Raw genomic sequence first — 72,089 nt, 5'->3', positions numbered from 1 at the left:
GTGAGTTGAAGATGAATTGGGTGACATCTGGAGAATAAAATTAAGGGGTGAGAGAGGATTATACTAGGATAAGGAGAAAGGGAGAGGTAGAATGTGGTACATTATCTCGCACAAAACAGACAAGAAAAGGTTCAGGGAAACAGGGGAAGGTGAGAGGAAATAAGGGAATCTTATTCTCATAGGATTTTGCTTAAGGAGGGAATAACATACACACTCAATTGGGTATGGAAATCTGTCTTACCCTACAGGAAAATAGAGGAGGAAGGGGACAAGAGAGCACGGAGATGATAGAGAGAAGGGCAGATTGGGAAAGGGGAAATCAGAAGGAAGTATTTTTGAGGGGCGACAGGGTCAAAAGAAAGAATAGAATAAATGGGAGGGCAGGATAGGATTAAGGGAAATAGAGTTAGTTTTTCACAACATGTCTACTATGGAAGTGTTTTGCCTAACTGCACATGTATGGCCTGCATAGAGTTGCTTGCCTTTTCAATGAGGGTGGGTGGAGTGGGAGGAAGGGAGAATGTTTGGAACCCGGAGTTTTAGAAACACGTTAAAAAAAAAATTTCCACATGCAGCTGGGAAATAAGAAATACAGGACATGAGGTACAGAAATCTATCCTGCCCTGCAGGAAAGTGGAAGGGGAAGGGGATAAGAGAAGGGGGGGGAGAGATAGAAGGGAGGGCAGAGTGGGGGAAAGGTTATTCAGAATGCATGCCATCTTGGGGTGGGGGAGGGGCAAGATGGAGTGAAAATTTGGAATTCAAAATCTTGTGGAAGTAAATGTTGAAAACTAAAAATAAATTTATATAGAAAAAATAAAAAAATTAAATTATGGTTCAAGAAATAGACTAAATTTTGAAAAGCTAATCATATGAAATTTCGCTATCAATACTGATGATAAAGTTATTTTGGTCAAATGAAATTTATGAAAACTATTTACCAAACTATATACAAGGTTAGATTTATTTTCATGGGGGAATACCTACACCAATGAAAACACAAATCTTTGAAGAACTGAACTATAGAACAGACTAAATCCAGACTGAGTATCTTGGAGATACTCTCCAGATTGAGAATTTGGAAACGTGTTAATTCAGTAGGTGATAGGTATAGTTTATACCTAGAATAGTTTAAGCCTGGAGTCTAGTCCTGGCTCTGTCATTTATAAGCTGTGCAGCCTTTTTAAAAAAAAAATAAGTTATCTTTAGTTTTCAACATTCACTTTCATAAGAATTTGAGTTCCAAATTTTGTCCCCATCTCTTCCCTCCCCCCACCCCAAGATGGCATGCAATCTGATATAGGCTCTACATATGCATTCATATTAAACATATTTTCACATTAGTCATGATGTAAAGAAGAATTAGAACTAATGGGAGGAACCACGAGAAAGAAGAAACAAAACAAAACAACATAAGAAAAAGAGAGCAAATGATATGCCTCCATCTTCATTCAGACTCCAAAATTCTCTCTGGATGTGGATAGTATTTTCCATCACGAGTCTTTTGGAGTTGTCTTAGATCCTTGCATTGCTGAGAAGAGCTAAGTCTATCAAAGTCAGTCATCGCACAGTGTGGCTATTATTGTGTACAATGTTCTCCTGGTTCTGCTCATTTCACTCAGCGTCAGACTGAGTCAAACTTTCCAGGTTTTTCTGAAGTCTGCCTGCACATCATTCTTATAGCACAGTAGTATTCCATTACATTCATATACCACCATTTGTTCAGCCATTCCCCAGTTGATGGTCATCCTTTCAATTCTCAGTTCTTTGCCGCTACAAAAAGGGCTGCTGTAAGTATTTTTGTACATGTGGGTCCTTTTCCCATTTTTATGATCTCTTCAGGATATAGACCTAGATGTGATATTGCTGGGTTGAAGTTACATTTTTAACCAACTTATTGTTTACCAGACCCCAGTCTTAGAAATTTAATTCTGTTGTAGGGGTTAAGAGATGATCATCTATTAGTCTGCAAATAACTGTCTGTTTCTTCTGAGAGATTATTTTTGAGTAAACTGTCATATTCACTATCTATGTGGAATTCCAGAATGTAATTATTTTCTAGAATTCTAGTGGCAGATGTTTACACCAGGATGAGCTTAGACTCTAGGAGAAGACAATGAAAAGGAAGAAAAGGATACTGAGTAAAATTTAAAGGTCTGGTATCTTTATTGACAAACTGATATTATTATAGCAACATGGAGGAGTTTATGTCCAGTCCTAAGCATGATTAGTGAAACTTGCTGTTCAAGGTTGAATCTTATGGGACTGTACTTGATATTATTCTGAATCTAATTCCAGGTCTGATCATCAGGAAATGCTGTTGAGCCAATGATTCATAATACCAGCAGCCCTGGGTGTGTGTGTGTGTGTGTGTGTGTGTGTGTGTGTGTGTGTGTGGTGTGTGTGAAATCCATGAATTGCAGGTAGAGGTCTGTCTTATAGGAAAGTTGAGAAAGTGACTTTTGGCATGAGCTTGAGGCAAGACTCTCCTGACTCAATTTCCCCAGTATGACATATCCTCTTGAATGGAAATTTTTTCCACCTGGCTGATTCTAAGCCTGGCTATGACATTCTGTCAATACAATTGGCTACCTATATAACTGTTGCCTGGAATTGACATAAATAAAAAATAAACATTTTCCCCTACCATAGCTTTTTGTTTTATGGCAAATTTCTATAATCATGGCAGGTGATCAGTAGAAGATATGAACATAATATTAAATCTTTATCTAATAGGTGAATACTAAAACACATCTGAGCCACTACAATAAGATACAGGTGTATGAGATCTGAGCTATTCCACCTGAAATTATAATTCTTTCTATATCTTAAACAACTACTTAGATGAATACTTGGGTTTGTCATCTGTCTGTTAGTAGTTATATAGTCATGTATAAAATAAGATCCCTTGAAATACCTGAGTATTATGGGTATAATTAGACAATGTTACTGCAATTTGTGGGATCAAGGTATAAATCTATTATTTAGTGACATTAATATCATAAACATTTTCTGTTCTGTGTTAAAGAAAAGAATTTCAGCACAATTGGTAACCTTAAAGGAGAATAACTTATGGAATAACCTAGTTACCTCAAAGGAATTCCAATTTTACCCAGGCAAAACCTATGTATGGAGCATGACCTGAAGGGCAAACATGGTTTCCTATAGACAACTCATTCGATACAATCTGGAATTATTTACTTAATCTATCCATGTACCTCATCACAGCCTTTTGTTACAATTGGAGTAAAATAAGCACCTTTTGGTTAAATTCATTTATGTGTCATGAAAGTCATGTATTTACAGAGTGTTGTTAACTATGTGCTCCTGTATAGAATTAGGTCCTTAGCATCTCATCCTCCTGAGTGGGGTATTAGAAGCCAAAAGTGAATAACTAGAGTAAATAATTGGAGTGAATAACTAGAGTGAAATTTTTTCGAGAAAATGCCAATTAAAAAATAGTCTTAAATCTTAGTTGAAATAACTACACTGGGAAATAAAAAAAAAAATTTAACTAGAAGGGCTCATTCTACAAGTCAGATCTTCCTAGATTCTTTTAGAGTCTCCTTTTAGCCTGTTGTTGGCAGTGTCTAAATCAAGTACCTGGTTAAGATGAGAATAGGAGCAGCAATGAGTATGGAAAAATGTAAATTCTCTGGTTTAGAGGTTCCTAATTTGATGTTCTTACTAGAGCTATATGGTTTGAGCTAGCTTGTACCACATGACCTAATTATTTTTGTTTTGTTTTGTTTTTGCTTTTTGGTAAAGCAATTGGGGTTAAGTGATTTGCCCAGGGTCACACAGCTAGTAAGTGTCAAGTGTCTGAGGCTGGATTTGAACTCAGGTGCTCCTGACTCCAAGGCCAGAGCTTTATCCACTGTGCCACCTAGCTGCCCCCTACACATGACCTAATTATTGACATAGCAAAATTAAAGTGATTGTATTGAGACCTATTTGTCAAGAGATTTTAATAGAAAAAGGAACCAGAGAAGCAGATCTGCTAGAAGAAGCTGTTCTGTGAACCAGCCTATTCCAGAATGCTTAGGTAGAGAGAGTTCCAGAAGAACAGATGACTGCAGTAGTAGATGTTCTCAGAAACCATATAGCTATATAAGATATCTGAGCTCTAAGATATGATGAACTGATGGAGTGGACAGTGGAAATAGGTTACTGAGACTTTTTACTCTTCCTTCTCATTTTTCTCCTATGCTCAATTATTCTTTGTAAGGCCTGCTTTCCTGAAGGGGACTGCCACCAAAAGCTCCTGTCAGTGCACTGGTCAGTCTCTCTCTATCCTTCCCTTCATACTGCCTTTGATGAGTGTTTAGTACCTCCAGGTCTTTTTGTATCCTGACGAGTCAATACTGATATTTAAAATTGTCAGATCAGTTAGTGATTCATTGAGGGACTGTGTCTCTCAGTAAATCAAAGGAGGGAATGAGGAAAATTAATTTTAATGCTGTATCATTTGATTATTAATATTAATTTGTAACATTCCTTTTTCTGTTCAAAAGACCATTTCTTATATTAGCTTAGATAAGAAAACCCTCCCAGCCCATTTTAGCTGAGAAATGTCATTCTTGTCTCTTCTAAGGTGTGGAATGGGCCTTACTTTTGTTTGCCCTGTAAACAAAAACTAAACTGAGCTGGTCAAGGGCTACCTAGAGCTACTTGTGTGACTGTTCCCATCTTTACAGTTCAGGGTGACTTAGCTAAGGAAGGAGAAATCAAGCCAGAATAGAGTGGTTCTTCTTGCCCAGATTGCTGGAGCCTGCTAAAGCTCAAGACTAGGCCTTGTTCCTCAGTTGACGCCACCTGCCTTCCTGCCTTCCTGCCCTCAACAGTGAAGTAATGAAGGGACTGAGAATTCTCATCCCACCTTCTCATTAAATATCTACCAATTAAGGTTGCCATTTGCTTGTCAGGGAAGGACCCTGTCAGAAGGGAAACACAGATAGTTAAGGAGACACGAGATGCTGTCTTTTCATCTTTGATCACCAAGAGAGAGACCACTAGCCTCGATTTATTATTTGCTAGCCTAAGTAATAAATTAATTTTCTTACCTAGAACTTTGAATCTTGGAATTTTATTCATTACGCCGTGATTCATATGAACTTCATTTTACTATGTTATCCCTTTTAGCTAGAGCAAAGCGAGAAATTTTCTCTCTGCCAGGCCATAGGAGGACATGCTATGTGACAAGACATAATGAATCAACAATCTAAGGAAGCACACACATGGAACAGTAAATATTGCTGTTGCATTTGCTTTGGGTTGTTGGTTCATCATGTGCTGTCATTGAAGCAAAAATCCAGCCAAGTGGTTTGAATTAGCTCTGTGTGCAATATTTGAGTTAGCCACTAGATGATTCTCTCCTTCACTACTATCCCAAGCTGCTTTCAATTAATGCACATACTGAATGAACAGATCCTGCCTGCCTGGATCTCTGAATATGTGCGTTCCCAGTTCTTAGAATGCTTGCAATGATTTTTGCCTTTTTGGTTCAGAAATGGCATTTCAACTTCTTTCTGCCCCAAGTCCCTATCTAATAGATGAAGTGAATTTTATTTTATTCTGAATTTAACAAATATCATAAAAAATGAGTATTTTTAAGGGAAAAAATGATATGTTAAATCATTGAATAGAATTATGTTTTGCTTCTGACCTGCTTTACAGTAATCACTCAGATCTCTTCCTGAAGTACTTTAAAGATTATAGTTTATTGTACATAGAGTAAAATAAAAATGAACTTAGACAAAGCATTGTTCCATCTAAGTATAATGGGGGTGTGGTTTGTGTACAGAGTACCTCTAATGGCCTCTCCTGATGTAGAAACTCTGGGCAGCCTGCTTTCTGTTTTCAAAAGAATTTTGATGACCTGGAATGGAAATGTCATGAAAAGACTGTGGAGTAGGCATGCATATTCTGTAACTGGTTTAGGTCAACTAACTATAGTTGAAGAGGAGGCTCTTTGATTGACCATGGAGGTGTTCAAAAAGGCTCATCAGCTTGAGCCATTTCCTCCTTTGCCTCAGTGCTCTTGGGGGACCTTGGTGCACCTTCAGCTCACAGTGACCAGTAAAGGAATGGAGCCTCTCACCTTGTGAGTTCAGAACGTCTGGAGAGTGCCTCAGCATTGGGGCATTCAAGAGTTCAGGTTTGCAGCCAGCACAGCATTATGACCCTGAAATATGAAGGGAGTGGAACCTCCCTTATTCTAATCTTTCTGAGTTTGCAGCTAGTGTAACATTGATGTTCCAAGGAACAAGAAGTGATCTTTGGGCATGATCTTCGGAACCCCAGCCCAGTAGTAGCTGAGACAAAGACTCATTTGGCAGAAATGTCACCTTTGGACATGAATTTGGTGAGACCAATGCTCTGTAGGAATAGAGTTACATCATGAGCCTATTCCCCACAGAGACCAAGTTGGTGTAGGGGAGAGCTTGCCTGGAGTACTTGGTGAAGGATTAAAGGGGAGCAATATTTGTATATTCATTCTTGCTATATTTTTAAAAATATGCAAAATTTTTGCAAAATAATTTGTAAAAGCCAATTAATGTTAAGTGCTTAAATGGAATTGAGGTGCTATTTGCTGGTGCTAAATAGTATGGGGAGCACAACTGGTAGAGATTGGAGCCAAAGGTAGTAGAGAAAGGAGAAGATTCCTAAACCTCAAGGTTACTTCTTAGCTCCCTGAGGGGCAGGTGTAGCAGCCTAATTCGGGGAGATAATGTACTTGCTACCTAAGCAAGAATAGTTATTGCTATTCCTCACTCCCTATCATGCCCATTTCTCACTTGGATCTTTGGTGTAAATGGAAGAAGATTCCCAAGTATGTACACTCATGGTTGAAAAAGTGAAAGGCACTTATTTTCTCATCTCAGATTTACGGATCAAAGGAAAATGGAGAAGATGAAGTTTTCTCCCTAGATTACTGTCCATTCTTGATTAACATCCAAAGTAGTCTGTAGTTCTTATCAGCCTTTGGGTAATGTTGATTATGGCATTCACTTCTCTCCTGGTAACTTTATCAAGTAGAAGCAATAATACATTAATATTTGTCCCTCTGGAGCCATCAAAGATTAGCCAGGGAGTTTTTTTCTTTCTTTTTTTATTAATTTATTTTTAGTTTTCAACAATCACTTGAATACACTTTTGAGTTTTAAATTTTTCTCCCCCTTTCCATTTCCCTCCCCAAGATGGTGCACAATCTGATATAGGCTCTACCTATACATTCCTATTAAACATATTTTCACATTAGTCATGTTCTAAGGAAGAATTAGAACCAATAAGAGGAACCACAAGAAAGAGGAAACAAAACAAAACAGAATTAAAAAAAGAGCAAATAGTGTGCTTCAATCTGCATTCAAACTCAATGAGTTCTTTCTCTGGATGTGAATAGCATTTTCCATCATGAGACTTTTGGAGATGTCTTAGATCCTTGCATTGCTGGCCAGGGAGCTTTTAAGGAGTTCATCTGAAAAGCACATATTCCTGCAGTTCTGGTATCCAACATGTCATAGTGGATAGAGAACAGGCCTCCAAGTCAGGAAAGCCTGGGTTCAAGTGTGATCTTTGCCATGTACTTGCTGTGTAACCCTGAGCAAGAAAGTCCTGCGTAGAGCAGATATTGATTTGCACTGGAAGAGGGAGTTGCCTATACCAATAAAATCACAGGTCCTATGGGGAAAAAAAGGAGCTAAGGAGCTCAGATCTGTTATTTACTTTGTTACTTTCTCTCCTGGCTGACTATGCATCTCTTTCATTTATGCATTTGTTCCTGTTTGGCTAGGGCTCCGGTCATGTGCCACTTGTGAGTAGAGTTAGGTTTGAGGGGTGAGAGTGGGAGACTTGGTGTCTGCCTATCTATTAGATTTGCTTGATTCAGTAAGGTCTTTAGCACAATGCTAATTCTTTGTATTTCAGTGTATCTGGATTATTTGTTCTCTCTTCCTCATCGGGATAACTTGGAAAAATAAGAAGTGTCTGCTCCAACAGACATGTATGGAAATCACTGGAGCTGGTAAATGAGAGAGAATAAAAAGGGGGGAAAAAGGCTTGTGGTGAAAGCACTTGGCAAGGAGAGAAAAGACAAGGATTGTTCTAACCCCTTACTTTCTGCCTTTTAGAATCCTTAGCCTTCTTATCTTAGATCCCGTTTCTTTTTTTAATCAAATGTAATTTATTTAATTCCCCCATAATAGTATTTTATTTTTTTCCAATTACATATAAAGATAGTTTTCAACATTCACTTTTGTAAGATTTTGAGTTTTCCAAATGTTTTTCTCTCTCCCTCCCTCCCCTCTCTCCTCCCAAAATGGTAAGCAATCTGATATAGGCTATACATGTACTATCATATTAAACATATTTCCACATTAGTCATGTTGTGAAAGAAGAATCAGAACAAAAAGGAAAAACCATGAGAAAGAAAAAAACAACAAAAAAAGTGAAAATAGAATGCTTTGATCTGCATTCAGATTCCATAGTTCTTTCTCTGTATGTAGATCGCATTTTCCACCATGAGTCTTTTGGAATTATCTTAGAGCTTTGTATTGCTGAGAAGAGCCAAGTCTATCATAGTTGATTGTCACACAATGTTGCTGTTACTGTGTAATGTTCTCTTGGTTCTGCTCACTACACTCAGCATCATATCCCATTTCTTTAGTGAATCTTTTCTGATCCCCTCAGTTGTTAGCACCCTCCTAAGACTACCTTATATTTACTTACGTGTATACATGATTTATTGCCCCCAATAGAAAGTAAAATCCTGGAGAGCAAGAACTGTTTAAGTATAGGGGAGAGGGACTGGACTTATGATTTCATTGGTATAGAAAACTACTTTAACCGATGATACCTTTCTTTATAATTTATAGACAGTGGCTAAGAGCACTGAGGGGCAAAGGAAGGAGGGAATAGGCATTTATTTAGCACGTACTATATGTCGACACTGTGCTAAGCATTTTTTATAAATATCTCATTTGATCCTCACAACAACGCTGGGAAGTAGGTGTTATTATCCCCATTTTACAGCTGAGGAAATTGAGGAGGCAAAAAGAGGTTAAATGTTTTTTCCAGGGTCACCAAGCTAGTAAGTGACTGAAGTTGGATTTGAACTCAGGTCTTCTTGATCCCAGGCTCAGCTGTCAGATATAGGATTTAATTATCAGTATTCCTAGTGTAATGAGGGTCTGATGCATGCACAGAGTGCATCATATAGCATCTCAACTTGGAGGACACTAGGAAGAAAATGGCATCCACTTGGAGGATGTCAGGGAGAATGCATCCAGTATAAGTATGATGATACATAAGGGAAGTGCCTTGGAAAGACATTATAGATCATGCATAGACATTCTATAACTGGTTGTGGTTGGTTAGTCATGTTGAGTAGGATTTTTGAGCAACTTTTTTTTTTAAATAGCAAGCATTTATTTTCTCTCCCTTCCACCTCCCACTCAAAAAAGTAAAAAAAGAAAAACAAATATGCAGAGTTAAGCAAAACAAATTTCCACATTGGCCATGTCCAAAAATGTATTCCTCATTCTACATCTTGAGTCCATCAGCTCTCTGTCAGGGGGCATGTAGCAAAGTTTCATCACTGGTCTTCTGGAGTCTTGTTTGGTCATTGCATTGATCTGAATTCTTAAGTTTTTCAAAGTTGTTTGTCTTTATGTTGTTATTATATAATTTGTTCATCTGGTTTCGTTCACTTTATTCTGCAACAGTTCATACAAGTCTGATATTTTTCGGAAACTGTCCCTTTCATCTGTAATGGGGGTCTGGTGCGTGTGCAGAGCATATCTTTCCACCTGGGGAACTTGGAAAGCCTGTTTCTGGGATAGTAATGATGGTTTGTAAGAGAAGTAACTTGGAGAGACAGGCTGTAGAGCATGCATAGACATTTTTAACTAGTTCTGGCTGACTGATCAAGTGTTGAGGAAGCTTTTTGATTGGCTGTGGAGGTATTCAAAAGGTCTATCAGCTTCAAGCCCCAGTCTCTTTTGTTAATTATCTCTGGTGGAGGGGGTGCCATCTCCAGTTGTCCTAATTTATATCTGGCCACTAGACCCATATGACTACAGAGGAGAAAGTGAGGCAGGTGTCTTTGCACAGCCCTCCGTCACTTAAATCCAATTCCTTTGCATGTCATGGCATCATCTTCCTGATGTCACGGTCTTCTTCAAGAACTAAGGACAAACAACAAAACACAACCTGCGAATAGTCCGACCTACCCTACTGGCCAGTTCCAGTTGGGCAACTAAGCTCCGCCTCTCCTTTTCCCTTCCCTCCTCTCCTCTGATCCAGAGGGAAGATGTAGTTTACTTGGCCTTGAGAATATGAGATAGAGCTCGTCAGAAGGGTAGTGAATAAAGTGCTGGCTTTGGAATCAAATCTGGCCTCAGACAATTACTGTGTGGCTCTGGGCAAGTCACTTGACCTCTGTTTGCCTCAGTTTCTTTATTTGTTAAATAGGGATCATGGTAGAGTAGCTATCTCCTGAGGTGGTTGTGATCAGATGAGGTAACATGTAAAACCTTGCAAATCTTAATGTCCTCTATAAATGTTAGCTATTCTTAGCCTTATGCTATGCTGCCTTTTAGGAGATAGAGTTTTTATTTTTGAATCCTCAGTGCTGGGCACAGTATCTTGCCTATAGCAGGCACTTACCTCTGGAGGGTTTTGGTCTCATTTTGGCACTAGGGATCACAGGGTCATAGATCTAGAGTAGAAGGGTCCTTAGAAACAATCTAGTCTCTAAGGCTAAAGAAGAAATTAAAGCCATCTATAGGCATATGAAAAAATGTTCTAAATCATTATTGATTAGAGAAATGCAAATCAAAACAGCTAAAGAAGATGAGGGTTGAGAGAGGGGGAGTAATTTGCCCAAGATCAGGTGATAGAGGCAGGAACATCTGAACTCAGGTTCCTTGATTCCAGATTTAGCAGTCTTGGCATGGAAATACTGAAAGACTAGTGATTTTTCCCAGCTTGAAAAACTTTTCGACTGGGTAGCTTTGTTGTGGAACTATGATAAGCCAGGAGGTTGTTGTTGAAAAAGAGAAGATGGAAAGGGATAGGCCATCTTCACTCCTAGATGTGGGAGGCAGTCAAGACAGAATTTGTGGAGGGGGTCTATGCAAAAGGGGCCTTTGTATTTAGGACTGTGACTCTGGGGATTTACTTACATCTTCAGGACTGACTGACTTCTCATTAAAAGAGTTTTATATATATATATATATATATATATATATATATATATATATATATATATTTTTTTTTTACTTTGATTTATCAACAATCACTTCCATATGCTTTTGAATTTAAAAGTTTTCTCCCCCTTCCTCCCCACTACCCTCCCCAAGATGGCGCATAGTCTCATGTAGGCTATACATTTACATTCCTATTAAACATATTTTCACATTAGTGAAGTTGTAAGTAAAAATTAAAACCAATAGGAGGAACCATTTGAAAGAGGAAATAAAACTCAACAGAAGAGAAAAAAAATAATAGCGATTCAACTTCCATAGTTCTTTCTTTGGATGTGGATAGCATTTTCCATCACGAGGCCTCTGGGGATGTCTTAGATTCTTGTATTGCTGAGAATGGTTAAGTTTATCAATATCAGTCATCGTACAACGTGGCCGTTATTGTGTACAGTGTTCTCTTGGTTCTGCTCATTTCACTCAGCATCAGACTATACAAGTCTTTCCAAGTTTTTCTGAAGTCAGCCTGTTCATCATTTCTTATAGCACAATAGTATTCCATTACATTCCCCAACTGATGGGCATTCTCTCAATTTCCAATTCTTTGCCACCATAAAAAGGGCTGCTATGAATATTTTTGTACATGTGGGTCCTTTTCCCATTTGTATGATCTCTTTGGGATATAGCCCTAGAAGTGCTATTGCTGGGTCAAAGGGTATGCACATTTTTATAGCCTTTGGGCATAGTTCCAAATTGTTCTCCAAAATGGTTGGATCATTTCACAACTCCACCAACAATGCATTAGTGTTCCAATTTTCCCACATCTTCTCCAACATTTATCATTTTCCTGTTTTGTCATGTTGGCCAATCTGATAGGTGTGATGTGGTACCTCAGAGTTGTTTTGATTTGCATTTCTTTTAATCAATAATGATTTTAGAGCATTTTTTCATATGATTATAGATGGCTTTAATTTCTTCATCTGAGAACTGTCTTCATATCCTTTGACCATTTATCAGTTGGGGAATGGCTTGTAGTCATATAAATTTGTTTTAATTCTCTACATATTTTAGGAATGAGGCCCTTATCAGAGAGACTGGTTGTAAAAATTCTTTCCCAATTTTCTACCTTCCTTCTAATCTTAGTTGCATTGGCTTTGTTTGTGTAAAAACTTTTCAATTTAATGTGATCAAAATTATCCATTTTGCTTTTTGTAATGTTCTCTGTCTCCTGTTTGGTCATGAATTCTTCTGTTCTCCATAGATCTGATATTCCTTGCTCTCCCAGTTTGTTTATAGTATCAGCCTTTATATCTAAATCATGAACCCATTTTGACTTCATTTTGGTATATGGTGTAAGATTTGGGTCTATGCCTAGTTTCTGCCATACTCTTTTCCAGTTTTCCCAGCAGTTTTTTTTTCAAAGAGTAGGTTCTTGTTCCAGAAGCTGGGGTCTTTGGGTTTATCAAATAATAGATTACTATAGTCATTGACTGCTGTGTCTTGCATATTTAACCTATTCCACTGATCCACCACTCTATTTCTTAGCCAGTACTAGGCAGTTTTGATGATTGCTGCTTTATTATACAATTTAAGATCTGGAATAGCTAGGCCACCTTCCCCTGCATTTCTTTTCATTCGTTCCTTTGATATTCTGGACCTAAGAGATTTATATTGTCCTTTCCTGTTTTAGTAAACATTTTTTCCTTCTAGCAGCCGATGGAGTATAGGATCTGGAGTTGGGAAGACCTACATTCAAACAGTGCCTCAGACACTTACTAGCTGTGTGATTCTGAACATCTCCGTGCCTCAATTTCTTCATCTATAAAATGGGGAAAATAATTGCACTTACCTCACAGTGTTGTTGTAAGGTTCAAATGATTTAACGTATGTCAAGTGCTTTGTAAACCACAAAGCACCATATAAATGCTAGCTACTAATAAGCTATTATTACTCTATTTGTCCTGTACTGTAGTGGAAAATGCTTCAGGTTTGGAGACAGGAACCATGAGTTCTTGGCTTTAATTCTTATTATCTATACGACCTCAGACAAATTAGTTCAATTTTTTAAACCTCAGTTTCCTGATCTGTCAAAAAGGGAATAATGACAATTGTTACCACTTATCTCACAGGATTTCTGTAAGGGGTTGTAAACTTTAAAACACTATATAAGGATGAACACAGAGGAGGCAGCCTGATATAGTGGCTAGTGAAGCGGGCTCAGGAAGACCTGGGTTCAAGTGTCATCTCATCTCCCTCCAGACTCTTACAATGGACCAGTGTCCCAGACAAATAGAAGGGCTCTAAATGGCCAACGAGGGGTTGCCCTGCATTGCAGAGGTTGGTTTTTTCACCAGGGGTTCCCAGGAGATCAATGACATAGTGTTGTTGAGTATTTTTTTTAGACTGTTGGACTCTCGGTGACCCTGCTTGGTGTTTTCTTGGTAAAGATATTAGTGTGGTTTGCCATTTCCTTCTCCAGATCATTTTACAGATGAGGAATTGAGGCAAACAGAATTAAATGATTCGCTGAAGGTCACACAAGTAGCTAAGTGTGTGAGATCACATTTGAACTCAAGTTTTCCACACCCCAGGCCCATCACTCAATCCTTTGTATCAGCTAGCTGCCCCAGTGACATCATAGGTTAGGATAAAAAAAAAGAGTGGTCGGTTTTATATTCTCAGGATTATACCTCCCTTGCGGCTATCCTATTGTTTTTTGTTTAGTTGGTTCTTTGGCTTAGTTTTTGTTGTTGTACCACTAAACATCCTTCCCTTTAGGCTTTTAGATGGAAGATCTAATCACCATGTGGCAAGAAATTCTACCTCCACTTAATATATTAATCTTATTACTAACTCCCTGTTAATTGTGGTGCTGGTCCATTAACTTATGGCCCCTAGCCAGGGAGGTTAAAGTGCATAAGACTGGTGCTGGGTCAGCCCAGGGCAGGGCTGGGCAGAGCAGGCTAAGACACTGGGGCTCCAAGGGGCAACGCCCACCCCTGTAATTACTTTTTTCGGGCTGCACGCCAACACCACCTCCCACAAGGCGGCACCAAGGAGTCTGACAACCATAGAGTTTCACACCTCTTTCCTCCCTGGTAATAGTCAGCTAAGCAAAGGTTGAGAGGGGCGTCCGGGTCGTTGGGGGAGATAGAGCGGCCCTCCTGCCTTCGGGCTGTCTTCGGCTTCAAGCGCTTGCGCGGATCGCGGCGGGGTCGGCTTCTGCTTCAGAAATGGCGGCCTCCATGATTTTCAGCCGGCTCTCCGCTGCCCCGGTGCTGAGGAGCCACGGGCCCCAGACAGCGTTGCAGGCGGCCGCCAAGGTACTGACTGCTGACCAGGAGGAGGGAGGGCCGATGTCGGTCGAAGGGGAGGGCCGGAGCCTGAGCCCCGGCGCTGGGGTCACCCCGTTCCCGGTGACGTTCGTTCCAGGCCCGGCCCCACATTTCGGCCTCCCCAGGAGCCGGGGCAGTCTCCAGTTCCAGGCCTCCTTAGGACCTCGGTCCTAGGCTCAGGGAGCTGTGCAGAGGCCGTGGCAGCCCGGCCCTAGGCCGGGGAGCAGCGGTGGTAGAGAAGCAGCAGCCGCCTTCCCGGCCGGGCGTTGCGGGGCCTCGGTTGCAGCCTCCTGGGGAGAGGGGGGAGTGGTGAGGGGAGGGCCGGAAGTGGGGAGGGGGGATGCCCTTCAGATGTACTTCTCTGGGAGCTGTCACCAGTGTCACCATAGGCCTTCTTGGGGGAGAGGTGGGGAGCCCTCCCCCCACCTCCCTGTCCATGCCCAAGTGAGGAAGTATGGAAATCATCTTGCTTTTTTTAGGACAACTCACCAGCGAGACTTTACGTTTTATTTAAATTGAGATGCACTTGTCCATACACTCAGGAACATATGATTTGCCCCACCTGGTCATAGGACCCGTGGTCCATCCAATCCAGCAGTTTTTTGCAGGCAACAGGGCATCGTTGCTCTCCTTTGTGTCAACTAAGAAGTTTGAAATGTAACTTTCAAACACATTAGGCTCCCATAGTTATTCAACTTACAGGTTTCTGATCTTGAGCAGTTTTTGAAGCTATTTATAGCTTTAGTATTATTCCAATAAAGCAGTCCTCTCAGGCCTTCTTCTCTGCTCCTTCAAATCCTCAGCTCATTGAAATTGACCTTCTCTGAATCTTCCTTAGAATTTCTGTGTCTTTGAGGACTGTAATTCAGTTGAGAAGCAAACTGCAAAACCCAAAGAAGTTTCTTAGCTTTTCAAACTTCATTGTCAATAAATATTTGTTGTTCAGTCTTGTCCAACTCTTCATGATCCCATTTGTGGTTTTCTTGGTGAAGATACTGGAGTGGTGTGCCATTTCCTTCTCCAGCTCATTTTATAGATGAGGAAACTGAGGCAAACATAGTTAAGTGACTTTCCCAGGTCACACAGCTAGTAAGTGTCAGAGGCCAGATTTGAATTCAGGAACATGAATGTTCCTGACTTCAGCCCCAGCACTTTGTCCACTTAGCTGCCCCAAATAAACATTTATTAAGTGCTTATTATGTGCCAGGCCCTGTGCTAAGCACTGGGGTATACAAGAAGAGGCAAGAGACAGTCCTTGTTCTCAAGCAGTTTACAGTCTAATAGGAGAGATAACTTGCAAAAATAAATGCATACCAAACAAGCTTTTTACAGGATAAATAGGCAATAATTTAAAGAGAGAAACCACTGGAATTTAGAGGTTAGAAAGGTGGGATTTTATTTGGGACTTAAAGACAGCCGCGGAGGTTAGTAGTTGGAACAGAGGGGGAGAGTATTCTAGGTGTGGGGGACAGCCAGAGAGAATTCCTGGAGAGGAGAGATGAGGGTCTGGTTCATGAAACAGTAAGGAGACCAGTATCACACTAGTGGATGGACCTTGAGGTCTTCGCTATCTGACCAAACTCTAAGCATTCACAATGCCAGTTTAAGCCATCTTCATGACCATTGGAACAAATTGTTTTCATTGGTTCATTTCATGGAGGAAGTCTTCACATGCTTGAGGTAGACATCTCCCTAACTCCCTGATAGGTTTGAGGCCCCTCAGTTACCCTCAATGTGGTTTAGCCTGTCTGCCAAGACAGTTTACAGGGGTCTGGTTGCTTGTTGGAGCCACAGGGGAGACTTAAGTGAATCAGGTGGACACCAAAGGTGGATGAGCAGACCTGAAAAGGTCTAAAGGAGCCCTTACACCAGAGGTCCTGGAGGTAATAGGAAGCTGCTGAAGTGTATTGAGTGGGGTGACATGATCAGACCTTTCGATTTAGGATAATGACTTTGGTGGCTGACAGCAGAATGAATTGGAGTGGGGAGAGACTTGAGGTGGACAGACCCCCCAGCAAGGCTATTAAAATAATACAGGTGGCAGGTGATGGGGGGCTGCACTAGAGTGGTGGCAGTGGGGGAAGAGAGAAGGGAGGTATCAGATGTTGCAAAGGTGAAATTGACAGGCCTTGGCAATGGCTTGGGTGAGAGATAGTGAGAAGTCTAGAATGACTTCTAAATTATGAGCCTGAGGGACTGGGAGGATGGTGTTGCATCTCTCCAGCAATAGGGAGGGTGGGAGTGGGGGAGAGTTTTGGGGAAAGATCGTAGAATCATGGAGGATAATGATATTTGAGCTGGAGGGGACGTTAGAGGCCATCTTGTCCGTTTTACTAATGTTACAGGTGAGGAAAACAAGGCTCACAGAGGTTAAATGATTTTTCCCAAGATCATACAGATAATTAGCATCGGAGGTGGGATTTGATCCTCTTTCCTCTGATTTTTAATCAGTGTTCTTTTCCTATTTTCCACATTTGAGTAAGAGATACTTATCCTAGCTGCTGCTTTATTTTGCTTGTTTTTGGTGGAGTGGGCAGAATGAGGAAGGAGAATGGTATAGGGTTGCAGGTATGCATTTCAGGATGGTTAAAGTAGATGGCACCTGATGATAATATCAAGAAGGGAAAATGCTGTTTAGGAAAAGTAACCTTTTGGGGTATCACATGCCAAAGAATTTTGCATTGCCATCTTAATTTATAGCTGATGAAAATTCAAGTTGCAGCTTTTGGAGTTATGAAATTATGATTTTCAAACTGCCTTTGTATCCTAAAACTTTTTAATTGTCTATATGTATTGCACAGTAATAATTTATTGTTGCAAACAACCTGTAACAAATATAACTAATTTGGAATTGTTACCTTTGAGCCAAAGTAATCATCCACATCTAAAAAGTTTTTAAAAAGTTATAAATATTTTACTCAGAAAAATTCTAAGCTGTAATCTCAATTTAGTTTTTAATTTTTGGCCATTTTCTTGTATTTTTGATAATTATGTCAGAATTATTTGAGGTTAGTGTTGACCACAATGGTCAGTATTCTTCAAGGAATGCCAAATTCTAACAGTGTATGGATATAAAGTAGACATAATACAAAACAGAGCTTGCCGTTGAATTGTTTTGGAAGAATGTAAACAGGCTTTTGGAGGGCACTGGCTTCAAATGCGAATTAACATTAAATGAGGCAAAGGATTATTGAGGTCCTGTTGTGGCTTTATTGGTTTTAGCCTATTAAGTCACGTCATTACTCATATTTGCTTTTCTCCTGTTTAGGCTGATAGAATGCAACCTCCTTGAGGGCAGTTACTTTCATATGGGGCCTTAATGGATTAAGAATCTTATGGATTGAGAGTTCCCCACTCTGATTACTAGTGACTTAGTTGTCCAGGAAGTTAAGACTCTTTAAGTTCCAGAGAAGGTGTCAACTGGCAGTAGAAGGAGGAACCAGAAATTGCCTATACTAATGAAATCATAGATCCCTGTCCTACCTGTAGAGTATACCATCTAGAGTGTGTGGCATGTAGTGGGCACTTAATACATGTTCCATTAAGTAGCTTGCCATTGGTAGTATTGATACTGTAGGTTTTAATCTATAGTTTTTGATGTTTCTATAATGTAATAATTTCTCTATTATTTTATTATTTTTGGTGATAAGAGGGAACATTAGCATGGGTGACAACAAAAGCAAATGATATGCTGTTCTTCATTTACATCAGCATTATTTAGCAGATAGAGTTGGAGACTGGAAAGAGTTAGCCCTGGGTTAAGTAAGGCCAAAACTAAAGGCATTTGTGTGTTAGGACTGCTGGGTGGTAGGAAGACTTACCTCTCCTTTTCCCCACTGAACAGGAAAACCTTTTTTCTCTCACTAAAGCAATATTTTTAGTAAGCATAATATGATTGAATTTGCTTCATTATTCTGGAAACTCTTGGTTCAACTCTTTGTGATACAGCCATTTGAAGGGCTGGTTTTAAGTTCATTTTACTCAGATACTTGGTTTTAATGGTCATCATAGCTGAAAAAGATACCTCATAATGATGAAGTAGATCTCGGTGGAAAACAGTATTTGGTTGGCTGTGCTTAATAAATCATAGCACTCACTTTTTAACCTTGTATACCAATTGTGTAAAGGTTTTTGTTGAAATTTAGTTAGTAAATTTCTATCTTCCCAGATGTCAGTCAGTTTTTCTTGTAAATTTAATTGGAAAGTGCTACATTTTTATGTTTAACTGACTTCAAAACCTACTAAAACTCTTTGGAAGATTTTTAAACATGTTAGAAAATTCTCGAGATTATAGAACCTCAAGCTATTGAGTCCAGCCCCCTAATTTTACAATTTGAGAAACTGAGGCTAGTCTTAGAATTATAACTCACTTAATGTTACATTTGTAAATTTTATTTGACCACTGCCATTCTTTGTTAAATTATTATTCATTTCGTAAGAGGGAATATACATTTTCTTATTTCACTTTTGATACTAATAAATTAATAAATAATTAACTAAACATAAAACTAAACAGAGTTCTTACATCTTTAAGGAGTTAAGTGCTAAAACTCTTTAGAATTTTTCTCTCCGTTTGTCAAGATAAAAGCTTCACCTGGGGATAGTTATCCTACCTCCTACCTCCTACCTCCTGTAGCCTTCTTTCTGCCTTTTTTTTTTCACTATCTGAAACTACTTTGAAAAAGTATGGACTCATTTCCTCCCTTTTATTCAATAACTTAAGTACACTATTATGATTCTTTGTAATATCCCTGTGAAGCCCATTATGGTTTGGATGATCAGAATTTAAAATATCTACTGTTATAAGTTCTTAGCTCTTAGATTTCCAGCTTTTTTCTAAGCATTTTTTTTCCTGAATTTTTCTTTAAGGTCTTTTAAGTCCTTTTAGTTTTTAAATGTCTGTCTTTTGCCTTTAGACAGAATGTTTTGATTGCCTTAGAAATAGGTTATATACGTTTTATTTTTGTTGCTTCCTGCTTACATGATTTTTGAACTTTTTAGAAAACCTCATAAAATACTGATTGTTTTTTTTTTCTTCTGATTGTTTTTTGATAGGTGATCTTTTTCTCTGGTAGCTTGAATTTTTTTTTTAGTCATAATTTTTTGAAGTGTGAGAATGATATGCCTAGCTAAGTTGAATTTTGTGACTTGGTGCCTTTCTATCGTAGGCCCTTGTAACTTCTCGCTTAGACAATTGAAATAGCTTCCTATTTGGTCTCTTTGCCTCAAATGTTGCCTAACTTTAGTCCAACCTCCACATAGCTGCTAAATTAATTTTCTTCAGGTACAGGTCTGACCATGTCATTCTCTTACCCAGTAAATTGAAAATGGCTTGTTACCTTTAGAATAAAATATTAAATCCATTGACTTAAAAGAGTTTTATAACTTGGTTCCAACCTACCTCTCATGCTTTATTATACACTTAAATATTATTCATTTTTATTTTGAACTTAAATGCCAAATAAAATGAGCATTTTAACATGTGGTAAGATAGATCATACATAAAGTTATAGATCCCTGTTATGTATGGCTTGCTTTTGTTTTTAAGTATGTAATAAGTTCATTCTGTAGCTTTTATTGCTGCCATACTTGTCTGTGCTTCTTTGTGGGCTTTTTTCTCTGAATTTTTAAAAAGATGCCTCAGTGCCCTTCTTTTTTCTTCCTTGTCTGTTTTTTCCCCCATGGCTCTTCTACCCCCTTAACCCTTTCACCGCCATCCCTGTTAGGAAAAAAAAAAAGACAAACCAAGTTCTACCGAATATGCACAGTCTAGTAAAATATTCCCATATTGGTTATATCTGAAAATGTATGTTTTATTCTGCAGTTTGAGTCCATCATCTCTCAAGAGGTAGATAGCAGTTGTCATCAGTATTCTGGAATCGGAGTTGGTCATTTCATTGATTATAATTCTCAAATCTTTCAAAGTAGCATTTCTTCATAATGTTATATAAATTGTTCTGGTTTTGCTCACTTCATTCTGTATCAATTCATGTAGGTCTTCTCAGGTTTCTCTGAAACCATCCATTTTGTCATTTCTTTTGGTACAATAATATCCCATTATATTCATATATAATAATTTGTTAGCCATTCCCTAGTAGATGAGCACTCTTTAGTTTCTCATTTGCTATAACAAAAAGAGCTGCTATAAAAATTTGTTACTTATCAGTCTGTTCTCTCTTTAATCTTCCTAGGGGTATAAGCTTAGTAGTAGTACTTTAGCAGGGTCAGGGGGTATATACAATTTAGTAACTTTTGGGCCTACTTCCAAATTGGTTTCCAGAATCCAGTTAGTGTTTCTGTTTTCCTGGGGCCACTCTTCATTTTAATTATCCTTTTTTGTCATCCTGGCTAATCTGCTGGGTGTGAGATGGAATTCAGAGTTGCTTTAATTTTTATTTACAGCATATTTTTTAATATCATTGTTGGTAGTTTGTATTTCTTCCTTTGAAAACTGCTTATTCATAACCTTTTACTATCTATTAGGGAATAGTTCTTATAAATGTGAATTCATTCTGTATACACATATGTACATACACACACACACACACTCTTAAATATATGTCTTGTTAATGGGACCTTTCCTCCCTGCCACCATATACATCTTGGATATGAGACTTTTATCAGAGAAATTTGCTGCAAAGATATTTTCCTCCAGTTAATCTGATTCCCTGCTAATTTTAACTATTGGTTTTGTTTATGCAAAAACATGTATCTTTCTAAACCTTCCTGTTCATTTGAAGCTGTTACTTTGTACATGTACATACATGTGTATATGCAAATATATAAATGAAGAAAGTAACTTGTCCCTTTTCTAGGTGTTGGGAAGTTCTGGACTGTTTAACAACCAAGTCTTCCAGCTGCAGCATCAACAGCAGAGGAAACTCTCATTACATGAATACCTGAGCATGGAATTGTTGCGAGAAGCTGGCATCGCTATTCCTAAGGGACAAGTGGCAAAATCACCAGATGAAGCTTATGCAGTTGCCAAAAAATTAGGTATTAAATTGAGAAAAACTTGTGCCACATAGAAAAGGGAGCTTTTATACAATGTGATCTTTTTTTTTTCCTTAATGTTTCTGGTAAGAAATTTCTTAGCTTTTATTTTATATCTTTTACCTCTTCTCTAAGACAGCCTTGTTTTCACTAAAAATAACCAGGTGAAATTTGGATAGCTTTTGATTGAAATTCTGTAATTCATTAGTAACAACAGTGGTTACGTAAGTGACTTACAGATGGCACTTAGTTCTGTGATGTAAGACAAGCAAAATCTAGGTTAATTTTAAGGTATATATTTTGTCAAGTGCGTGTAACCGGAAGGATGATGATTGCAGCTGTGATGCTCAACAATTTGTTATTGAAGTGTCAAAGTTAAACTCGATGGGTACCTTCTCTTTGTCATGAAATGAAAATTTGTATCTAAAGAGAAGTTGAGCTAAGAAAAATGGTACCAACAATTTAATAAATTGATTTACTTCATAAATTCTTTTTGGAAACTTCAGCCACAGTTGGCATTTTGTTCTTTGATGGCATCTTACATTTTTCAAAGCTGTGATTAGTTCTTTACTTGAAAAAAAATGAAACATTAATTTAAATAAGTGAACATAATTAGCAATGCATTAGTCATACAGTCCTTTTTAGAGTAAATTTCTTTTCTAGATATACATGACTAATTACTACATTAACTAATTTATAATTCTGTTAAGTATTCTTATTCTAGATTTTGATTTTTTTAGTACTTTAAGAAAGGTATGAAAAAATATTGCAGGTATGTTTTTCAATTTAAAGTTTTCAGACATTTATTTCCTTATTTTCCTTCAGAATAAGTGTATCTAGCTAGAAGAGGAGAGTACAAGTTGATTGCTTTGCATCTTAATTTTCCCCATTCTTTTTTGAATTACCTAATTTAAAGTGTAAGTTTTGATGACATCTTTTGCTCTTGGACCGTCGTGTGTGTGTGTGTGTGTGTGTGTGTGTGTGTATGTATTTTTGTATGTATATGATAGCTATAATTTTTCCAAGTGTAGTTGTTTTGGTGTTTGAGCTTGCCTTTTTTTTTTCTGTGCATCAGCCAACTTTTTTATTTACTTCATTTTTGTCCACACTACAGACAGCAGAAGTCTTATAACTCACTAATTTCTGTGGAAATAATTGGTTGTGAACTCATATTAAATTTTGTAGATGGCGTATCCTGGAAATCTTCTGCTGTAGTTCTGGGATATATATACAGTAAGAACAACTCTTAAATATCAGGATTTTAAGGAAATTGACTGGCCATATTTCTGTATTATATTAAAATAATATGTTTTGCATTTCTATAGAATGCTTTTTAAAGGCAAACTTTCTTTGAAGGAGGTAGGTCCTGTATGTGTATATATACATATGTATATATCTATATGTATATGTACACAAACTTTTTTTTACAATCTTTGTATTAATACATCCAATAAACTGTTTTCTGAAGCTTACAAGACATAATAGAAATGAGATACTGAGAAAAATAAGACTTTTTGAAAAAAGAGAACTGAGAAAATAAGGCCTTCTTTTGATGTACTGCTTAGATCAGTCATTTTAAATGTCTGATTAAAAGGTCATTTTAAATGACCTCATATTCTGATAAAGTTATAATCTTTTCCTCTTGCCTTAAATCATCAGGCTGTAATAGAAAAGTGAGTACTTTTTTCAGTGAGTAGTTTTTTTTTAATAGGAAAAGCAACTCAGACCCATGCTTTACATATTTTACATCATGTTTTACATTTTGAGGAAAATGAAAACACTTGAGATGGTAAAACTGCCATTATGAATTGTCAAAGGGTGAAGGGAATTTAAAAATCAAACAGTTGAAGGTTCAGAAGAAATATTCACACTTAGCTAGTGGTCTTGGTTATACTGTCTGCATGCCCTTCTTGTGATATTTTCCCATGTCCAAAAATTTGCTATCTTTTCTTGTACCTTAAGTCCATTACCATTCAGGATGTGGGTAACAATCTTCATCAGAGTTCCTCTGGAGACATTGTTTTGATTAGAATTTTTAAGTCTTTCAGAGTTGTTTTTTCCTTATGATGCTGTCATTGTATAAGTTGTTCTCTTGGTTTTGCACACTTCATTTTGCATCAGTTCATACTTCCCAGGATTCTCTGAAATCGTCTCTTTCATAATTTCTTACAGGTCAATAATATTTTATTACATTCACATATCACAATTTGTTTATTTGTTTCCCAGTTTATGGGTAGCCTCATAGATTCCTGTTCTTTGCTTTTCTTTTTTCCTTTTATAGGGCCAGAACATTTGTTTTCCTTATGGCCCTTTTCTCCTCAGTAGTCATCTTCCTCTTAACCACTCTCTTCCCATTAACTTTATCTTTCCTTGTTGAGTTGATATATTTCTACACCAGACTGTGTGTATATGTATTCACCTCTGTTTTGTTTGTTTCAGATAAAAATGAGTTTCATCTGATACCTGCTTTCCTTATGCATTCTCCATATTTGTTTACTCTTTTTCTCAGATACTCCAGTTATAAGAAATAGCAAGTCCTACTTCCTTTGTCCCCCTTCTTCACTAGTATATTCCTTTTACCCATCCTTTTTCTTTTTTAAGTCTTCAGAATGAAACCAGTCTGAAGGTTCTCTGTTGTCTTAATTGAACTCCTTCAGTATTCTTCGAAAACATTAAGATTCTGAATGGACAGTTGTTTCTTTTCCCCATTAGTATTTAAGCCCTGTAATATGATATAATTCCTTCTAATTACTCAAATAAATTTCTCTTGATTCTTATGTTTGTAATTTAGAGTTCAGCTCAGGTGTTTTCATCAAAAATCTGTAAAATTTATCTATTCTATTAAAAGTCTATTCCTCCCCTCCCTCTCCACGAACTTCCTTCTCCCTCCCCTTTCCCCTGGATTGAACTAAGCTTTGCAGAGTAAGTTTTTCTTGGTACAAAGACTATATTTCTTACCTTTCAGAATTTTGTATTCTAGGAATGCCTTTCATTATTAGTATAAGCTGCCAGGATCTTGTGTGACTCTGATTGCAGTTCCTTAAGTACTTGAATTGCTTTTTTCTGAATGCTTTCAGTTTTTTTTTTTTCCTGACATGGGAGCTCTGGATTTTGGCTATGACATTTCTGTGACATTTCCTTTTAAGACATGAATTCTTTCCATCTTCTCTTTACCCTCTGGTCTAATAAGTGTGAGCAGTTTTCATTTATCCTTCTTGAAATACAGGATGTCCAAAAAATCCTAGTAGTTTAAAACTGCGCTAACACTTTTTGGACCACTCTACATAGTGTCCAGGCTTTCTTTTCTTTATTTTAATGTTGAATTGTGGTTTTTAAGGAGTCCATTGATCTCTCTTTGATCTAGTTCCAGATCAGTTCATACTAGATAATTTAGATTTTTTTTCTAATTTTTTCCATTTTGTTCTAATATTTCTTGCTGTCTCATGAAGTAATCGGGTTTCTGTTTTGTCTCTTCTAGTTTTTATGGAGTCAGTTACTTGGGTTAGATTTACTACATTTGCTTCTATTCTTTCATTTCTTTCCCCAGAGTTTTTATTTTGTTTATTTTTTATCTCTTGCCTCATTTCTTCTAAATATTTGTGTAGTCCTGGTGAAAAATCCACTTTTTCCATTGAGTCCATTTGCAGTTGTTAATGGTGTTACCTTCTAGCCTGGAATCTTGAGTATTTTGGGATTTGATACTTTGTAGAGGTTGGTGCCTTCTGCTTACTCATCCTTCCAGTCTTAGTTCCTAAATTAGGGCTTTGTGCCAGGGCCAGTCTTCACCTCCTTTTGTGCTTTTGGGTGAGGTGATAAGACCCTGTTTGGTTGTGTCCTGAATCACCTGTGTTGACTTTACCTCCCAGGGTTAGTGGTCCTGGATCTTGGAATTAGAGAGTGTTGGATCTTCAAGGCCCTCTTGGTGTTTGAGTTCAGAGCGAAAAGGCCTTGGAGCCTTGGAATGTCCTGGTCTGAATACTGCTTCTCCTGCACTGATCTCTACTACTTCCAAGTGGCTTCCAAGGTACTCACTGAAGATTTCTAATCACATAGAGCTTTCTCAGGGAGCTGCCTCAAGATACAGAACCTGCAGGCTTTAGGTGACTCTGGTCTGTCTCTTGTGGGCTCTGTTAGAGCTCTCCTTTCCTCATGCCTGTAGGCTTCTGGCTTTCTTTCTGGGAAGTTTTAGGGTAAAACTAGTCATCGTAGTTTTTAATTGGATTTCTTCATCCAGGGTGATTTTAGGTGTTGGCAGGAGTAAGTATGGTGAGTTGATTTGCCTGCCTTTGTTCAGTCACTCTTCTTTGCTAGAAGTCCCTTATTTTGACTGTTGAACCATTTAAAAGCATCTGTGTTCCAGGAAATAAGCTTGACCACCCCTGCTGTAGTTGTTTAATTTGAAAAAAAAAAGAATTCCTATGAAGATCAGATGAAATAACTTAGTAAAGCACTTTGCAAACGTTAAAGTTCTAGATTGGTGCTGTTGTTATACTAATTCAGGAGGTTCATAATTTCAGTGGTATGGGTGCTACCTCCCCAGATGCAATTTGCAAACCATCCATGCTCTAGTAGATAGTTTTATAAGTTGTTGTGGCCAAAAAAGTCATTGTTGGGGTTGAGGGCAGCAGGGAGGGAGAAGGGGACACAACAACCTTCTGGTGCTTTGAGGCAAGTAATAAAGGATTGATAATCTTGATTTCTTAGTTCTCTGTGTTTTGTTGTAGGGTCTTTTGGATATGTCTTTATCTTAAATATATATATATATAAATGATAAGTTATGGTTCAGTGTCTGTCAAAGCATATAAATGGAATTTACATCATTGCTGATGGAGGTGGCTTTTAATTTTGTCTTATTTGAAATGCACTTTTGGTAATAGCAATGACAGTTCTCAAATGTTTGTTATTAAATTATTTTACTTAATTTTTGTTGAAATAAGACTTTAAATTATAGTATGTGTATAATGAACAGCATTTCTTACTAAGTACCAGGCTGTATACAAAATAGTGTTGTACGCCCAAAACAGATAAAACACAGCTCTTGCTAATATAGAGTGTTAAAATACAGATTCAGTTATGTGTGATATATAATGACCCTAACTCTAAATTTGCCTCCAACTCTGAATTTACTTCTAACCCTAAATTTGTTTCTGAATTAAGTGCCGTGTAAACTTTTAGGAAGAGGAATGACATTTGAGTTGGGCTTTAAGGGTAGTCATAGAGAAAATCAAAGACAAGGCGTACTCACGAGGTTGTAGAAAAGTATAGTCAATATTTTGGAAGCAGAGGCTATTTGGAGGCAAAGTAATGTGATATTGTGGAGAGCATCAAATGCTAGTCAGTAATAATAGCCAATAAACATTTATTAAATACATACTATGTACTAGGCAGGAGGGTTTGAACTTTGCTAGTTATACAGAAAGGAGTCATTGAACCTTTTTTTTTTTCCCAAACAAAGGAGTGACACGATCAGAGGAGAGAGTAGAGGCAGAAATGCCCTGTAGGAAGCTGTTTCTGGACAGGCTTGATTCAGGCTAGGTATTGAACAAAGTGAGACATTAAGACATCATTAGCATGGATAATAGTTTCAGTCCAGTGATTGGAGATGGAAGCCTGGCTGTAAGGTATTAAGGAGAGAGGTAAGGTAAGGAGTGAGGAAGTAGAGGTTTTAATAGTAAACAAGTTTTTCATTTGGTTTACTGATGCTTTTTGTTTTTAACTCCATACCCATTACTCCCATTCCACTGCCAGTCCCATAATCCTTTCTCATATAAAGAAAAAAAGGGTAGGCAACTTTTTCCAGAAGTTTAATAGTGATTTTAGGAGAGGGATAGTACCTTGATAGCTAAAAATATTTTTAGGATTGGAGAGGTGTGAACATGTTTGTAGGCCTATTTAGAAAAGAAGCATTGACAAAGGGGAGATTAAAAATACATTGAAGAGAAGATACTTAAGGAACAAAGGCTTCTAAGAAGGAATAGGATTGACAGTGGGAGAAGAGAGATTTAACTTTTGTCAAGGTGAAGGTTATATCCATCATCTTCTTGTGACTATCAAATGATGAGGTTATGCACATAAAGTGCTTTGCACACCTTAAAGTGTTATATAAATGTAAGCTGCTATCATTATCATCAAGAGTAAGAAGGATAGAGGACTGGGTCTATCAGAGTTCAGGTTGATGACCTCAGTCTTCTCAGTAAGATAGGAGGTCATTTGCTGTAAATCTGGGCAAATGTGCTATCTTTGGGATTGAGAGAACAGTTTAAGTTTGGAAATATAATTTTGGAGAATGAGAGGGATTCATTCAAGCTGAAGAATTATTAAAGGGCAGAAAGGGCCCAGCTAAATGGCACACCATGAATTAAATATCTTTAGATGTATCTGTAATCCTCAGTGGAAAATTTTTCCCATGGAAATCCTATCTGAAATAGAGGGTTGACCTCATGACCAGGAGTTTGATTCTAAGGGGAATTTGGGCTTTGAGGGAGGGAATGAGAGTAGTTGCAGAATGGCTAAGGGCATGATACTTTCCTTAGCGCTGCCCAAGGAAAGAAGAGGGACACAATTCTTGCTTTCTGGGGACATGTGATAAAGGAGAAAACAGCAGTGCATCTATAAACCATATAGAAGCATGGAATTTGCAGAGAAAATCATGGAAAGTATTTAGAATACACTTTTGTTCTTTTGGATTTTTGATTTCATTGGCATAAGTACTTTCTCCATCATTGAAGAACTGCTACCCTTTACTCATGTTTCATCCTGTTTAATTCTTGTCTATATTTTCTTATAACTCCTTCACACAGGTTCCTAGTGCACCACATTTTCCTTCTTTTCTTTTAGGGTGTTAGAGGTACCAATCTACCATTCAGGCTGTATTCACGGACCATCTCTTTCTTGCTGTATGACTGACTAGCCTTTTCAGATTATTCATATCCTTGGAATATTTTATGCTACTTCCTGTACTACATTATTATTGATAGTATGCTAAAACTTTCTCCCACCTTTCTGTTGTTTTTTGGTTTCTCTGTAATTTTAATTCTTCTAAATTATAGTGTTTAATGATTTTCATATTTCCATATACTGGGAAATTACAGAGAGTAAGAGAAGTTTTTGCAAGAGCAAATGGTTTGGGGTCATTAAAAGCACAAAACAACTTCATCATTAGCTAAATGATGATTTTCTAATCTTTTCCCTTCCTTTTGATTATAGGTTCAGCCCATTTTCTATCTGTAGTACTTGTCCAAGACACACATATTGATAGACCAATTTAATTGTCTGTTATTTGGCTCTGTAATTGTTTGGGCAGTATACACTTTTTATCCACTTTATTTTGCCAGTATGGATTGTTGGAATAATCTTTCATATTGTTCTGTATTTCACCAAAGATGCTTGGTAGTGTTGAATACCATCAAAGAACATTGCTATCAATAGGGAAGCTAGCTTTGTTTGGATTTTTAATATGACAAATTTTGTGATTATAATGAACATTTTTTGATGAGAATTTATTTTTCTATTTCATATTCATTTGATAAGTGTCCAACTGCCTATTGGATATCTTGAACTCGATGTGCTGCAGACATTTTAAACTCAACATGTCTAAAACTGAACTCAATATTTTTAACCCCTTAACCCTCTCTTCTCTTCCAAACTTTCCTGTTAAGGGGTACTACCATCCACCCAGTCATCCAGACTTGCAACCTTGGTGTCATCCTCAATTCCTCTCTATCATTTCCTATATCCATTCTGTCTCCAAGGCCTGTCCATTTTACCTTTCTAACATCTTTTACAAGTATGTCCTTCTGTTCACCTTGGTGCAGGCCCTCATCACCACACACTTGGGTTAGTGCAGTAGCCTTTTGGTTGGCTTCCCTGTCACAAGTCTGTCCCCATTCCTGTCCATCCTCTGCTTGCCTATCAAAGGAATCTTCCTAAATTACAAGTCTAACCAGACCACACCTCTACTCATTTAACTTCAGTGGCTCCCTTGAAACACTTCCAGTATCAAATATAAAATCTTCTTAGACCTTCATAATTTGACATCCTCTTCTCCATCCCTTTGCGCCCTCTCTCTCCCCACCACTCCCCACTCCCCACTCCCCAGGCAATTTTTCACTCTTCATATACCTTATTTAATCCCTCCTCCTGTTCACTCTCCCTTTCAGTGATACTAGTCTCCTTGCTGTCCCTCAAACAAGAGATGTTGGCTCTGGGCATTTTCACTATGGTTGTTCTCCATACCTGGAATTTTTTCCTTGTCTTTGCCTCCTGGCTTCCTTCAAGTCTCAGATAAAATCTCACCTTCTATAGGAAGACATTCCTGATTCCTCTTAATTCTAGTGCCTTTCTTTTGTTGATTAACACCAATTCATCCTGCATATAGCTTGTTTGTATATAGTTGCTTGCATGGTGTTTTCCCCTTCTTTATAAGCTCTTTGAGAGTGGGAACTGTCTTTTGCCTTTCATTTTATCTCCAATGCTTAGTATAGTGCCTGTCATATCATAGGTGCTTAATGAATGTTTATTAATTGACTGAAGCATGTGATATGTGAAAGGCCCTCTCTGTGCTAAGCACAGGAAATATAAAGATGTGTATGGCATAGATCTTGCTTGTAAACATTATGTGGACTAATGAGGGTGTTGAGGTCTGAGAGGTTTCGATCCCTCAAGGACCAGAGTACAAGAGAAGGTCGACTGGAATGAATTCACAGACTCAAGCATTCTTTGAGTCAGGGTTGTGTGGAACAGAGACCACCTACCCAAATTAAAAACCAGAGTCTTGACAAAAGTTTACAAAAGGAGAAATCTCTTTATTGACTTTCTCGAGAAAGGGCACCCCCGTGCTGCCTAAGCTGCCCCAAGAGTGAGGGTGCTCTCTGTTTAAGGCAAGATTATATAGACCCTAACGCAGCAGCCCATCCTAACCCCCTTCCCGTCGGCTTATTGGCTGAGCCTCAGGTGTACAATCTATTCGTGTAAAAACTACCCCAGTAACAGAGAGAACAAAGAGGTATAGAAATTGTGTTAGCATGTTCCCCTTTTCAGGGCCTCACAGTTTCAGCAGCCTTTTACCCAAGGTCATATAACTAGCTAGAGGAGGAGATAGACAGGATGCTGTTGTGGCTCAGGAATTTCTGCTAACACTATCTAAGAGTAGGGGAGGGAGAAGGCTAGGGGAGGGGGTCTTGTATTCTGAGGGGTCTTCACTTAGTGTTGGTACACATGTACCACTCAAAAGCAACAATACCAGAACCTTTAACAAGAACTAATGACCCTTTGAAGAGGCTTTACTTCTGAGAGATCATCTCTCACAGGGTGGCAAAATTTTTGTTATGCTATACAGCGGGCCGAGATCCTTAAGGAGCTTTCAACCTAACAAGAATGATGCTAAAAGTTTATATAGGGAAAGTAGTGAATTATGTGGCAAGTATGCTAATTAGGTGATAATATACAACTACATCATTCACTACTGAAACGGGGGTGAGGCTGGAGGGTATATTTTGGTCTGTTATGTCTATAATAGCATAGTTTTGGGAGTTGACGTCTATAGCTTGACCTGGATTGCGTACAGTAACTGTGGGCATCAGTAACTTGATAGTTCTGTTGATAGAAGATAGTACAAGGGAAATTCTATAGAGGTCAGCTTGTTCTTGTAACGAGGAGAGATTTGTTGGCCTCATTGGGCCCACTCATGAGTCACTGCCAGAGATAGGGTCTTTGAGCTGGAGGGAAACCTGTCAGGGACAGTGTTTCTGAGGTTAGGGAGAAATATGATCTTGGAAGTGGGGTCCAAGTACAAGTACCCCATCAGATTGAACAGGAAGTAATATAGCATAGTAGATAGTGTCAGAGAATTTCTTAACTCAAAGGTCCTAAGATCCTTCTGGAGAGTAATTACTCCTATCTTGGTCTGTTTGAATGGAGATCAGTAAATCAAGAGGCAAGGCTAGAAGATAAAAAGTTTAACCTCAGCTGATGGGCAGTTGCCAGGCAGATAGCAATGCCCAGAAGAAAGGGAAATACATTAATAGGAAGACATTACAGGTGGCAAAAAGTGCCTTTCAGTTGAGGCTGCTCTGCCCACTTTCCTTATTTCAGAGGTTGAGTAATAGGGGCAATATATCAGGTGACTTGAGGGAGAAATTTAACTTTGGGTTAGAATGGGTTAACCTTGGTGCCTAAGGAGTTGCCAAAGACCAAGTTTGTTCCAGTGGAATGTTTTATCAGATATCCTGGCAGGAATTCTCTAAGATAATGGAGGCTTCCTTCAAGACAGAATTGGTGGCTATTCTTGAATAAATTACAGATTTCGAATCTCTCTCTCTTTATACAGCCTTGTAGCTGTATTTCTTTGACTTCTTAAGGTTACTTTTTTCCTTTGCGAGAATATGTTGCCCCAAAACTCAGTCTGTCTTCTCTGCCAAAATAGCCAATGAGTTAGGAAGACCTTGGTTTAAGACATTACTGACTGTGTAACCCTGTTGTTTATTGTCGTTTAGTTGTTTTTCAGTTGTGTCCAACTCTTTGTGATCCCTTTTGTGGTTTTCTTGGCAAAGATACTGGAATGGATTGTCATTTCCTTCTCCAGCTTATTTTATAGATGAGGAAACTGAGGCAAACAGGGCTAAGTGACTTGCCCAGGGTGACACAGCTAGTAAGTGTTTGAGGTCAGATTTGAACTCAGAAGGAGGAGTCTTCCTGAGTCCAGGCCAGGCACTCTATCATTTTACAGACGAAGAACTGAGGCAAACAGGGTTAAGTTACTTGCACGGAGTCACACAGGTAGTAAACTCAGGAAGATTAATCTTGCTGACTTCAGGGCTTTCCACTATACTCTCCCCTACTCCCCTGCTCCCTACCCCCAATCTATTCACTTTGCCACCTAGCTGCCCAGTCCGAGTAACCCTAGTCCTCACTTATTTAATTGAACCCTTAGTTTCCCAGGCAGTTCTCTCAAATTAGGGTTTATTAATCTGGGATCTGTGAACTTGTTTTTTAAAAAAAATTTTGATGATTGCATTTTATTTTAATTGACTTCCTTTATAATGTTAAGTATTTTGTGCATTACAAACATTCTGAGAAGGGGTCCATAGACCTTACCAGACAGCCAAAGGGCTCAAAAAGATTAACTCTTACTCTAAGTTGCAGAACAGTTTCTAATTTGCATTGGTGGTCCCCCCTCCCCCCCCAAAAAAATAGAACATGGCACTTGGATGTGAGGAATGAGAACCAGAAGAGTTACAAGTGAACCCAAAGTTAGGAGCCTCTGATACTAGAAGATGGTAGTGCCATCAATAGAAATAGAGACTTTAGTGGAGGGGCAGATTTTTTTGGGGGTGGGGGAGATGAGTCTAGTTTTAATTATACTGAATTTTAGGTGCCACCTGGCCATTTTGGTGGATATCTACCAGATAGTTGGAAATATAGGCCTGGAAAGGTTGGAGTTGGAGATACATATCTAGATATAGATACAGAGCTATTTATATATCTGTATCTATAGATCTGTTTATAGCTCTATAGATATAGAGATATAGATATATCTAGGTATACATGTACATATAACTTGAGAGTCATTTTCATAGAGGTGAAAGATGAAGCCTTCAGAATCTATAATATTAAAGGAAATAGTTTGGAGGGAGAAGAGAACCAAAGACAGACTCATTGGAATATCCACATTTAAAAGATGAGAGGAAGACATACATGAGACAGAGATATTGGAGAACCATGAGAGTTGGAGAAACCAAGGGAACTGAAGCTATTCAGAAGGACAGGGTGGTTTACAGTGCCAAATGCTGCAGAGGTGGAGAATGGGAAGAAAACTATAGGATTTGTCAATAGTGAGGTCATTGGTGACCTTGGAGAGACAGCCATTTCAGTCGTGGCAGAGAATAGAAGACTGATTGCTGGGGTTTTAAATAATTGCTGGCCTGAGGGTGAGGTTGAGGGTGTGGCAGAGCATTTTTAATACTGATACCAGCAGAAAGGAGGAAGACTGAAAGCTTATTTTTGATGGTTGGTTAGAAGTTTTTCATAACTGCAGAAAATCGAAAGCTTAGGAAGGGCTTTTGTCATTCAGAGTTTACTTTTCTGCAACTGATCACCCTTATTGCTTTGGGAGACTTGTGGTGGCCCAGAGTTTCCCTCTGTGATTCTCTTTAAATCTGGGCTTTTTAATAGAAATATGTGACATGTAATGGTTTAAAATTTGAAACTGCTTTTATATACAATATTAAGATTTCATCTATGATATAAATTTTACGGTTATTATTATCTTTATTTCACAGATGAGGAGGCTAAGGCTTAGAGAGGTTAAGTGACTTGATTTACCCATATTCCTGTTGTTGATAAATATCTACAGTGAATTTTGGCCCCAGTTATTTTTGACTCTTTAGTCCACCTCTTTTTACCATTCCAGGTTTGAATGACCCCTAAAGATGGGTAAATTATAGCTTCCAGGCTACTTTAGGGAAGATCTCAGGAAATCTATTCTAAATTAGTACTTACAGAATCTATACTAGTTTGGCTACGTGGGAGTCTTGGAGTCGATCTATGTATCCTCAAAATCTCTTGGAAATAGCCCAAGTTTGGAGAAGAATCCTCCTGGGGTCAGGGATGGAGGTGGCTAACTTCTTGGCTTATATTTAAATTTTAATAAAATGTGATCTTTTGAATATCAGACACTATCTTAGGTTTCAGTTTATGGACTGAGGGATTCTAAATTTAGGCCATGACCAAAAGAGAAGAGGGAGAAGTTATGTTTATGCACATACATCTTGACTATAAAGCAAAAGACAGATTCTGTAAGTCACAGATGGAAACTAGTGACTTAACTTGAAATATGTGTGAAGAGGCTGTAGTATTGACTTATTGATGCTTCCCCACTTTCATTCAATTCAGTATTTATTGAACTCCAAAAAAAGGCTAACTGCATTTTGCTTTGTAGTTTATAGGCCTCTTTTGTACTCAGTCACTTTTCATTTCAGTCAACTTTTATTAAGTACCTATAAGTGCCAGGCACTCCTACCTAGCACTGGCAATATTGAAAGAGACAAAAGACAGTTCCTGCTTTCAGGAACTTACAATCTACTTTGATTTTAACTCTACTAAGATTTTAGTTATGTAGACTAAATTTATTTCTGTAATTAACATTTAGATGCTGCTTTTTGTTCTTTAGATTGTAGATTTCTTTTATCTGTCTGGCTAAATCATAAGCTTCTTGAGAATAGGGATCATGTTCATACTTTGTTTCTCTCACAGTATTATAAATAGTACAATGCTGATAGTAGATACTAAATGTATTTTTGTTGATTAAACGTTATAGGGGTTTATAGTCAATGGTAGCCTCATGTATAAGTGCAAACTATAAAGAAATTTTCATAAGGATGTTTAATGTAACCTCTCAACATAAATTATTGCTTCTTTCATCTGATGTGTGATTAATTATGCAAATATGAGGTCGTTAATGTTTTGGCTACTTAGATACAAACTATCTAGAAGAGTGGAATGGAGCTTATTCAACATTTATTGAGTATTCATTGCATATGAAATGTTATACTGGGTGCAGCGGAGAACTTAAAAAGATAGAAGAAAGGATTCCTGACTTGAAAGAGTACGGAATGAAAGTCTTAGGAAGTAACTGAATGTTACAAGGCAAGTAAATCAATGCATCGGGAAGTTCAAATTGCCATCTAGGACAATTCTGAGACTTTCCTTTGGTTAACTGCTGATCTGTTTAGAATTAATGGTATTTCATATAGTGAAATTTCAGTTAAGTGAAAGAAAGACTTTGATCAATTACCTGTAGTTCATTGTAATGAAATTTGACCAGTAGTATAAAAAGGATCTTAGAAGTCATCTAGTCTAACCCACTAAATTTTATGGATAGGGAAAATGAGGCCTAGGTACGAAAATATTAAATACATTCAAAATAGTTTCTGGGGAGGGGAGATGGAACACTACTGGTTTGAGAGGATGAGAATCAACCATGGATTTCACAGTTGGCTGAGTCTTGAAGGAAGCTAGAAATTCTGCAAGGAGGAGATGAGGAAAGAGTAGAGTGTGGGCATTGAAGACAACCTGTACAAAGGCATGAAGATGGTAGATGGAGTGATGTGTATGGGGAATAGCAAGTAGGCCGATTTGGCTGAACACAGAGTGCAGGAAGGAGAATAATGTTGGATAAGTCTGGAAGTGTGGGCTGGAGCTAGGTTGTGAAGCTCTTCAAATATCAAACAGAAGTTTGTATTTTCTCCTAGAAGGAAGAGATTGTTGAGCAAGGGGAGTGACATGATCACACCTATTCTTTAGAAATGTTGATTTTACAGCTTTGTGGTGAATGGATTGTGAGATTAATTAGGAGATTCTTTAATTGTCCAAGTGAGAGGCCTAGGGCCTGATCTGGGGTGATAGCTGTGTGAGTAGAGATAAGAGGAATTTTAGAGGAGTTGTGGAGGTTGAATTGATAAGCCTTGAGGAGTGGCTATTTGGTGTTGAGAGAGAGACTGACTAGTCAAGGATTGACTTTAGGTTGCAAACCTGGATTACTGGATAATAATAAATAGAGATAAGGAAGTTAAGGTGGAGGGTTTGGGTGAAGGATGAGTTCTGTTTTGGACATTTTGATTTTTAGATGCTAATGGTATATTCACAGTTGGTGATTAGGGATGAGTTGACTAGGATTGGATATTAATTCTAGGAATCACCTGCATAGAGCTAATAGTTGGGTGACTGGGAACTGAAGAGATCAGTAAGAGAAAAAATGTAGAGAGAAGATAACAGGGCCCTGGATGTACCCCACAAACCAAAATGGAGAAATGGATGATGCTGGAAAGCACTAGCTAAAAAGGTCAGCAGATTTGGCAATTAGAACATTGATTACCTTGGAAAGCAGTTTCAGTTGAATGAAGGAAAAGACATAGAGGCAGTAAATACAGGCTGATTTTTTTTTTCTAGGCTCAGTATAATGTGGTTAATCAGAGAAAGCTCTTGTATGTATTGAGTTTTGGAAAGCATTTTGAAAGAGGGAAGTGCAGCACAGATTGAAAAGGATAGGATGCCTTCCAATAGAGTAGAATAACCTGTTCAGAGACCAAATGGATGTGAGAATGTTATGTGTGTTTTCATGCACATACAGATGGTGAGCAGATTTTGTTTGACTAAAATGGGGAATCTGTGTTAGAGAGTAGTGAGAAATTTTATTAGATAATTAAAAATTTGGAGGGGCTTCTGCCTTGGCACAGTGGAGAATGAGCCCAGTTTTCATCATATTAAGTTCTGAATATTGGCAATATAGCTAAATGGAGATAATCTGGAACTTGGAACCAGACTCCTTGGAATTCTCTGTAAAGCCAGTACAACCATGATGGTATTAATGCATTTTGGATATGTGGTAGGTTATCTCTGATTAATATTTACCTTATCACCCTAGTATATTCAGAGTTGACTGTCCTTTTTTGTTGAGACTACTTAACATTATGAATATGTATGTTCTTTCTATTTTCCTCTGAAAAGATCAATTAATCAAGGACCATGTCATATACATTAACACCTCTTTAATCTGGAAGTCAGGTTTCTATATACCTTAATCCTTCAAACAGAATTATAAATTTGGAAGAAAGTCCTTTTTGAGTAGTAGAAATGATTGTTCCCAAATACATGCATTCTTATGGCAAGAGGAGTCTTGTCAAAGGGGGAACCTTCAGACCCTAAGGGACCACCCTAAATTACAGTTTACTTTTATTTTATACACTTCTAAAAGTTGAGTTACTTTATTTTCAGCCTGTAGCTTGTTAGAAGTATCAAATTAGAAAGTTATGAGGAAAGGCAAGGGCTACTAGAAGTAGCCATATCATAGCAGTGAAAAGTGATAGTTTCTGGCATTCTGGTACCATTTAATATAAAGGCAAACAACCCTAGTAGCTTCCAATGATACCATTCTGTTACTGTCAGTAATTGTTCATTATGATTTCTTGAATTATTAATAAATGTTAAAATTATGTGTAGTATGCTTTATTTAAGAAGGTAGGTAAATGCATAATATACTAATAATAACTAATAGCTAACATTTATATAGCTCTTTAAGGCTTTAAAGTGCTTTACCTATATTAACTAATTTTTTTAATATACTAGTATATCTAGTGTATAGTATTTCTGTAGATGAACATAAATGCCTTGAGAGCAGGAACTGTTTTGTTTGTAACTCCAACATATATATAGCACAATGCCTTATATAGAGTAGGCATATGATATATGTTTCCTGAATTTATTTTTATGAAAAGATTTAATTAAAGCTGCATAAAGCCTTTGGTGCTTAAAAGAAGTATAAAATTCAGTTTTCTGGACAATTTACTTATGTGGAATATTCCATTCCTCTATAATACTAGGTGATGATAATAATAAATGTAATAATGATAGCATTTATATAGCCCTTTAAGGTTTACAAAGCACTTTACACATGTTGTCTCATTTGATCAACAAACCTGTGAGGTAGATGCTATTATAACTCCTGTTTTACAGAGGAGGAACTCATTTCTTCCTGATTCCAAGTCCAACACACTATCCACTATGCCACCTGCCTGCCTCAAATAGATAAATGAAGTGTTACTTTTAGTATGCCTCTAGGATAGATCCTAAATAACTAAGGTGTATTACTTTGTGTACTACTAGCCTAAACTTCATTTTTTTTTTCAGCCAAAGGTAAGGTTTATTAGAACATCTGTCATTGTGCAGACTCTGAAGGAGTCTGAGCATCTGAGCTATTGGCTAGATTGTAAAAATCTGAGCAGTAGCTAGATTATGAGAATCTGAGCAGTGGCTACATTTTAGGAATCTAAGCAGCGGCTAGATTATAAGAATTTAAGTATCTTAATGGAGACAAGATGGACCTTATATACAGAAAGACTGTGGGAGGGATCTAGGAGTGGCCAGGTAGTTTGGGGTGACTGGAGAGGGGGTCTAAGGATATCTGAATGGGAGTGGCCAGTAAACTGGGGTGAACAGAATCCTGGGACCTGGACAATGGCATCTAGCTAGAATTAAGGGTGGGAAATGGCTGGGGGCCATAGGGAGGTAAGACTATGGAGAATTAGGCTAGATTAAGGGTAACAGAATTGGGAGATTGGGTGTAGCCATAATGAAAGGCCAGTTGATGGGATTATAGCCTCAGGCAAATGCCATAGATTTCGGCAAGTGGGAAAGTCCAGGGTTTTCCCTTTTGGGGGTCTAGCTCCCATCCTCATCATTCCCCCCTCAAACATATGGGACCCAAATTCTTTTGGAGTAAGGGGCGAAGGTATTGGCTTCTGAAACTGCTTCCTGCTGGCAAGGGATGTAGAGCTGTCCCTGTCTCAAGGAGGTCCCAAGAAGGAGGTTGACTGGAATGGAGCATAGGCTGCATCCAGGGAATGATGAGAGGACATTGGCTGGTACTCGATGTTTGCTACCAATTGTAGGTGAATGGCCTGTAGTCTGGAAAACACAGCCCAAATATAAAGCAGGAACTAGATTTAGGACCCAAATTTGAGAAGATAAAACATCCTTAGCTCTGTTTGGATTCAGATAATTCAGTTTTCCAACCATGCAATATCAAATCCACCTCATAGCCAGGTGGGTAACATTCCCTTTCAAAGGAACATAATGGGGAAACTGAGCCAGGAGGATCCCATCTTAGATTGAGGCTAAAATTGTCTTCTCAGCTTTTTCCAATGCTGACTTCCCACCAGTATCACATTCTCTGAGTAGCTTATAACATTTCTCTCAGATGATGGATTATTGAGTTATCGATGGATTATTATGATCCATTAGACAACTCAAAACCATGATCTTTTTTACCTCAAACAGCAAGTTTCACTAATCACAGCTTAGGAAAATCTTTTCCAGGATTTACATCTCAAATTTAAATTTGTCCTGGTGTAAAAAGCCAATCATTAGATTATTTCTATATACTTGCAAATTCTCAACAAGACAAAACCCAAACAAGCTTTTTGGCAAGTTTACACATTAAAACAATAACCAACATTAGCCAAATTATTTTAGCAGTAACCAAATCATGAAAAACTGCTTGACATAACTGATACAAAAAGTTCACCAATTTGAAACTTGAAACAAACCCATTACCAATCAGGTGACTTCAGTTTTGTTAAATGCATTTCCAAATTACTTTACAGAGAGAAGCAACATCTCATCATTAACAGTTAAAACTACAACTTTAAAAGAGCATGCTTACCCAAGTTTGGAGGCTGGCTTCTTTACCTTGAGCAGGGTGTGCTGAACCTGGATGATGCTTCCAGGAAAAGGCTTAGGGCCCAAGGCCATTGCCAGTGGGACCCACACTATAGTTGCTGCCCCTCCCCCCTCCTTCCTTTCCCAGGTGGGGGAGGGGGAAATCAAAGGTGAGGGGTGAAGGGTGAAACTCTCTTCTCCTATGAGAGATACCCTCTTGACTCTAGGGAAGGGAGTAGGAGAAAGGAGTGACCAGGGTTTTAAGGAGTTTCAAAACTCCTTAATGATCAATCACAAAAACTCCAGAATCTGCCAAGATATTTTTAGCTGTTCTGACTTTTCCCTGTAACCTCCATGGAGGAGGATTCAGGAATGTAGCGGGAAGAGAATAAGTAAGCCTCAGGGAACCAAAAAGCAACTGAAGTTTTCCCTAATTCCCTAGCGCTGAGAGAATTGACAGAATTGGGCATGCACTTCCAGATAGGGCATCCGTCCTTGTCCTCCATGCTGCAGAAGGTGTACCTAGGTCCGTGGCCTCAAACCAACCCAGTTGACTGAGAGCCTGAGAGCTTCAGGCTGAGTGTGAGACAGCCTCGTAACTGTCTGCCCAAAAAGTACCTCCAAGCTTTGGTGCTTGGAGAGCGACCCCAACTGCAGAGCAAGAAAGGAGGGTGGGGGGAGGCTTGCATATCTTCCAGTCTTGGTTGGAGAAGAACTTGGGGTTAGGCAGTTTCCCTGTATGAGCCACCAAAATGTTGAGGTTTAGAAGTGCTGGGACTCCAAAAACATGCAGGTCCTGCCTCAAAGAATTCTACCTAAGCCTTCTTTCAGCCAAAGATAAGGTTTATTAGAGCATCTGTCATATTGGGTAGACTCTTAAGGAGCCTGAGCATCTGTGAACTATTGGCTAGATTGTAAAAATCTGAGTAGTGGCTAGATTTTAAGAATCTAAGCAGTGGCTAGATTATAAGAATCTAAGCCTAAACTTCATTTTTGTTGATTGTTTTTCCTTTTAGGTTCTAATGACATCGTGATAAAGGCACAAGTTTTAGCTGGCGGTAGAGGAAAAGGAACATTTGAGAGTGGCCTCAAAGGTGGAGTGAAGATAGTTTTTTCGTAAGTCTGTCATAAATGTCAGACATGTTTCAGAAAAAAAAGTTATCAGTGTTATTAAATAGTTGAAATTATGAGATTTAAATATTATACAAGAGATTTATAATGTTACATGACTTTTTTATTGTAATATTATCAATATCTGCCTTTTAAAGAAGAGCTATGATGTTTGAAAATGTTTTCTTTTTTCAGTCCAGAAGAAGCAAAAGCCGTTTCTGCACAAATGATTGGGAAGAAGCTATTTACCAAGCAAACAGGAGAAAAGGGCAGAATATGCAATAATGTGTTAGTCTGTGAGCGCAGATATCCCCGGAGAGAATACTACTTTGCAATAACAATGGAAAGGAGTTTCCAAGTAAGTAATTATGCACATAACGCTCTTATGGTGTGATTGGTGTGTTTAGATAGAAAAATCCTTTGTGGATGAGATTGCTGTCTTAAAAATAGAATATTATTATTGTATTGTTTATATGGTGACTCCACTAATTTAAAATAAGCTGATTTACTGTATGAGGTGATGAAAAGACAGCCCTAGGTAGAATTCCAAATAGTGAATTCCGTTGGATACCCATTTTGTTGTGGTGTTTTGTTATGGCTAATACAATGCTAGAAATTACATTCCCAGTCTGCAACAGTTCATGAGTCAAGTGATTATGTAATGAATTTACAAATAAATACTTCATACTTTTGAGAAGAAAGAGAGGAAGTATCTTACACACACCATACCGCCTATTTTTTCTTTCAGGATTTCAGATCTTTTTGTGTTTGGTTGGGAACTTAGAAATTTTAAGTGAATTTTTCTATTGAAGATGGTTGGGATACTTCAAATGGAAAGAGGTGAGAGAAACTGAAGGATGCCTGCTTCTTTAGGGCAGGACAACAGAAATAAAGACCTAGGCTATATTCTTCACTTAGTCAGAAGTGCTAATAGTACTTCTAGAGTATAGTGTGAAATCATTTATAAGTATATAAATTAAGGGAGTTGTACTAAATTATTTTTAAGGTCTCTTATTCTATGAGCCTGTGATATTTGGAAACAGAATTAACATATGTTTTGCATGCTAATTGTGTTCCTCTAAGCATTTGCATTCTGTACTTAGTTTTGAAGGCCATTGCTTGACTCTGTATATTTATCTGTGTAAAAACTAGGGGTTTTTTTTTTGGTTAAAAGTAATGTTTCAGTTTTTCAGTACCAAAGAGAGGATTTGTTGTAAATCATTAGTTGCTGTAGAAAATTTAATGTAGCCAAATAAGTAATTAAGTTAAATTCAGTTCTCCCATTGGTGAGTGCCTCCCATTGAGAAATGACCTATATCAGCTATCCTTCTATTAATTTTACCACTATGTCCTTCACAATGATAACGATGATAATCATAATAGCTTAGCTTTTATATAGCACTTTAAGGTTTGAAAATACTTAGAAATATTATTTCACTTTATCCTCACAATAACCTTGAGCTATTATTACCTGCATTTTACAGATGTGGAAACTGAGGCAGAGAGAGGTTATGTGACCTGCCCAGGCCCACATAACTAATAAGTGATTGAGACATGTTTCAAACTTAGGCCTTGCTGACTCTAAGTCCAGTGCTCTATCTACTGTGCCATCGTCTTGCCTGTCACAAGTACCTTTCTCCCTACCCCAGCTCCCTTTTATGTGTTGTCTTCTTAGGAAATAAATTTCTTGAGGGCAGGGGTTGTCTTTTTGCTTGAATTTGTATCCCTAGCACTTAGCACTAAGTGACTGGCACCTAGTAAGTGCTTAATAAGTATTTGTTGATTTGACTTGACTGTTTAACTCAAAGGAGAATTCTTTATAGCAAGCATTTCCACATTTTTCTTTTAAAAAACCTTCAGCAACTCACTATTGTTTATGAAATAAAAGTCCAGATTCCTTACTCTAACATTCAAGACCTTTTACAACCTTGTTCCAACCTTCCTTTCCTGTCTTTCTCACATAGACCCCTTCACATACAAACCAAATCTGGATTGCCTAGAGAATAGTGTATATGAAGAAGAATGTGTAAGGGAAGGCTGAAAAGGAGGTGTATCCAGGTTGTGAAAGGCCTTGAATGTTAGGGTAAGGAATTTGAATTTTATTTAGTAGGCAAATGAAAGTTTGTTGAACAGGAGAAGGATGTGTGAACATAGCTTTGTTATATAGAGTCCTTATTTTAATTGTAATTTTACCTAACTATTCTAATCTCTAGTTATGTTTTAATTCTAGAAATTGCTTATTTGTAATGTACAAAGCCTTTTTTGAGTCTAGAATAAGTCATTGAGCTCATCTGAGTCCCCTGCAAAGATTGGGGATTCCTGGATGGGATGGATGTAGAGTGAGAAGTTGAGATGTTCTCTGAGCACAGCATGGTTTAGTGAAAGTAGCCTTATATTTGGAGTGAGAACTTGAGTTTGTTCTGTTTCTACCAGGGGAGAGGAAAAAATTTTGGAGTTGGGAAATCTGTGTTTGAATCTTAGCTCTATCACTTATTGTCACCATGGGCAATTTTTCTGGGCCTTAATTTCCTTATTTATAAAAAGGAAGGAGACAAACTAGTTGCTCACTATGGTCTCTTTAGCTCTCAGATCCTATATTTTTTCTTTTATTTTGTACTGTGAATACATTTTCTCCAGTGTAACACTAGATGGTAGTAAAACCCTACTAAAAGTATATAAAAACCTTTATGGAATTATCATTTTACTATATATGTTGTTTAGTAACTTTTAAAATGAAATCTCTTTAAAGACTTTTTTCTGCCCGAACCTGTACTTTTTGCATGTTCTATTTTCAGTGACCTTTGAGATACCCAAACAAATCCATTTAATTTTTTAAAAATATTTATCAATATATTTACATATGTGTTAAAATATAATACAGATTCCCGGCACATGGGGTGGGGAGGAAGGGGTGCACATGGGTCATTGCGCTAACAGCACCGCCAAGTAGGAGACCCACCTTAAAGAAAGGGGGTCAGGCCTAGGAGACTGAGGGGAATAACCTCTCTCCCAGGTCCCTCACAGTCTTGGCCCGACTACCCCAATAGCATGTTCCCTGTGGCCTTGTTTTGTCTTAAATGGAATATGGTTTCTTTACTCTGCATGACTTTTATGTTCAAGTGCCAAGAGTCATCACTGGCAACAGCCCTGACAAGGTTGTGGGAAATGGGTTGGAGGGGCCCATGGACTTCTCTTATTGAGTTAACTTTTTTTTTGTCTTCCACTCTAAACCACCTTTGCTGACCCGTTAAGTTTATTCCAAGTCTGTGTCTTCTTTGGGTTTGTAAACAGTCTCAAACTTCTGCATGTACTTTTTGATGTACTTCTTTGTTTTGTGTTTCACATTCTCATTGCACTCCAAATCTTCAGGGTTCTTATGGTATTTCTGCTCCTTGTTCATGACAGCGTGAGTCAGCTTGCAGGCTAGATGCTTGAAGTCTTCAGTTGTGGTTATCCTCCCCACTCTGCAGTCAGGTTTCTGATAAGGATTCAGGCACTGCACGATGAACTGGGACATCTCTTTCCTGAACACTTCTTTGCTCTTCTTGGCCAATTCACTTGAGATATCTGCTTCTGTGGTTTTGGGTTTTTTGGAAGACTTCATGGAGTTTTCATTGTAAGTTGGAGAGTTCCCATGTCCATTTCAGCCTCTTATTCAAGGTTAGCCTCATCTCCTGGGCTTTCCCAAGTAGGAAGATCCCACTGACATGTGATGACATGGTAATAGTAGACCTTTCCCTCTGGATCCCAGGCCATTTAATGTTTTGGAGTGATTATGTGCTATTATATTGCTACGTCATTCATATAGTCATTTGCTATATTAGTACTTCTAGTTTTAGCTGGTCATAGATGTAGGTAGGTTTTATTTATATGTTGTATCCAGAAACTGAGTGGAGTTAGATATTTTTGGGACAAGTTCAGATTTATTTCCAGATGATGCTGCACAATTATATCTGCCTCACATTCAGTTTGGGAAAATCTAGAAAATCATATACAACTATTTCAAAGGCAACATTGCAGTGAGAAAAGGCCAAAATAATCTCAAAGATTTATTTATTTCAAGAACTAGAAATTCATTGGAACTCTGTCCAATATAGGTTTGTTGTTGTTGGGCTTTTTTTTTTGGTTTGTTTTTGTTGAGGAGCTCAGGGTTAAGTCACTTGCCCAGAGTCACACAGCTAGTGAGTGTTATATGTCTGAGGCTGGAGTTGAACTCAGGTCCTCCTGACTCCAGAGCCAGTGCTCTATCCATTGCACCACCTAGCTGCCCTGTTTGTTATTTTTAAAGATATTGTGCTCACCAAGTCTAGGATTTTGAGGAACGAGAGACACAGCTTCAAAATCAATTGATCTAACTATAGGGTTTGTTGGAAGGATAAAAAATGCTGCTGTACATAATCACTCATGCAGCTAGAAAGCTTGCTGAGGGACCCAGTTAACCAAAGCCATTCTGGAGATGTTTAAAGATGAAATTGGAAAGAAAGAAGTATACAGATAAAAGTGGGAAAAGACCTATTCAGATTTTTCATCTCAGTTTGACGTTTGAGTCCTGGATGTGCCGCTTGTAGAGAAGGTACAGAAGAAAACAGAGATGGGAAAAGCAGATAGATCAAATATATGCGGAGGTGATATAATTTTGAGGGCTTTGGGGAGTTCAGTTCTCAAGGCATGTGAAAGAGGGGAAGATATCAAAAAAGTAGAAAAGAACAAACTCTTGTATCTTATTACCAGAGCATATCATTGCCTACTTTCTTATCTATAAATAAATTTTGTAAGAATAATCTACACGTGAATTAAGAGCATTCTTGAAGGTATGAAAAGGGAACAAGGAGGCTTTCATAGATTCTTTTTTATAGCAGGCTACATCTTGACCATCACAATTCACTGAAAGATGTAGGAACATCAAGATTCCACTGGGCTTTATTTGTTGCCTGTAAAAATATTTTGATTGAATAGAACAGAACACCACCTTAAAGGCATAGTAGAAAGAATTAGGGATTTGGAGTTAGTGTATCTGGTTCAGATACTGTCTCTGCTACCTAACTATATACCTTGGGCAAGTCACATTACGTCTCTGCACCTCAGTTTCCTCATCTTTAAAGTGAAGGACTAGATGGACTAGATGGCTTCTGAGGTCCCTTACAGTTGTACATCTCTAATCCAAATGATGCCAAAGGATCTCCCAAGATTCCTTTAAAGATGTAACGACAGAGACTACTCTGACCCTCTGATTATTAATACGAAGTGAGGCAGAAAACAGGTGTTCACTCTTGTCATAGGGGCTATTTGGCACTGACTCCAGATGATAGAAGGATTCTCTCTAACTGGTGAGACCTACCAAATGAATCTGTTTGCCTCTAATGCTGTCATGATTGCATCGAGCCCTGGGACGTTGCAGAGCCTCTTAAAGGAGATCCATAGTTTGGGAGGACAATCTCAAGAGATGGAGCAGCGAGGGAGAGAAATTTCTATTGTCAGTGGGTCGCTTGTCTGGAGTTGTCCTTTGCATGAAGGGGATATGTATAAGTTAGAAATTACTCCTGAGCTATACATGCAGTGTGTTAGGGAAATGAGTTCATTGCTGAAGTCCTGCAGAATATGTAATTATCCTATGTTAGTGTTTATTTTCTTTTTTGAATTTATTCTTGGTTTGTCATATGAATCACAGACTTAATGTTGGAGGCTGTCTTGGAGATAATGAAGTCCAGCTTTTGTCCTCCCTGTCTCCACATTTTATATAGCAGGAAACAGAGGTCCACAGAGGTAATGTGAGGTAATGTGACTTGTTTAAGATCACACAGGTTGTAAGTAGCAAAGCTAGCTGTCACTTAAACATAGCTTGTCAGATTGCAAATCCAGCATTCTTTGCTTTAGACCCATATGCCTGTCTAGGATATCTTCATAAATACTTTTCATGAACTTTTTTTTATAAGGAAACTTTAAATGTAGCCAATAGTATGAAAATATTGTGACTAACATTTACAACTTTGATCAGAATTCTTTGTTGTACAAGTATTTCTTTATCATTCTATGAAAAGTCAACAATAAACTAATACAGCAGAACAGATAACTTGTTTAGAAGTAAAGCATACAGAATGATGAACTGAATATTCTGGTTACTTACTGTTTTTCTCCTTGTATAAGACACAGATTTTAAAATAAAATCTGAAGTACAAAGGCTAACAAATTGTCATTTGCATATACTTTCTAACCCCTCTCATCTGCTAGTCTTCCTTATTGAAACCTAGCTCGAAAACAACTATTCCAGGTGACTTTCCTTGACTGAACATAGCTACATCTGTTTATTCCAGTATATAGATTTAGCATGCATATATTTATTATTCAGCTTATGTGATGTATTTTGGAAGATACATTATGTTGCATAATATTCTTCAGTTACTTCAATAGGTATATTCCTTCTCTTTTTCTTGAGGGCAGGTTTAATATTTTCTTTGCCCCGTTGTATCCATTTAGCAGTCTGGGACTGCATATAGCACAGATCCTGTTGAGTGAGCTAAAAATCTGATTCTTGTCTTTTACCTAGGGTCCTGTGTTGATTGGAAGCTCTCAAGGTGGTGTCAACATTGAGGATGTTGCAGCAGAGAATCCTGAAGCAATATTTAAAGAACCTATTGATATCATTGAAGGCATTAAAAAGGAACAAGCCACCAGGGTAAATTGCTTCAAGACTTTTTCTTAGTCCTGCAATTTGAGAACTTTTATAAATATTTTAAAAAATTTACACAAAGTAAAGTATGAGTAACACGGCTGTATGGTTTAGAAGTAGGACTCAAATCCAGTCTTTGTGACTTCAGCTCTAGTCCTTAATCTGTTGACTTTACTTTTCACTAATCTCATAGATTCAGAGCAGTTGTTTATTTGAGGTGTGATTATAAGACCTTGAGACTATTTTCATTTTGTCTGTTGAAGTTGAAGAGAATTGATCATTGCATGAATGTATCACAACACAAATCAACCTGTGATAGCAATATTTTGTACTGGCAGCTATAAAGTGTAGAAGTACATATTGTTTTGTGCCCATATAAAATGAGTGACCATTTAGTTAGAACAAAAGATTAATGTCAAATGTTGTAGGAAATTAAATATGCAATTGATTCTTGACCTATGAGAAGAAACTCACTGGGGATGAAATACTGTTGAGAGCTAGAATTTCTGATTTTCATAAAAGGTTACAAGATGGTAGGAGTAATAACCATGACAGTGAACAAAGTAGTTATTAAATTCCATGTATCACTAATGAAAATGTTCAAATAATTCCAGGAGTTTATTTTCAAAAGTGAAATACCTATGGCATTTTAGGCTTTTTATTCAAATAAAAGACAAGCTGCCAGAATTATGGCTGATATTAATAGTTAAATTTAGTTAAAAGAATAGACTGAAGAGAAACCTTCACATATTCTGTGAATATTGTGCCACCCTTGGGAGTGATGATATTGAATAATGAAGACTTGACATTTCTTCTGATATTTAAACGAAAGCTCCATGTGTTATTCTATATTTTTGAAGAAATTAGGTAGCAGGTGATGAAACATGGTACTTCCTTTGTGTCCTAGGACAAAATTCAGAGTCAACAGTAGAAAATAGAAACCTGAAATCCAAGAAACTGTGATTCAGAATCACAGGTCAATAAAATACTTTGCATTTGCATAGTGCTGTGCACTTGTAGAGTTCTTTCATATATTTTCTCATTTAATACAATAGCCTCTTTTGAAAATAGATTTCTATTGATTTCTTTTGTTTTCACATCACCTAGATTTCCCTTTTCCTTCTCATTTCCCTCTCCATCCTTTATAACAAAAAAATTTTTTAAGAATGAAAGCAAAAGAGGAAGGAAGAAAAAAGTTCAGTAAAACTCATGAACATATTGAACAAGTCTAACATGATATGCAGTGATTTAGACCCCTATTTATGCAAAGGAATGGGGAGAGGTTTCTTTTCAAATCTGTACTTTGGTGCCAAGCTTGTATGATAGCCACTTCAGGAAAGCAGGACAGATGTTATTTTCCTCAGTTTGCAGATGAAGAAATAGAGGCACAAAGAGGCTATAACTGACCTGAGGACAAATGGGTGGTAAATACCAGTTCTTGGGCCCAGGTTATTTGTACTCCAGTACTTTTTGCACCACATCACCCTGCGGCGTCACTTGACTATTATTGGGATGTGGAAGTCACAGACTAGAATGGGATTGGGATTCCTGTCTGTGGAAAGTGCTGTCATTATCATGGAGATTTGAAACATGGGAGAGAAAAATCATTGCCATGAGATGTTTTCTAATAGTTTATAGACGATGAATAGATTGAGTGGGGTCAGAAATAGAAATTGTAAAATGGAGGCAGGTCATAGTAATTTTCAAGTATAATGTTCAGAGGATATCTGTTCACTGGACTCCTCCTTTCTGTTTGCTTTATTAAATATTTAGCATCCTTTATTGGTGATGAGGCACCACACTCTTTCCCTCAGACTGTTTTGTTGTGGATTGCTAACAAATTTCTTTGGCATCATTGTCATTGTCATTGTCATTGTCATTGTTCTTATAGACCTCAACCTGAGAGTTCAAACAATCTCAGACCTATAATGTAACAATTCAGGAGCATTTGAGAGAAAAAAGGAGTAAACTGTGGCCCAGTGGTTGGCATATAGTGTACTTTCTGAGAAATAGATTTTGACCTATTACCCAGATTGATTAATACCAGATTTGATTACAAATAACTTTTTGCTGTTTTCAAGAATATCCATCCTCAAATGATAAAGATTTGCTACTTTTTGAAAATATTTAAAAACATGTGCTACAGTCTCTGTAGAATAAGTGTATAGCTTCCCAAGGTAACTACTTTGAAGGGGACAAAACTCATATTTGTTTGTGTGTGTGTGTGTGTGTGTAGCATATTTGTTGTAAGAATCTCATTTTTTTTTCCATTACACTCCACAAAATGTCAGAATCCAAACAACTTTAAAGGAAAAGGTGGTTTTCATAACTTTGCTATTTTTTGGAGAATAGGCATAGCAACTTAAATGTATGTAATGTGGTTATTAGTTTATGTGACATAGCTATTAATAAAACTTAAACCTTGAAATTCTAGTCATGGCTAGATTGTGCTTTAAATGAGGAATAAGGGTAAAAGGTTTCTCTGCAGATAATTAGCCTTTAGTGATTCTGCTAAATGTAATTTGAGTCCTCATTTGCTTTCCAGGATTTTCCATGACTTAATTTTAAGTTTCATTTAAACATTAAGTCTGAGTTCTACATTGATATGTTTACTAAGAGAATCTTGAAAAGGAAATCATTTATTACTGTTAGGGGTGGGTAATATGATAGTTTCAGCTGTTCATTGATTCTGCATCGAACTATAGAGTCACAGAATGTTAGAGCCTAAAGGATGGTGGAGATCAGTCTACTGACATTCAGTCTTTGTGATACGTCACAAAATATAATTCTAGCTCATGTCTATTATATTCTTAAGTAAATTGCCTTAATGATTATTTTGGAATATCATTTAAGAGTCTGATTTTATAACAGATTGGATTATCCTTTTATGTGCAAATTGAAGTTTCTTTTTTTCAGAGTGTCCTAAAGTATCTTTCCTTTCACTAACATTTCCATATTCTCATAATTTAGAGGTGGTGGAGGCCTTAGAGATTTAGTCCAGCCACTTCCATTTTACAGTTGAGGAAACCAAGGGACAGAGAAGTGAAGTGATTTGCCTATAGTCAAACAGTAGTACAGCCCAGAGTTGGACTCAGGTCCTCTAACTGTAAAGCCAGCACTCCTTCCACTCTGCTGTAATTACTCTCTCACTCACTTAAATACTTTGACCAGAATTCTTTTGTAATTCAGAAACTTTAAAAATACCTTAAATTTTTTACGCTAAATTTGTACCACTGCAAAATAACTTTCTACTGTTAAAATGTATTGACTATATGTTAACAAATTAGAAAAAAAAACTTGTGCTATGTGTTGATTCAGCTTGCACGGAATATGGGATTTCCTTCAAGTCTTGTGGATTCAGCAGCAGAGAACATGATCAAGTTGTATGAACTCTTTTTGAAATATGATGCAACCATGGTAGAAATAAATCCAATGGTAGAAGATGCTGATGGAGGTGGTAAAGTATCATCTTTTATCATTAAAAGTATTTGTTAAGTGTTATCTTTATATATGCACACACACACACACACATATCTAACATTACACTCAGTAACTTAAATTAAGTATTCTTAACTTTAGACTCATAATTTTAAAGCAGAGTAATGACACAGAAAGAAATATTAAGGCTATTTATTAAAACAAATACTTCAAGTACAGGCATGGGGGATAGTGCACATGTTGAGAGTGAGTAAAATAGAAGTTAGATATTAGAGGGAATTATGACCATTTGTTAATACTGATTTTGAAGAAAGCTTGTGATTTTGAACTTGTTATTACTAATCTTTTGGATTAAAATGCTAACATAATTATGAGGGCATTAGTATATGAGTTTGATACTTGTCTCACAGGGCACTGGTCATGGTTTTACAAAGTGTTGAACAAGGTAGAGACGGTATTATTTGTGTGTATTTATGTGGTCTTTTGAGTTCTCTTAAGACTTTATCCATCCTAGTATAATACCATATACCTAATATGGTAGAGATAGGAATTGGACCTGTGATTTCATTGTTGCAGGCAACTCCAAGAAAAGGACATTCCGTCTCCTAATGCAGTTTGGCACCTTCTCTGCAATTATAATTTTAAAGGGTTGCTTTTGGGAGTGAGAAGTTAATTATGTGACCCTTTTTTCTAAGAGTTACACAGCCAATAGGTGTCAGAAGTGGGATTTGAACCTAGATCTTCCTGGTTTGGACTGTCTGTGCTACTGCTTCTCACTATGCATATTAGGCTTCAAAAAATAACGACAATGATGAAATAGAAGAAAAAGGATAAAGATTTTTGTTTTTTGGGTTTTTGTGGTTTGCTTTCACATTTTTCTATGGAAATGGAAGCTATATTTAAGGTTGCTTACTTCTCTCTAGACTTTTTGAATAGGTTTCAAATTCGCCACTTTGGCCTTATTAATATACTTACAACTGCGCAAGTGAATTCATTTTTACTGTCTTTATTTTCTCTAAAGTCTCTTGTTTGTTGTTGTTCAGTCGTTCAGTTGTGTCTGACTCTTTGTGATCCCATGGACCATAGTGCGCCAGGTTGTTCTGTCCTTCACTATCCCTTGAAGTTTATCCAAGTTCATGTCCATTGTTTCCGTCATACTATCCATCTTTCTTCTCCCATCCTCCTTTCCTTTTGATTTCAGTCTTTTTCACCATCAGGTTCTTTTCCAGTGAGTCCTGTCTTCTCATTATGTGGCCAGAGTATTTAAGCTTCACCTGTGATATTTGACTTTCCAGTGAATAGCCTGAATTAATTTCTTTAAGTATTGACTGATTTGATCTCCTTCTTGTCCAAGGGACTCTCAAAAGTCTTATCTAGTACCACACTTTTTTTCATCTCTTATCTATCTATCTATCTATCTATCTATCTATCTATCTATCTATCTATCTATCTATCTATCTGTCTGTCTGTCTGTCTGTCTGTCTGTCTGTCTGTCTGTCTGTCTGTCTGTCTGTCTATCTATCTATTTTAGGAAGTTGGGGTTAAGTGATTTGCCCAAGGGTCACACAGCTAGTAAGTGTCAAGTGTTTGATCTGAAGCCAGATTTGAATTTGGGTCTTCCTGACTTCAGGACCAATGCTCTATCCACTGCACCACCCAGCTGCCTCCCAGTACCACATTTTGAAAGTGTCAGTTCTGTAGTGCTCAGTTTTCCTTATGGTCCAACTCTCACAGTGATACATTGCTATTGGAAAAACCATAGTTTTGACTATATGGACCTTTGTCGGCAAAGTGATGTCTCTGCTTTTTAGTGTGCTATCCAGATTTGCTGTAGCTTTCTTTCCAAGGAGCAAGAGTCTTTTAATTTTATGGCTGCAGTCATTGTCTGCAGTAATATTTGAATCCAAGAACATAAAATTTGACACTGCTTCAATTTCTTATCCCTCTATTTGCCAGGAAGTAATGGGACCAGTTGCCAAGATCTTAATTTTTTTGATGTTAAGCTTCAAATCAGATTTTACACTTTTCTGTCACCCTCATCAAAAGACTTCTTAATTCCTGTTCACTTTCTGCCATTGGAGTGGTATCATCTACATGTCTGAGAAGGTTGATATTTCTCCTAGCAACCTTAATTCCAGCTTTTGGTTCACCCAGGCTGGCATTTCACATGATGTACTGTGCATATAAGTTAAATAGATAAGGTGACAAAATACAGCCTGATTGTGTTCCTTTCCCAATCTTAAACCAAACAGTTGTTCCATGTTTGGTTCTAACTGTTACTTCTTGGCCCACATGCAGGTTCCTGAGGAGACAAGATGATCTGGTAATCCCATCTTGTTAAAGTCTTACCAACATTTTATTGTGATCCATAAGCAGAAGTAGATATTTTTCTGGAACTTCCTTGTTTTCTCCATAATCTAGCAAATGTTGGCAGTTTGGTCCCCCTGCCTCTTTGAAAACCAACCTGTTCTTCTGGTAATTCTCAATTCACATGTTACTGAAGCCTAGCTTACAGAATCTTAAGCATAACCTTGCTGGCATGTGCAATGAGTACAATTGTTAAATAATTTGAACATTTTTTGTCATTGCCCTTCCTTAGCATTGGGATATAAACTAATTTTCCAATCTAGTGGCCTCTGTTGTGTTTTTCAAATTTGCTGGCATATTGAGTACTGTGCTTTTACAGCATTGTCTTTTAGGGTTTTAAATAGTTTAGCTGGACTTCTGTCACTTCGGGGTAGCTAAGTAGCACAATGGATAGAACACTGGCTCTGGAATCAGGAGGACCTGAGTGCAAATGCCTCAGACACATAAGTCTCACTAGCCTTGTGACTCTGGGCAAGTCACTTAACCTCAGTTGTCTCACTTAGAAAAAAAAAAAGGAATTCCATCACCTCCATTTGCCTTGTTGCTAGGCATACTTCTTCCTAAGGCCCACTTGACTTGAACCTGCTGCCTTGAGGCCACAGGTTCCCCACCTCTGCTTTGGGATACCTGGCTCTAGATCAGTAAAAAGCAGTTGTGTTTATCATCGATGTGAAGATCTTTGTTGTATAGTTCTTTTATGTATTATTACTACCTCTTTTTAATCTTTGATGCTCCTGTTTCATCCCTACCATTTTTGTCTTTTATCATGCCCATTTTTGCATGAAATATTCTCTTCATATCTCCAGTTTTCTTGAAGAGATCTCTTGTCTTTCTCATTCTGTTGAGTTGGGATGGGTTTGTGAAGTGGAGCCAATGGCAGACTTAACTCCTAGGGATGTTGCCTAAAAAGAAGCTTAGTTTGTCAGTCCTTGACCGTAACTCTATCAATAAGGATAAAATTGAAGTCTGTGTTGTTAGTAAAGTATTGAGAGGAGATACCTTTTCCTAACTGAAGAATATTTGATCATATAGAACAGGAATGTTGTTGGAAATTATTTGTCTTTGACTCGAAGTTAAGATCACATTTTCATTATTCTTTCTTTTAAGTGCTGTGTATGGATGCGAAGATCAATTTTGATTCTAACTCATGTTATCGTCAAAAGAAAATCTTTGACCTGCAAGACTGGACTCAGGAAGATGAAAGAGACAAAGAAGCAGCTAAGGCAGATCTTAACTATATAGGCTTAGATGGAAACATTGGGTGTTTAGGTACTGTACCTATGTTGTATCTGATTGGCTAATATATAATTTTTGTTTAAATGACTTGTAAAACTGTCCTTTCCTCCTACCTTTAACAGTAAATGGTGCTGGTTTGGCTATGGCCACAATGGATATAATAAAACTTCATGGTGGCACTCCAGCCAATTTTCTTGATGTTGGAGGTGGTGCTACAGTTGATCAAGTGACACAAGCATTTAAACTTATAACTTCAGATAAAAAGGTAAGAATAGGACCGTGTTTCATAATTTAAATAGTGGAATCAAAGACTGATTTTTTTTTCTTAGCTAATATAATTAAACTAATTTAAATTTTGGCAAAATTTGGAATCTTGACTTTTTTTCTTGAAGGAAAAATTAATCCTGGAAAATGAGACTATTCTCATTTTGAAACACCTCTCTCCTTTTCCCAGTAGCATATTAAAAGTAATAGTGCATGATTTTTCTTTGTTAGTGTTTGTTACATTTGAAAAAGAAAAAGGTGTACTTTGACTTTGTAGAACATGTCATAAGCTATTAGAAAAAAGAAAAATTGAAAGGCCTTTAGGAAAGAATTAATTTAAGGGACCATAAAATGTTTTGTGGTTCGTCCTTTTGTCTTCAGTCAGGACCATTTTAGAAAGTAAATAATCTTACATTTATTGTTTGTTTGGGAGGTAATAATGGGGGAGAGAAAGGTCTAAGAAAGCTACTCCTACCAAAAATATAATTCTTCTAAAAGCAGTGCATCTGATAAACACTTGCCTTGCTGGCAGTTACTTAGAGAAAGTTCAAGAAGCAACAAGGAGGACTGATATTTAGTTCTGGAGATGTAATTCTAACAAGTTTTGTGATGTTCTTCTAACTTTGGGAGAAAGTGACTGTGTCATATTGGAATCCCTAATAGGAAATGAAGAGAATCATAGACTGAGTCTCTAGACATCAAGATAACATTGCAAAAAAAAAAATTGAGGAATAGGTAGATATAGGCAGATGAGCAGAGACTTTGAAGTGGAATATGGCTCACGGGAGATGGAAAATGCTTAAAAAATTCTAAGTGGATAGTTGAAGATAACTCCAAAGAAATGGGAAAAGCACAGGCATCTTTTGTTAAACACTTATTAATAAATTATTAAACCAATGAACATAGTTAGACAGTGAGGTCACTGATGATTTGTTTTTAAAAGAAGTATTAAAAAGGTGGAAGAAAGGACTCAAGGAAAATTCAAAAGAATGCAGTGAACCTACTATCAAAATGAACTTAGACTACTAAAATTTTTATTAAGCTATACTTGGAGCAAGAAGGTCAGAAACAGACTCAATCTTGTGAAGATGATGTATCATTAAGAGGTAACAGTTGGCAGAAGTATTTGACTTGTTTTGCTTTTGTCTTTTCAGAGGAGAATGATGTTCAAACTGGAAAGATTAGCACCAACATCATTATTATAGGCCAGTGATTTTGACTTTGATTCCTGGTAAAATTCTAGAACCCATTATTAAAGGGATGGTTAGTGTGTACCTAGAAAAGGAATAGTGATCCCAAAAAACCAGCATGGCTTTATGAAGGTCAGGTTACATCAGACTAGTCTCATTACCCTTTTTTGACAGGGTTACTAACTAGATGGATAGCTCAAGGGAGCGGTGTAGTTATTCTTATGGATAAGATGGAGAGATGTGAGTTGAATGATAGTAGACTTAGATTTAAAAAGTAGTTATCAACAGGTTAGTGTCAAGATAGATAGGAGGACCCCAAGGATCTGTCCTTGATTGCATGTTGTTAAACTTTTTTTAAAAATGACTTGGATAATGGCTTATGTGACATGCTTGTCAAAATTGCAAATGACACAAAGCTCTGAGGGATAGCTAAAGTTTAAATGATAAATTTAGGAACCTTTTGAGGTATTTGTTAAGAATGTTCCCAAGTAAAGAAATCTCTTCAATTTGAGCAAAGACCTGTTAGTTTGTTACTGTGGAGAACTGTATGGGAATGCAAATCATCCAACTAGCTTCCTCTATGACTTAGTAGATAAATCTTGGGGAATTATCAGATGCACACAGGTGAAGTGACTTTTCTAGAGTCATCAACTAAGTCATCAACTAAGAATTTGGGAGGCGGAGCCAAGATGGCAGAGTCAAAGCTATGACTTGCTTGAGCTCTCCTCCAAACCCTTCCAGATACTCATAAAAAATGGCTCTAAACCAATTCTGAAGCAGCAGAACCCACAAAAAGACAGTGAAACAAATATCCAGCCCAAGACAACCTGGATGATTGATAAGAAAGGTGTATCGTGCTGGGCTGGGAGTGCAGTGCAGTGTGGTGTGGGTGCACAGGCCGCAGCGTGGGTGCGCAGTCTGCAGCAAACCTGGAGCAGGCCTCAGAGGACTGAATCTCGGGCAGCTGTGGAGGTTTCCAGACTCCTCAATCCACCAATGCCAAAGACAAATTAGAAGGTCAGTGGGAAAAGTCTGTTTCTGTTGGTGCCTGAGAAAGGAAGGAGGGGTTTCAGCTCCATTCCCCAAGAGCGTGGCCCTGTGTGGGGGGCAACTGCTTCTCGAGCTTCCAGCCCACAGACTGAGGGGCAATCCAGTGGCTGATCAGAGAGGGATTGCAGGGATCTCTTTGCCAGTGCTGAGGCAGGAATCTCTTGCTTTGCCCGTGTTTGGGTCTGGGCCACAGTTCTGGGCAGTGGTGCTGGGGTGAGGAGGAGCACTGGTGTGGTGGAGCTTGTAGTGGTTGTGGAGAGGAGCCCCTCCTCACAGTTACAGGACAGAAAGGAGTACTTGTAGTCTCAGGCCAGGAAAGGAGTAAAAACCTCGCCCCTTATCATACCACCTTGGAAGAACTGAAAATTTACAGGTCCCTACAAGTAACTCTGAAAACAGCTGTACAAACCCCTGAAGCTTGGGACAGTACTTTCTCCACATTGGAAGCATATTCGTACCTTAACAAAGAGTTTAAAACTCAAGTAATTGGCTGGGATCATGAGCGAGCAGCTCAAAAAGAGTCAGACTATATTATCTTACTTTGGTGAAAAAGAAGACCAAAATATACAACCAGAAGAAGACAACAAAGTCAAAGCCCTTACATCCAAAGCCTCCAAGAAAAATACGAATTGGTCCCAGGCCATGGAAGAGCTCAAAAACGATTTTGAGAAGCAAGTTAGAGAAGTAGAGGAAAAACTGAGAGTGATGCTAAAGGAGACCCAAAAAAATACTGAAGAAAATAACACCTTAAAAAATAGCCTAACCCAAATGGCAAAAGAGGTCCAAAAAGCCAATGAGGAGAAATGCCCTAAAAAGCAAAATTGGCCAGATGGAAAAGGAAGTCCAAAAGCTTACTGAAGAAAATACTTCCTTAAAAATTAGAATAGAGCAATTGGAAGATAGTGACTTCATGAGAAATCAAGACACAGTAGGACAAATCCAAAAGAATGAAAAATTAGAAAACAATGTGAAATATCTCATTGGAAAAACAACTGACCTGGAAAATAGATCCAGGAGAGAGAATTTAAAAATTATTGGACTATCTGAAAGCCATGATCAAAAAAAGAGCCTAGACATCATCTTTCAAGAAATTATCAAGGAAAACTGCCCTGATATAGTAGAACCAGAGGGCAAAATAGAAATTGAAAGAATCCACAGATCTCCTCCTGAAAGAGATCCCCAAAGGAAAACTCCTAGGAATATTGTAGCCAAATTCCAGAGTTCCCAGGTCAAGGAGAAAATATTACAAGCTGCCAGAAGGAAACAGTTCAAGTACTGTGGAAACACAATCAGGATAACACAAGATTTAGCAGCTTCTACATTAAAGGACTGCAGGGCATGGAATATAATATTCCAGGGCAAAGGAGATAGGATTACAACCAAGAATCACCTACCCAGCAAAACTGAGTATAATCCTTCAGGGGAAAAAATGGTCATTCAGTGAAATAGAGGACTTTCAAGCATTCTTGATGAAAAGACCAGAGCTGAATAGAAAATTTGACTTTCAAATACAGGACTCAAGTGGAACATGAAGAGGTAAACAGGAAAGAGAAATCATAAGAGACTTATTAAGATTGAACTGTTTACATTCCTGCATGGAAAGATGATATTTATAACTCATGAGACCTTTGTCAGTATCAGGGTAGTTGGAGGAAAAAAATTATATGTATGTATGTAGATAGATAGAGGGCACAGGGTGAGCTGAAGATTAAGGGGTCATATCTGGAGAATAAAATTAAGGGATGAGAGAGGATTATACTCAGAGAAGAAGAAAGGGAGAGGTAGAATGGGGTAAATTATCTCACAAAAAAAAACCAAAAAGTCTCTTACAGTGGAGGGGAAACAGGGGAAGGTGAGAGGGAATGAGTGAATCTTATTCTCATAGGATTTGGCTTAAGGAGGGAATAACATACACATTCAATTGGGTATGGAAATCTGTCTTACCCTACAGGAAAATAGGGGGAGAAGGGGACAAGAGAGCAGGGGGATGATAGAGAGGAGGGCAGATTGGGAAAGGGGTTAATCAGAAGTAAATACTTCTGAGGAGATACAGGGTGAAAAGAAAGAATAGAATAAATGGGAGGGCAGGATATGATTAAGGGAAATGGAGTTAGTTTTTCACAACATGTCTACCATGGACGTGTTTTACATAACTGCACATGTACGACTTATATTGAGTTGCTTGCCTTTTCAGTGAGGGTGGTGGGGGAGGAAGAGAGAAAATTTAAAACCTAAAGTTTTAAAAACATGTTTAAAAAAAAATGTTTTCACATGCTACTGGGAAATAAATATAGGAAGTGGGGTACATAAGTCTATCCTATCCTGCCCTACAGGAAAATAGAAAGGGAAGGGGATAAGAGAAGGGGAGAGAGATAGAAGAGAGGGCAGACTAGGGGAAGAGGTATTCTGAATGCATGCCATCTTGGGGTGGGGGGAGGGATGAGATGGGGAAAATTTGGAACTCAAAATCTTGTGGAAGTAAATGTTGAAAACTAAAAATAAATAAATTTATATATATAAAAAAAAGAATTTGAACCCAGGTTCTACCATATACTACACTACTTCTCTTGAGAACAGGATACATTGCGCCCCCATGAAAAGAATTGAAATGAGTGATGTATACAAAACAATGCAAAGTTGAAAAAAGTAGAACTACAATCCATAAATATACATTCATTAAAATTTAGACTATACACATACTTCATTTTCAGTGTATCCTGTATATGAATGCACAGTCATAAGGACTGGAGTAGGTTATAATGTTATTTATAAATTGCAATTGGGGTGTGTGTGTGTGTGTGTTTGTATTTTTCATTGTAAAGTTGGTTAAACACAATTTTGTGGGTGACATTGGCTATTATGTTATATCATAGCTAGGTGGTACAGTGGATAGTATTGGACTTGGAGTCAGGAATACCTGAGTTTGATCCTCTGCCAGTCACTTAATTCACAAGTTGTGAAAATCAAATAAGATAACATATATAAAGTAGTTTGCAAACCTTCAAGTGCTATAGAAAATGCTACCTATCATTATTATTTTTGTTGTTAGTAGACAAAATTTGGATTCCAAATACTATCTATGATTCTATTTGATGGGGCATCTGAGTAGACCTTTAAGCCAATAAAGGCCAATTTAAGACCTTTAAAGGCCAGTTGTCTGTTTTTTCTGCTAAGTAGCCTGTTGTAAAGGACAGGGCATTGGATTTTGAGTCAGAAGATCTAGGTTCAGATCTTAGATCTACCACTTTACTCTTTGGTATCCGTGGTCAAATCAAGTCAAGCATTTATTAAGCACCTGGCCTACTGTATGCCAGGCTCTTGGTAGGTCACTTATACAGACTTCTCAGGGCCTATATAATAACATAATTAACAAAAAACCATTGATAAACTTGGGTGTGGCCTAACGGTTCTCTTGCAGGGTTGGTATGCTGTAGGTACTAGATTATGGGTGTTGTTTAAATGTCTGTTAACAATGCATTTGTATTTTATACAATTTCACCTTATCATTTGGCTTTATTGTTGGCACAGTTGGCTTACCACTCTGGCTGGGTATGTGTAAGTATTTCAAATGATACATTATCTTTTTTCCAGGGATCTAACTAGTTTCAGTTTTAACTGGCCTTTTTTTATGAGTGGTTGTTAAGTCATTTCAGTCTCTTGGTAACCTCTTTTCCAAGCTCATTTTACAGAGGAAGAACTGAGGCAAACAGAGTTAAGTGACTCCATGATCACATAGCTAGTAAGTGTCTGAGGCCAGACTTAAATTCAGAAAGACAAGTCTTCCTAACTCCAGGCCCAGAATTCTATCTACTGTGCTACCTAGCTGCCCTTTTTCATGGGTACCTTGTAGCAGAGGAGTTTGTTTTATATTAATGACCATATTTGTTCTTTATTTTGCCATACCAGTAGCTATTTTTATTATTAAATACAGTATTGTGAATATTGGACTCATCTCAGATCATCACTGGATTTTACTATGTTGTTTTAGATCAGAGAAGAAATTCAATTATATTGAAGTAAATTCCTTTTTTGATTAAGGAAAAATAGGTTTACTACAAAATGTCTTACTAATTCAACTTGACCTTGCTTAGCACATAAAAATATTCCTGAAACGTTATGTGTAAATCAAGTATGTTCATGTCAAATCATAAATACCTGTTTGATTTTCCTTATAATTTTAGAAACTTGTTTCCATGGGGGAAAAGGGCACCAGGGTATAAATGTTAGGATTCTTAAATGTGATTTTTTTTGTTTGAAGTACTGTATTCAGTTTAGGGTACCACATATTAGGAAACATGTAATCTAGTTGGAGGATATCCTGAGGAGGGCAACTAGAATGGTGAGAAGGTGAAATCATAATATGCTATATGAGGATTGATTGAAAGAATTGCGAAAGTTTAGCTCATAGGGTATCATCAGAGCAGCTAGGTGATACAGTGGATAGAGTACCAGGCCTGGAGTCAGGAAGCCTGGGTTCAAATTTGGACTCAGACATTTACTAGCTGTATGACCTTAGGCAAGTCATGTAACCCTCTTTGCCTCAGTTCATCATCTGTAAAATGAGCTGGAGAAAGAAATGGCAAGCCATTCCAGTATCTTTGCCAAGAAAAACCCAAATGGAATCACAAAGAGTTAAACATGACTGAAAAATGAATGAACAACAATAATCATGACAGAAGTACATGAGGAGCATACATGAGGAGCAGTCATGGTAGATTTGTTCTGCTTAGATTCAGAAGGCAAGAGTAGAGTGGGGGCTAGAAATTACAGAGAGAAAGGAGAAGCATGCAAAAGTATATTCTACTGTGGTTAGATTATATCTAGAATCTTGTTTTGTTTTGGGTCTCAGTTTTAGAACACATGTCCAGAGGATGAGTAGGATGGTGTGAAAACAAGAGGAACAAATGCCATACATGTTATAGGAGCATAGATTCAGAGCTGGAAGATCTCTTAGGAGTCATAGGATCATAGGTTTAGACCTGAAAGGTCTCTTAGCTGTCTAGTTCAACCCCCTTCTTTAATAAATGATGATACGGAGGGCCAGAGAGGTGTAAGTGACTTGACAGGTAATAAGTGGCAAATCTGGGACTGGAGCTTAAATTCTCTGACTGCATGTCCTATAGGCTTTCTGCTATATCACAGGAACTCGCAAAGATCAGTTGAAAGAACTTGAGATTAGTCTGGAAAAGAGATACTTGGCTGAGGATGGGAATGGGGAGGATAAGACAGAAAATGACTGCTTTCAAGTATTTGAAGGGTAGAGGAGGCATTACCCTTGTCTTGCAGTTCCTTAAGAGGCAGAACTGGTACCATCGTGTAGAAATTACAAAGAGAACTATTCCCCAAGGAATGGATTGCCTAAGGAGTGAATTTCTCATAGTCTAGTGGTAGGTTGGTGGTTCAGTGTATGGAGCGTCTGGCCTGGAGTCAGGGAGAATTGAGTTCAAACCCAGCCTCACACATTAGCTGTGTGCCCTAGGGCAAGTCACTTCACCTCTGTCTGCCTCAGTTTTCTCTCTTATAAAATAGAAATAATAGTAGCATTTACCTCATAGAAAGGTTGTGAGATAATATTTTTAAAGCACTTAGCACAGGGCCTGTGTTTAAGCATATTTGACACTTAAAAATGCTTATTCCATTAAGCAAATGCTAGATGTCCATTTTTATTAGGGTTCTTGTTTGGGTTGGACTAGATGATCTGAGAGATCTCCGCAAGTCTGTGTTTTAGAAAGGGTTATGTACCAATATGTTTCAAATGGTGAAAAGTATAGAGAGGATGTCAGTTTGGTCTATAAGTGGTAATGGGAAACAAATTAGGAAACAAAGTGGGAAATAACTTTTAAGGCAGTAAATTAATGAATAAAAGAACAATTATTAAGCATTATGTACCAGGCACTGTGTTCAGTACAAAAAATACAAATGCAAAGTTGAGATTGTCTCTGTTCTTCAGGTGCTTATGTCTTAACAGGAGGAGATAGCATCTAGGGGAGTGGTGGCTGGGGAGAGCTGTTTTGGTTAGAAATATCATAGAGATGGCAATGGAACCAAAGTGGAGTTGATTAGCAGCTTCAGTATTGATTTGATTATCGTTACAGAATTGGAAAGCCAAAGGGTAAGGAGGGGACATTAGCAAGGCAAGAAGATTGACTGGGGTGCAATGTGAAACAGAGTTGGAGTTAGCTGGGGTCATACATAGTAGACCATGTGATGCACTCACAATTCAGGACCCTCTGGATTCCTGCTTGGATGGGAGTTCAGAAGCTGAAAGGGTTAAGTTATGGTCTCTGATCCAGACAGTCCAGAAAAAGGATGCATGTCAAGATCCAGTAGTCTGGAGGGTGTGGTGGCAAGGCAGGGTGAATGTCAGAAAGATGGGAATAGAATGTAAAGCTAGTCTAAGACTGACCAGATGTAGTGGGGTCTGTGACACACTCACCAGTCCAGGAAAGTGCAGGTTGAATAAAGCTCACTTTTTTTGTAATTTAATCTACCAAATATACTTTATTTACAGGTACTGGCTATTCTAGTTAATATTTTTGGAGGAATCATGCGGTGTGATGTTATTGCACAGGGTATAGTCATGGCAGTAAAGGATTTGGAAATTAAAATACCTATCGTGGTACGGTTACAAGGTGAGTATTCAAGAAATTTTAAATTACATGATCTATAATCCCTTGAAAATCATTATCCTAGATAGCTTAGCATATTGAAGACTGTAGGTGCTTTTAAGTGTGAGTTTGTTATGAAACAACATTATATATAAATATAAATGTGTAGAATTCATGAAATTTCTAGCATTTAGGGGCAAATTAGTCACATCTTATTTCACAATGTCATTTTATAGATCCCTTAATTTTTATGAAATTTGTGAATTCATATCTTGATTTTATTGTCATAACATAGAGTTAAGGCTTTTGAGATGTCTCATTTGATTATAAACTTTTAGATTACCTGAACATACTATGTCTTGGCTCAAAAGTTTTGCTTGTAGAGTGTATGGTGACAGGAATTCTAAATATTTATATGACGTTTTAATACATTTTTATATGTGATTCTTCCCCAGGTACACGAGTTGATGATGCTAAAGCATTGATAACAGATAGTGGACTTAAAATTCTTGCTTGTGATGACTTGGATGAAGCTGCTAAAATGGTAAGCAGATGTTATTATCTAAGAGTTAAAAAGTATGTCAAAATTTTGTAAAAGCTTTGTCTCTTTATATGTTGTGGAAAACACTGGAAAAAAAAAGAAAAAAAATTAGGGCAGCTAGGTGGCATAGCGGATAGAGCACCGGCCCTGGAGGCAGGAGAACCTGAGTTCAAATACGGTCTCAGACCAGACACTTGATACTTACTAGCTATGTGACCCTGGGCAAGTCACTTAACCCCAGTTGTCTCATATAAAAAAAAAAGAAAAAGAAAACACTGGTAATTCTTTTACAAAAACAATTCTTAATTGAATTTCCAAAAAAAAAATTGGCACAGTATTAAATTCAATATTCATTAGTGACATAAGATAAATATTGATAATTTAGTGACTGTTAGGGTTAATGGCTTCTAGTAAGGTAGACATTGTTTGATTTGGAGTGGTTATGAACTCAGAATGCTTATTTTTCTTGCTTTTTTTTTCTTTCAAAAAAAGTCAAAACAATAGAAAGATTATAGAGATGACAATGGAACTGAAGCAAGGTTGATTAGCAAATCTTTGATGGTAGTGCCAGTATTGATTTGATTATGGTTACAGAGTTGGAAAGCCAAAGGGAAGGGAGGGGCATTAGCAAGGCAAGAAGATTGTATTTGTAGTAACAGAAAGTTTGTACAAATTGTTTGTAGGACCATCCTGGTTCTGTGGCAGGTAAATAAAGGGTTCTGGAGAAAATTATGATATTTTCCCTTTCAGATTTTTAATATACAACATCACACAAACACAAATGTGTATTATGTATGATAGTTTTTTGGTATGAAAGTAGGCTTACTTTCTTCTTTTGCCTCAATTTTCCCCAACATTGTTTATTCTTGTATTCCATGGAGAGGCAGTGCAACATAGTGTGATCTTTAACAGGTCACTTAACTTTTATATGAGTCAGGTAACTCCCTGTAATTTATCTGCTAACTCATAGATGGATTGAAATTTGCTTTGATGGAAGGCATTCTCACACTGATGAAATCCAATGCTTAGCCCAGCTCCTGGCACATAATAGGCACTTAGTAGTAAATGTTTATTGATTGATTTGTTAAGATTATGGCATATTTCATTCCTTTAGATTCCCCCAGATGAATATTTATATATTCTTTTGATAAATTTTAAGTGTGATGTGGCCAAATTAGGTTGAGAAATCTTGAGCTGGAAGATTTATGTTTTTTAATTGACTTTAAAAATCAACATTTTTAGATATAAGATACAACCATGATATAACAACCATTTAGCTGTAAGTTAGAAGCCTTTTTGGGTGTTGGGGCATATTCTATCCTAATTGTATAGCATGGTACTGTAGCTAGCGGCTAGAGGGTCTTATAGTCAGAAAGACTTGCGTTCAAGTTCTTCCTGTGATACATATTGGCTGTGTGACCTAGCACCAGTCACCCTCTCAGTGGTCTAGGGCAGTGGTGTCAAACTCAAATAGAGAAGGATCCCTGCTGGCTGCATATTAACTTAGAAAACCACAAATTCACATTATCTATGTTAGATTGTATTTTTATTTATTTTGTTAAACATTTCCCAATTACATTTTAATCTGGTTTGGCCCCATGAGTTTGACACTTCTGTTCTAGGCAACTGTCTAACATAAGAAGGTGCTTTAGTGTCTGGAGTTTCTACTCTGGAGTTCCCTTCTTAGGGATGAAATCATAGGTATGAAACCTCTATTCTTGTCCCTCCAAAATAATACTCCCCTATGTTGTTAGATAATTGTTTTTGCTAAACTTGCTTGTTGCATAAATCGAGCAATAAGCATTTCAAAGATGTAACCAGTACTCTATTTCTCTTATTATTTGCATTTGGGGGAGTTGTGATTAAGTCAAATAAAGAATTTGATGCACTTGACTAGGTAAGTTCTTCTCCCTTGTCTGCTCTATTGGCCATAGATAAACATCTGACCTCTGACCTCATTGATAAACATTTCTCTTTTTTCTGAGCTTATGTAGGTGTTTGGAGCTCTGTGGCTTAACCAGTCCTATGTAGATGCTCCAGGATGCTTAGTTTAGAGCAGTTACAGAAGGAGCTTGAAAACAGTATAGCTTATTTATAGAACAGTGGCTATTTGCAAATAGTTGAAAAACCAAGTCTGATAATTGAGAGGAGGTTAGACTTGATGCTTCAGGTAGTTGGGAGCCATGTGAAGTTTTGAGCAGAGTAGTGACATGAAGTATTTCAGGAATGATATAGGATGGATTGAATTGGGAGTAAGCTGGTAATAGGGAATATAATTATTACAGTAACGTAGACATGAGATAACAAGAAGGCTAGGGAATGGCGTGGTGGATTTTTTGGAAGAGTACTGATTTACAGTGAGCGCTAATACTGAGATCATAGAGGGAAGAATAAAGGAAGAAGAATCAGCAGGACTTAGTGACCAGATTTTGAATAAAATAGAAAGGAGGAGAAATAAGCCAAAGGTAACACTGAGGTTTTTAAGTCTCATAGAATATTGTTATTAGCAGATTAATAGAGTAGGAAGGTGATTCAGCTCGAGTTGACAGGAATGTTCAAGAGGACACATCAAGTGGGCCTTAGGAAATAGAGGACTAGAGGTCTAGGGGCTAAGTATTTGTGATTTAATTAATGGCCAGTAGGCAGAAGTGGGAACTCCTTGAGCCTAACTTAATTACATTTCCTAATGAATTTGGAAGTAATAACAATTTAGGAATAACATATATATATATATATATATATATTTTTTTTTTTTTTTTTTTTTTTTTTGCCGCTAAGTCCAGGTAATGCCTGACTTAGAAACTGCATGTTTGAAGTTGAATGCACACCTAAAATTATCTTTTTGAAAAACATTGATTATTTTGTTTGTTCTTTTCCTAGAAATATAACTCATAAAGCTGCTTTGTTTTTTCTTTCAGGTGGTAAAGCTCTCTGAAATAGTCACCTTAGCCAAACAAGCTCAGGTGGATGTGAAGTTTCAGTTGCCAATCTGATCTGGGACTGTTATGACTTACTGAAAGTGTTCAGTGTTCTATATTCTTTGAAATACTGTGTTCTATCGTTTTTTTTTCCTTTTGTGTAGTTGGAGGCTTAAATTGCCTTCTGGGCACACAGACTTTAAAATATCTTATCTACGTTAATTTTACCATCCAGAGTGGTCAGTTCATGTGAAGAAAGTGTAATGCAGCACTCTGGTTTCTTTTGTTGCAGCCTCCTTCAGCTTCTGCTACAAAATGCCACTTGCAATATGCCTGTTTGTTATCATCAGATATGAAACTTTTCGGCTGATAATAGATTCCTATGAATGCAGTCTGAAGATAAACTTTTATTTCTTCTAGTCTTAGGTCTAAAAAGTAGTCTTTAATGGAAAAATGTATTGAAATAATGTTTTATATTAGAGGCATTTATCTTCAATATCTGTCAAAAGACCTACCAATCATTATTTATAAGCAGTGCTTTCAAACACTCCCCAGAGTACTCCCTTACGTATTTCAGTGAAATGACTGATTATTTGGAAATTATATTTTAATCACTACAAGATACTGTAGCACTGAAAATCTCATGATTTTGTGGTGCTATTAATAAACGCTATGTAGTTTTGTATATGAACAAATAAAGCATACTTATTGAGGACTTAGCAAACAAAAGAATGCCAATTTAAGTTAATAAAAGTCTCCCAAAGTGGTTCTGACTACTGTTTGTTTTGTCAGCCTTTAAGTTTTAAAAAATAACTTAGACAATAGAAAATCATGATTTCATCTTTGGCAGTAATTGAATCTAGGTTTTCCTAGCTGTAAGACTGGCCCTCTATCCAATATAGTGCTGCCTCTTGATGACAAAATTATTTTGAAGTTAGTCAACAAACATTGAGCATGTGCTTTGTGCCAGGCACCAAGCTAAGCATTGGGAACTCAAAGACAAAAGTGAAATGGTCACTGCCCTCCCCGAACTTTCATTCTAATTGGAAGACAACATGTACGTATGCGAGTATATTCAGAATATATACATAATGAATATTTTGGGAGCGAAGACATAATAGCTTGAGGGAAATCAGGAAAGGATTCATGTAGAAGATAGAACTTGAGCTGAGTTTTGAAGGAAACCAGGGATTCTAGGAAGGAAAACATTCCAAGCATGGAAACAGTATATAAGGTGCTGCGTGAGGATCAATAAGTAGGCTAGTATGGGTGGACTGTAGAATGCACGGAGTGGAGAGTAACATATAAGATTGGAAAGGTATGAATAAGGGGTCAAGTTATGGAGAGTTTCAACTACTAAAGAAGAATTTATATTTGATCCTAGAGTTAATGCTTAAGTGGAGTGACACGATCAACCCCACGCTTCAGTAAAATTTTGGTGGCTGTGTAGAGGCTGAATTGGAGAAGGGAGAGATGATGTAAGTAAACCAAGTAGGCTATTGCAACACACTAGGGAATAGATAATAGGTAATAAGGATCCAAATGAGGGTGGTAACTGAGTAGAGAGCAGATGTGTGTGAAAATTGGAGATAGAAATGGCAAGATTTCGCAAATGTTTGGATTTGTGGAGCGAGTGAAGAGTCAAAGGTGATACTGATACTCTTGAACATGGATAACTGAAGGATGGTGGCACCCTCAACAGTAAGTGGGAAGTTTGGAAGAGGGATGAATTTTGGGGAAAGATAATGGGTTCTTTTTTGGATATGTTGAGTTTCAGATGCCAATGGGCCATCCATTTTGAAATATCTCTCTGACTTGTACAGGGTCATGCAAGTAATCTAAGTGTTTGGAGTAGGATTTGAACTCGGGTCTAATTGTGTCTAAATCCAGCACTCTATCCACTCAGCTGCCACCTCCCGCAACATTTAGCTTCTGTATAAAAACAAGAAAAGACAAAATGTCCCACACTGTGCCAGGGAACTTGGTCAGTTCCTCTCTCCTTTGCATTATTGTTCCTACGCCTTCCTTTGTAGCACACAACAACATTTAGTTGAAACAAAAGCCTGCTTCAGCAGTTACATTATTTAAATTGCAGTGGAATGGCTTTGGTGCAAGGGTTTGAATCTTGGGAAACAGCATTATAGACCAATGCTTCCTAAGCTTTTCAGGGATGAAAACCTCCTTTTAAAGCAAAACACTTTCTTGGACCCACACATAATAGTTGTACTATTTATATCAATTGAGAAAATCTGTAAATGGTGTGGAAATGATGAAATATATGAGAAGTAAGTAAGTGCTCCAGAGTTTCCTGAGTGTCGTGGATCATACTACTAGTTAAGTGTCAAAAATGGAATTTGAACCCAAGTTTAAAAAAAAAATTCTATTATTTTTAACTAACAAACATTTATTTCTCTCTTTCCCTGAAAAAAAAAAACCCAATCCCTTGTAACAAACATGCATAGGCAAGCAACAATAAGTTACCTCAATAGCAGTGTCCAAAAATATATTTCTCATTCTGCTTATTTAGTCCATCATCTCCCTGTCAGAAGGTGGGTAGCATTCTTTATCATCAGTCTTTTGCAGTCATGGTTGGTCATTTGTGTTGATTAGTATTCTTAGGTCTTTCAAAATTATTGAAGCCATTGTCTTCTTGAAGTCAAATCCAGGACCCTATTTATAAAAGCTGCTATGAATTAGTTTTGTCTTAAATTACTTTGTGCTTTAATAATCAGTAGCATCTGCATATGAAGAGCAAATATATGTGACAGTCTACAGAAAGCATGTTTCTTTATGGATTCTTGTATTCAGTTACTCTTTGCAATTACTGCAGTTCTAGGGGTCTGTGACTCAGAGGTTGGGAATCATTGGTGTAGACTACTCCAGACTCAGAAGAAACTTGCAAGTTGTGTTGGACATTTCATAAATTGAATTAGAAGGTAAATAGTTAATCTCATATTTTGTACTGTAGCCCTTTCAGAAAGCCTCAAGACACAGATGAAGTCTCCTGGATGCTAGAAGAATTGCCTTTCACATCATAAGTAGATCTGTCTACCATTCCTTGTTGGTCCATGGTGAAGTGTTTGACTTCTCTCTCCCGTGATTCAAAAGCCTTTGAGAAGGCTCTTCCTTTCTCCCCAGCTTTGAATCCCTTATAATTTCCCCTGGGCACCTTTACTGAGTTACCCAGTTTACATAAATATCAGTTTACCCTGCTGGCTTCATAAATCATCTAGGAGAGAGAAGAAGCAATCACCTGGTAACTACTCTAACTTGCCTGTCAAAAGGACATATTTTTAATCTTTGCTACATAGACCTGTTGATCTTAGCAACAGAAACAGAATCCTCCTCCAAGGCTGACTTCCTGGATCACTGCCCACCTGAGGGCAGCTTAGAGAGTCTCTCAGAGCTCAGGGGCCAGGAAAATGACCCAATTTTTGGTATCAAAAGGAAGCTGCTAGTAGAAGCACATTTGTTTTCACAGTATCAATTTTAATTCAACTTGACAAACATTCCTTAAGCACTTTATGTGTGCAGGTCACTGTAGGGAATTTATGGCACATGTTATCCTATCTGCTGATAGATATTGTTAGGGCTAGTAAAATTTCTCTGAAGGGAATTTCTTTTTTTTTTTTTTTCCAGTGAGGCAATTGGGGTTAAGTGATTTGCCCAGATTCACACAGCTAGTGAGCGTGTGTCTGAGGCTGGATTTGAACAGGCCTCGTGCCCTATCCACTGCGCCACCTAGCTGCCCCACCAAAGGGAATTAATGAGGGCTGTAGTGGAAAGAACATTGGTTCTGGTGTCAGCATCCTGGATTCAGATCCCGTCTGTCACTACCTTTGTGATCTTGGTTGAGTCTCTTGCCCTGTATGGGCCTGCTTCCTCATGTGTAAAATGAGCGGATTGGACTGGATGGCTTCAAAGATCCTTTCGCTTTAACTCTGTGATCCTATGAAATCCACGTAATGATGAAGAATCAAGAGTAGAGAGATATTGTCATCTGAAAGCCTGTGAGCATATATCTTGAATGGGAGAATTTCCCAAAAGTCAACAGAGTAGTGTACCTTAATGGAAAGAGCATGGGTCTAGCAGTCCTAAGAACTGAAGGATAAGCAATTTACATAGACATTTATGGCTTCACCATGAACTAGTTGTATGATCACCTGTAAGTCACTAAAATTCTTTAGGCTTCCGTGTTCTCATTTGTGGAATGAGTGGCATTAGCTGATCTCTAAGGTTCCTTCCAGCTCATCTATGATTTTAGATGGTCAATTTGTAAAGTGGCATGGTACAGTAGAAATACCACTGAATGAAGGGTAAGATGTCAGTTCAGATCTTGATTCTTTCACTTACTAGCACAAACAAATAGCTAACCCTTGTTGGGCTTCAGTTTCCTCTTGGGTAAAATGAGGAGTGAAGACTGGGTGATGTCTGAGGCCCCTTCCATCTCTGAATCTATGAACTGTTATTGTACCTACTTCACATTTGGAGATAAGTCTGCATTAGATGAGTGAACTGTTCAGTAATTCTCCTAGGATTCTTATTAATCTAATTAACCTTGGAGAGAAAGCTGGTTTGAACACATGCACACAAAACAAGCAAGTATATGAAACTTTCTTGGGGGCTGTTTATGTCTAGCAAAGGGTTCTAATTAAGGAACTCTGGAAAATCTTGTGGGGAGATGTCGGAGTGGTTAACATGTGGGCTGCTGCTGTTAGAATTAGGCTCATTATCCTGTAGCGGCTCAAAGGGGTGAGAAAAGGCCTGTAGCAAAAATCTGTTTAAAGAACCATGTAATTTAATATAGAATACCAGGCCTGAAGTCAGGAAGACTTATCTTCCTGAATTCAAATCTGGCCTCAGACACTTACCAGTTGTCACTTAGTAAGTCACTTAACCCTGTTTACCTCAGTTCTTCCTCTGTAAAATGAGCTTGGAGAAGGAATGGCAAAAATTCT

General features: G+C 37.6%; 1 protein-coding gene across 1 annotated transcript; it reads left to right on the top strand.

The window, feature by feature from the left end:
• The first annotated feature begins 14,220 nt into the window (after positions 1–14,220).
• SUCLA2 (succinate-CoA ligase ADP-forming subunit beta) lies at positions 14,221–67,897 on the top strand. The gene is made up of 11 exons (XM_020993648.2): positions 14,221–14,524; positions 21,352–21,532; positions 40,759–40,858; positions 41,048–41,210; positions 47,397–47,525; positions 50,838–50,976; positions 54,432–54,593; positions 54,683–54,825; positions 63,576–63,696; positions 64,128–64,216; positions 67,132–67,897. Exons 1-11 carry the CDS (start codon positions 14,435–14,437, stop codon positions 67,204–67,206), a joined length of 1,392 nt encoding a protein of 463 aa, XP_020849307.1. The 5' UTR covers positions 14,221–14,434; the 3' UTR covers positions 67,207–67,897.
• The last annotated feature ends 4,192 nt before the right edge of the window (positions 67,898–72,089 follow it).

The sequence above is a fragment of the Phascolarctos cinereus genome, unplaced genomic scaffold, assembly GCF_003287225.1.
Source record: "Phascolarctos cinereus isolate Bilbo 61053 unplaced genomic scaffold, phaCin_HiC Scaffold_726;HRSCAF=1367, whole genome shotgun sequence".
In the NCBI taxonomy this organism is placed as follows: domain Eukaryota; kingdom Metazoa; phylum Chordata; class Mammalia; order Diprotodontia; family Phascolarctidae; genus Phascolarctos; species Phascolarctos cinereus.
The sequence above is the reverse complement of the archived record's forward strand: the minus strand, read 5'-3'. Positions and strand labels throughout refer to the sequence as shown.

What these genes read in the sequence shown, in the direction of transcription:
- SUCLA2 (XM_020993648.2), top strand. Translation starts at nt 14,435, where the DNA reads ATGGCGGCCTCCATGATTTTCAGCCGGCTCTCCGCTGCCCCGGTGCTG. An exon ending in TGCAGTTGCCAAAAAATTAG is followed by an intron (nt 21,533 to 40,758) that starts GTATTAAATTGA and finishes TTTTCCTTTTAG; the next exon opens with GTTCTAATGACATCGTGATA. An exon ending in CAATGGAAAGGAGTTTCCAA is followed by an intron (nt 41,211 to 47,396) that starts GTAAGTAATTAT and finishes TCTTTTACCTAG; the next exon opens with GGTCCTGTGTTGATTGGAAG.